The 60948-nt window shown below is 45.2% G+C and overlaps 2 protein-coding genes across 3 annotated transcripts; one reads left to right on the forward strand and one right to left on the reverse strand.

Annotated features, from left to right (window-relative positions):
• Positions 1-3462: 3462 nt before the first annotated feature.
• Positions 3463-52737, reverse strand: LOC118787523 (inositol-tetrakisphosphate 1-kinase-like). Its single transcript, XM_036543110.1, has 11 exons — positions 52424-52737; positions 51670-51853; positions 42942-42966; positions 29411-29536; positions 19974-20091; positions 9229-9327; positions 8594-8634; positions 6706-6871; positions 4785-4852; positions 4380-4542; positions 3463-3852 (listed from the first exon to the last, which is right to left on the reverse strand). The coding sequence occupies exons 2-11, from the start codon at positions 51762-51764 to the stop codon at positions 3518-3520; spliced, it is 1236 nt and encodes a 411-aa protein (XP_036399003.1). The 5' UTR covers positions 51765-51853; positions 52424-52737; the 3' UTR covers positions 3463-3517.
• A 2517-nt stretch (positions 52738-55254) lies between these two features.
• Positions 55255-58511, forward strand: LOC118787231 (transmembrane protein 251-like). Of its 2 annotated transcripts, none has more exons than XM_036542712.1 (2): positions 55255-55319; positions 56275-58511. In XM_036542712.1, the coding sequence occupies exon 2, from the start codon at positions 56290-56292 to the stop codon at positions 56710-56712; it is 423 nt and encodes a 140-aa protein (XP_036398605.1). In that variant the 5' UTR covers positions 55255-55319; positions 56275-56289; the 3' UTR covers positions 56713-58511. The 2 variants fall into 2 exon arrangements, with proteins under 2 accessions (XP_036398605.1, XP_036398606.1); XM_036542713.1 differs by having other exon boundaries at positions 55261-55357.
• The last annotated feature ends 2437 nt before the right edge of the window (positions 58512-60948 follow it).

The following is a 60948-nucleotide window of genomic DNA, read 5'->3' on the forward strand; positions in this document are numbered from 1 at the left end:
GTATGAAGTCTCTTTTAATAGCACAAAACAACAGAGGCCTGGATGTCTCACCTATAGGAGCGCCAGCGTTAGACACACCATTTGCTTTCACGCTTAGATATCGCATGGATGCGTGAAGTGATTTTACAGCAGCTGGACTGAACCCCAGAGGTTTCACAGATCCTTATCAACTCTAATCTCAGACATATTAATTGTGTCCTTCCCAAGCCAACCTAATTACTGCCTGTGAAGCCCTCTCTGTGCAGTGGATCTCTGTGAAAAGGTGGGTGGAGCCAGTGGATCAGAATGAGATTGCGGACAGCAACAGGAGCGATTTGTTTCAAGTGTGATGCATTGGAACTGAACGTGTTTGATGTTCCAGAACAGAGGAGAAGCTCCCTAGCGGAGGCAGGGTAAAAATAGAAGCCATCACAACTGTCAAACTATAAAGGGCCTGGTTTCGACAGATGGAGGAAAAGGGTCCCACCTGCGGCTCAAATACACAATGAACCCAACCACCAAAAAAAAAAAATAAGACTGTGCCAGTGTCTGAATGTAAAATTACAACCAAGGTCATGGTCATTTGTTCACATCATGGTGTAATAATGTATGTTCACAACTGTTCATATACCCCTGATACTGAGAGTGCTAAATATCAATCAACATTATAATATCATTACTGCATGTCAGCTTTAGTCTAGTAATGACCAATCCCTGATCCCAACCACGCTGTAGAGGTCTAGCAAGGAACCTGTGTTCTCAGCTTGTTCTTTGAGTTATATACCTCAATTATACCTCATATAATGTTCATCACTTCACCTCTGTTGAAGTAGCTCTCAGTGCTGCTACAGAACATCTGACTCGTACATGCCATCCAGCAGATAGCTGAAAGCAGACAGCCTTATTGACATCAATCAGCATAATCCAAACCAGTGAAAGTTTGTCTAGTTTCATCCCAAACATAAAAAAATAAAGATCATAATCACAATTCCAAATTTTGTTTATATTCTGTATTTATTTCATTTTTTGCCCAGTTGGTTCATTTAATTAAAAAAGTCACAAAAATTGTGGATTTGTTTTATGTACTTTTGAACTGATACAAAACACCATAGGTATGTATGTATGCATATGCAAGTGTCACATAAATTCATATGTAACACATACACATACACATACACACACACATATATACACACACAAACATCTCCAAGTAAACATTCAGGTGGAAGCTGACAGCACAATAACTGGTAGAGTCAGGTAAGAGAAGTTATCAGGGGGGTGGCAAGATTTCCCATTTAAAGCACAGTGAGGGAGAGAACACGATGTAGGACATATAGCAGTGTACAGAGCTGCCGCTCTCCCCCAAAACTAAACCATGGGCTGAGGGCACGCCCCCCTCCCACACATCCGGCACCACCTCCACTGGACAAGCTACAGGGACACGCCCGTGCAGTCCCCACGGGAACGTGCAGCCCCCAGTCTCCACAGTGCTGCCCTCTACAGGTGGGGCGAAAGCATCCACCTTAGCGTGTCACTCCCTACAGTTTTCACTCTTCTCATACCTGCAAGCTGCCAATCTACCTTCTCCCCGTGTGACAAAATCAACAGTTTGTTCTTCAGGCCTGCTCACTTACTATCCTCCTCATATGTACATAAATATAGATCAGGAATTTCCATAAATTTCCATGAAGTAATTTTCTCCCTCCAGAGAAGGAATGACCAGGAATAGAAAGGAAATCTCACAGTGAACATTGGGAGCTACGAGATGGGTTTTCGGTTTTGTTTCGTCACCTTGGCAGAGCCAGACAGACAAACCAGGGCCTGTGCTGGAGTGCAGACATCTACAGGGACTGAACACGATGCTGCCTCCAGCTGACTGTTCTGGGAACAGTGATAGAGGCGGCGCTACAGGCCAGAACATGGCCAGCCTTGCTGGGTGGGTTTCCTCAGGGACCGGCTGCTGCCGGCTTGTGTTGACTTCCCTCTGTCTCTTTATATGAAACAGCTGCAGGCTACATTTGGTCCTTGAAAGAGAAGTATCAAGACGAAATAGGAGACGTTCATGTAGGTGCCTGTTTTTGAAGAATAATAATTTCAAATTAATTTATTGTAAGTATTGCATTAGAGTGACTTGAATAATATTACTAATATTTTCCAACATTTGCATGAAAACGCGCAGAGGCCCTGAAGTGTTACTGGGTGTGGTTAACTTTCGAGTTAGGAAGAATGAAAGGACACTGTACATAATTCAGAGTACATACAAATGCCACTCAATGCCCTGCTTCCGGCATACAGATCACCTGCATCACAGTGGTGCAGGAATTCAACTCAGAAACAAAGGAATGTGATCTCTCTCATCTTTCCTGCTTTCAGTTACAGAGTATGCTCTCAGTAAAATGCAGTATAATGATATTTAACAGTATCTGGAAGGCCCTTGCCTACAGAAGCAAGAGGCACTCCTGCCTTGTGCCGAGGGTCTGCAGTAAGAAATACTCACAGGGAGTGGGAGGACTGGGATGAGGACTAGTTTCCATGGCGACGTGTGGTAAGCGAGCGTTCTAAAAAAGCATGGCGTGCGCATCTACACCTCGAAGATGCTGTTGTTCGAAAGCGAGCGACCACGACCTGTGCCAACTTTGCACAGCATGATCAAGCTGCCGTCTGTCCAGCCCACAGCTAATGGAGTGGCATAACCACCTGAGCCCACACACCCTGTACTGGACTACACACACTGCCCTCTGCTGGAGAGTGGGGATAACATCAGTGACTGTGGGGTCTGCTTCCCCTCAGCCACATGCACAAGGGACAGGGTCACTCCTGCTTATACAGCTGTAGGTGCCCAGAGCTCCACAACAGCACATCCTGTTTCGGATCGCAAGAAGGGAAAGCAGGGAGAGGCGTCGTGTGTCAGAGCATGCTGCACACCCAGGGCGAGTCCACAAGGTGGCAGTGCTGACCGTGAACCGCGAAGGTCTTTTTCCTTTCTTCTTACTGCATGCACGGGTCCCTTCCTCAGTAAATCAGTAAAAGTTTTTTTCCGTGCCGTCCAATAACAGTGGAGTGTTGAAGCCTCCCCTCTCCCCTGTGTAGGATCCCATAAGAGTGGGTCAGTGTTCATCAGGGGCTGGTCTATGTGTGCATGTGTGTGCGCATGATGATCAGTGCTCCTGGGCCTTGCTGCATTCTTACAACACCATTAGCCTGCAACGCCCGTATTCTCACAAGGACTCATTATACAATTTCATTTAGAGAAAATACAAAAATAATATAAATCATAACAAAGCATTGATAAAGTTGAGTTCCCAAAGTCCACATTACAGTACTGTAAGTCTTATTAAATTGAAAGAAAAAAAAAAACATGGAGAGAAAATCCGAAACCTCATTATCATCATTATGAACACCAACATCATAGGAAAGGTTTGTTTTGATTACAGATATATTATTATCGTTATTATCATCATTATTTTTTTTTTTGTTCGGGGAGGGGATAGGGTAGGGAGAGGGGGAGGGCGGGGGGTTGTGGGGCGGTGGAAGGCAGTCATTGGGAGGAAGCCTTGGTGGCTATCGTGGACACACAGTGTTGCTGGAAGTTTGGGGACATGGCCGAGTTGCAGCCCAGTCTCTGGTGGGGGCTCTTCTTGCCCCCTTCACCCTCCACGATCCAGGGGCTGGCATCTTTACCCAGCATGCCACAGCAGCCTGTGGGGGTGGTGCACGCCCTCTCCCCGCCGACTGGCGCCACGGCGCTGGGAGTGTGTCCGGCCGCGCTGCCCTTCTGTGGTCCGGAGGGGGTGCTCTCGGGCGCCTGGCCCTGCAGAACACTTATGATGTGGTTCAGCAGATCACTGAAGAACTCTGGGACACCCTCGTAACCTGGAGACAGGAGGGGGGACAAGAGCTTAGGAAGAGCTGGAATGGTCAAGATTGGATAATCTAAAGATCTTTGAATGGTACTTTGTGCTTTATGTTAATACTGATTTTACAGAGCTTGTCATAACTGCCACTCCCCTGTAATTACGAGGAGTAGCTCCACCACAGCTTTCATACAGAACCGTGTTCTGGGTTCGGTTCACACCCTGCCAGTACACCCCTTCCTTGTAATGGGAATGTCCCCATCACCAACAAGTGGCAAAAAGGGCAACCTGGGAAGCCATAATTCCTATAGTGCCATCTCTAATGAGGGAGACATTGTGGATTTTACTCTGACCTGGCTGAATAATATGAAGCCCCGCTAAATAATATGGTGATGTCATAGGTCAGTCCATATTGAGAATGCTTTGAGAAATGTCTGCATGAGGCATTTACCCTGCATGAATACACCAGTTAGACCTTTATGTAGAGCGTTGCCGATTCCCACACTGCTGTGTCCTACAGCCCTGACCGCAGAGAGAAGCACACACCTGGAAATGCATTGATGTCAATGACAGCGTGCTGGCCGGTCTGGTTGTTGATGATAACATCGATACCGAACAGGGACACCCCGAGTGCCTGTCGCAAGGACCTGGAGAGCTCCCGGATGACATTGTCATTAGGAGGCTGGGACACCCCCTCCACGTTATCCCTCTGTATCACAGGCAAAAACCCCCGCCTCATATCAATACCCACATTAACACACACACCCTCAAGTATATGCACAGACACACACCTCACACTGCACATGATGCATATAAACACAGTCATATCATAACCCTGGGTAAAGCAGTTTATACCAGTTCTTCTTGAGGTATCTACCAATACAAACTGCCAAGCATAAACATTGCCTGGGCGGAAGTGAATTACAAAGGCAGAATCATAAAGTGACTTACAGAGGTCAGATCTGAGGAAGACTCCGGCTTGGAAACATTGTGACTGTTGAAGAAAATTGCTTTTCTGTCTGTAAGAGAGAAGACAAAAATTCCAAACTGTAACTCACCATCTTCAAACTTACCACCACTTTGGCCTGATCTTAATTCACTGTAAAAACCCCCCTCCCCTCCACCTGGGGGAATTCCCATTGAGACTGGGATGTGAGATCATAGTCATCTAGGGTGCCATTCCTCTCCATATAAGGCAAGTGAAAAGAGCACCATCAGCCCATCACACCCTCACTTTCACTCAAACAGTTTACAAGAAAACATTGCTTCCATTTTTTCCTGTCTCTCAGTATGTAATTCCCAACACTGCCACTAAGTGGCAGCACAGACCATAATCTCAGCACAAAAAGTTAATGATCTCTATTGAAAACTTTGGGTATTAACTAGAACACAGAAGGGTCACCTGGGCATGAGTTAGGATACAGCTATTTAATTCTAGACACATATTATAAACATAAAAATAAAAAAATAGTGGCTCTATAGAAGTTACTAATAAAATTCATATGCTCCATAAGGAAATATAAAATGCAATTTTTTTGTTGAATTATAAAATTCATAATAGTTCATGAGAGTGAAAATAAATTAATGGATGGAAAAAAGATAGTAAATTTGTCCTTTAAAAAATATCTCACCCCAGTTAATGTTTCAACAGCCTCCCTGATGAAAATTCAGTTCAGCTGAGAAGATAATGCTCCTCTATTACTCACTCATCAGAAAATATCGAACTGGTGTTCAGCGATTGGATAATAATTATGATTTCACTTCTCTTTTATTGCTTTCTTCTGTTCTGGAGCTAGCACAAAACTGTGACATCAACATCTCACGCGTTCTTTGCAGCCTATCTTGTGGATAATGTTGAGATATGCTGTATCATATCAGTTTTGGCAGAAACATTAGGCGTACCTCATCTCTCTATCATGAATTCTGAAACTCAGCAACTAACACATGATGACATGGAAATCTTAACTCAGAGGGTCAGATGGGAAAATCCAGTAAAGAAATGGAGCCATATTAATATTATTAGTGGAACACCCACTCAGCTGCTTATTATTTACAGGGAACTGTGGTGGCGTGATGTGTTTATGGTTAACGCCGTGCCATCGAAGAACTGGATGATGGCAGTTACAGCAGTTTCAGGCTGTCCCGTGCCCTGTGTGTGACTGGGACACTAGATGTCACACACCCCTACTCGACATGGGGGTGTGTATGTGTGTGTTGTGGGGGGGTGGGGGGGGGGGGGGGCAAACACTCACAGAGGGGGCCATCTTGAGCCTTATCTCCGCATGACACTGTGCTCTCTTTCACAAGTCTGTGGAAGTGCACTGCTTTAAACAAACACGGCTCCCTCCCTCCCGTACACTGCACACTGTGTTCACACTGAGGACAATGGGCCCTGTTTGTGGAGTCCACAAGGCCAGACCCACACCGGCCAGAGCCTCGTTTACGCTACAGAGAGAACAGCATCGTACGGGCACCGGTGCCTGGAACAGTGATGACCCTGTGATATGACACATCAGGTGGACGGGCAGATCACTGAAACTGATTCAAGCTGACCTCATTAGCATGGGGCACATATTGTGGTATGCAGAAACCTAAAACACTGCTTCTACAGTCAGGGCTAAAAAGGAAATAATGGCCGAAACTAAACAGCACTCCCACAGTACCACCGGGGCCTGTTACATAAACACGGTAAATGTTCCTTGACCGCATGTGATCACGGACGGTCATTGAGAGGAAACCCGAGAGGAACACAAAGAAGGACATGCACTGAGTAACAGAATGAGACGCCCACAGCGGATGTAGGCAAGAAGGACTCGGCGTGCTCGTTATCTGTAAATGATTTGGAGCAGCCGAGCACTGAGAGGGGCCCCACCGGCTGGTCCAGCAGGGAAGTTCTTGAGAGAGGGCCGCTCCACCACAGTGTAGGACTCTCCCACCACGAACACCTTGTAGAGCACGGCGTTGTGGTTGATGAAGCTCTGGATCACGCACGGTGGGGTGATGTCCTTCAGGTCCTCCTCACTGAAGATGATGGCCATCTGGGAAAGGAAGCAACAAATACCCACGTCTCCACTCCAATCCTTTTCCCATGGTGAGGTCACATTATCACAACCTGTTTGAAATGACATAACCATGGGTAGTGGGAGGGTAAGTCTACACAGATATACCAGTGAAACTACACATTCTGGAGAGGTGGTAAAGATGTATTCTGTGAGAATATAACTCCTTAGCTATGCTTCCAAAAGCCAGCCCCAGGAGGAGGTGGAGCAAACATCCACTTCCCACTTCCACTTCTGCATGTGAGCTTGCCAAAGTCAATCACATTATCCCCAGAGCTAACATATATAGATAAGTGCAGTCAGCTGGACGTATCCTGCATCCTTGCATTTTATGGGCAGAGAATTTCACGTTCATGCAGCTGAGAGAAATGAATTTCTTTCTTTCAGATCTGTCCAGCACACGATCCTCTAGCCCCTGTCTTCCACCTTCTAGATTTTAAAGCAACACCTCGTTCAGTTCCATTCCAGGTGGTGCGTTTAACCAAGGCTGTTTCTATGACACACCACCACAGCCACATACTTTGGATATGAACCCGTCAGCCGCTGGCCTGAGACCAGAGCATCGACCATGTAGCTGTGTGTGGCCTAGAGGTGTGGCCAGCGCCAGGAGGAGTCATAAAGCTAAATAAAGGGAGCCATCAGCATCCTGGTCAGAAGCTGTTATGTTAAACATTAAAGAAAGGGGGCATCATGGTATGTATATTGTGGCTTTCCGCATGCTGTTTCAAGCCAAGCCTCCCCACACAATGACACTGAAACCGCACTATCTCTTGGCTCTCAGCTCATTTCCTCGTTCATTAGTGACACGTTTATCATTAAAGTCCCAGAGAGCCAACACGTTTCCAAACAGTCCATGCTGATTCACCTACGGTACGCATCGGATATTTGCTGGGATTCTAAGAAATGCTCTTAATTCTGGCCCCTAGCCAGCATTCTGAGAGCGAAAAAAAGAAATATTACCATATTGTTCCCATAGAAACACAAAGATAACCTGGATGATATGCAGCAGAGTTCCTGTGTGAGTCACCACCCGTGTGACGCGGGTATCGGCGATGCAACAGTGAGACACAGCCTAACAACACGGCACAGAGCAGACAACAATGGCACAGAGTCTGCCAACGGTCAACACTACACATTTCACACAGATACAGCCCTCCCTCCCTATTATTCCTTTTCTTCAATACCCTTTCTTCTAGTTCCTTGACTATGAGTAGGCGTCCAGGACACTTCGGTTTACAGTAAATGACCCCGCTGACACAATAGAGTGGAATTTCAGGGACAGGGAGAGAGGGGTGGCCCTGAAAGAGAAGTGGATCAAGTGAGCCCCGATGGAGACAGAGATACGACCTCCTCACAGGGTCTGCTTTCAGTCCCATGATCCTCTGCTAAAGGCATGGCTGTTACTGCGAGGATGCTTGCGGCAGACCGCGAGCGTCCGACCTCTCACGTTCCACTTCCCCAGCCGAACAGGCTCCGTTTGTTAATGACAAAGAGGGACGGGTCTGCTCGCTTTGCTCTGTGTGTACAGTATTTAAACATCAGACAGGGACCAGCGCCAGTACGAGTCTCTGAGTGATCCGAAGGGCGGAGGTGTTGGATAAGCTGCGTGACTCGGGTTGACAGGCACATGACCCCCACCCCCCCCAACCACCACCACCACACCCCCGACCTCTGACCCCTTATCCTGTCACGCTCACTTACCTCGTGGGAGTTGGTTCCATGTGCTACTCGTGTTTTGCAAACTGTGGGAGGGGAAAAAAAAGAGCGCTGTGAGAATGTGTGTGTATGTGTGTGTGTGTGTATGTGGGCCCTCACTTCCCTCACCAGGGCAGCAGCTGACTGCACAAGGTCTCACGGAGTCACAGGGTGGCAGGGATTTATCCTGAGCACAGCTTTCTACAGCCTTCTGGGCTGTGTAATCAAACACAATCTGCTCACAAGACAGCGCTATTCAAAAAAAATACAGCTACCATGAATTAGCAGAGACAGCATTCAACAGTCATCTCATTAATTTATGCACATACGTATTATATGAGTATATAGATGTGTATGTATTTCTGCATGTACTGGTGCGTATGTGTGCAAGCATGCATGTCTTATGTATGTATGTGTGTGTATATTTATGTATCTGTCTCTTGTACATGTAAATCATGTTTCAGCTCATCTGTCAGAAAGCATTCAGACCCTAAGTCGGGATAATGAAGGATATTCAAATGACTGGTCCTAGTCACTTTATTCTGTGCTCTTCAGTGAGGGTGGACACAGATTCTGCCCCCAAGCACTGACTCTGAATCAGTTTATACTTTCTGCGCAAGACAGTCGGTAAGAGGACTTACTGAAGGGGAATGTGAGTCCGTGCTTCTCGATCTGCTCCAGGGTGTCCGGTCCACACTCGCTATTGAGGACCATGAAGGGAGGAGAGCAGATCCTGTCATCTACAGAGAGGGAGAGAGGAGGAACACTCAGTCATGTGATCAAGCACACTCAACTGAACAATCCATGATCCTCTGCTCTCAAATAAGACAAACCTTTAAACCCTGGCTTCAGTGTTGGTACGACCACCCCCAAACTATGAGCTGAGCTAAGCACTTGACACCATATTTTCCTCACATCAGGTAACTTCATGGTTAATGTGTTTCTCAGCTACTCCACTTTCATGTAAGTGTTGTCAAGGCTCTCCCTTGATTCATTATCCCTTTACAAAGAACAATGGACAGTTTGTATTGAATCCTAAAATACCTCAACCACTTGCCATAGGTGGTGACATTTAAATATTTTTCCAAGGCTATTTCTAAAGCTAGGGATTGCCTTTAATGTCGTGGAAATCATCTAGAGCCGGGGGAAAAAAAAATCAATATCTGTAAATCAGTAGCCAGAGAAATTCCCCAACCATGAAGTCACCCAGAAGTGGCTTTCAGAGATTTCCTTTTTTTAGCTGGGGTAAGTGAGAACAGACGGGATCCGGCTGACATGCCGTATCATCAGGCTGTATCCCACGACCATGCCAACCGCCAAGCCTGTATTACTCATGTGCTGTGGTACTGTGAAATGCACTTCTTGAAAACAATCCCGAAATGTACTGATGTCTCCCCTCAGAGGTGCTCCGGACTTTTTGAAGTGGAACACTGAAGCGCTTCCTTTATAATGAAAAGGGGAAAACTTCGATTTGGAATATGGAGTTGCCACAAACTTGAGCCTTTCCATCTTTTTCCAGCAGGAACAAATCTTACAGCTTTTACTGAGAGGCACCACTGACTCCACATCACTGAAATGCTTAAGCGGATGAAACAGGAATTAGGAAGATGCAAAGGGGCAGAAAAGACAGGCCTGGCCAAATTAGACCTGCAAAGATTATGCAGACCACCAAAATAAGGAACCAAAGATGGGGACTGACACACGCCAAGTGACAGAACTGCCCAGAGATAAATCGGTTGAAAGCACAAACCACATCGGACAAGCAATTTCCCTGAATTGACTTTACATGGCTATCAATATCCACACTGCATTCAGTTAGCCATTCTACTGCTTTCCAAATTGTGTACTGTACCTTTGCTTAGATACCAAAAGCACACATGCATGCATGCATGCACGCGCGCACACATGCACACACACACACACACAACAGGTGTGACCTCTGTGTTTAAAGCTGCCACTTGGGTGCCTCCACCAACATCAATAAACAAATAGTGGCATGCCGCAATTCCCTGGAGCAAGGTTACAGTAGGCTGTTTAGGGTTATGAGGTCTAAATAAAACAGGAGAGGGCTGCATGCACCACCTTGAGCACATAAGGAAACCACAATAAAGACTCCCAACAGCGGCATGCTAGCAGGTGCACCTTGCAGGCCGAAAGGCCAGCAACAGGCCTTGCACAGCCCTTCTTGTTCTGCCTTATTGCAGTAGAGCTCTTTTTTATTAGATTGCCACTCTTCCCTCTGCCCATCCACCCCCCCTTCCCTTTCCCTGCAGGCCCTGAAACAAACAACAGCCTCTCAGTCTCTGGTAATGAAACACAGATAAGGACTTGTGAAAAGATGCAACCTCAAGAAAACGCTGACCTGACTCTGGCAGGCTGATAAAAATATGGCATGACAAATGCTACCTGCAGGGCGATGTCTGGTGCTGCAGCCACAGAATGCAACGGTGAACAAGTGAATTTGGGTGTTGTTAGGAGCTGCCAAGACAGGTGCGCAACACCGTGACGTCCATGAAAAAAAATCACCTGTTGGCTGGGGAGAAATACAGCACGAGGAAACTGGAGGCCACAAGAGCAGCGTCGTTCCCTTTCAGAAGCGCATGCCACTAGACAGCTTCCTGTTTTGTCAACACCCAGGGTGAGATTGCCATCTCCAGAGATCTTCAGTAAAACTGTTTTTGAAAGCAGCTGTGGCCCTGTATCTCAGCCAAAACCCTTCTCCAAGTCCGCATGCCAGCCGTGCTTTTAAGCAAGCACACAAGGCAGAAAAATACGGTAGGCCTGTGTCATCACAATTAATGACCACGGGGTTTCGCAAAGAAAACAATGCTAGAATTGAAGGAAGGAAGAAAAAAAAAAGACCAACCATTCCAAAAACCTCCTACATAACCATGATCCTAAACTCTGTCTGTCTTTTGAGCAAGAGAGATGTTCATTTTACTGAATTTCATGTGTTTTGCAGTATCTTGGTCTTATGACTGAACCTTGACCATTCTGTCCAATAATGTTTCTGAAAACAAGTCCTCTGCCCTGCTTGCTGCCTTTAGCCTTTAACAGGCTGCAGCTCCACCAGTGATGCCAGGGCCAGGGGTTTCAAAATCAGTGACATTCTTGCAAGGCAGACTGCACCTAAATGTGGAGTTTATTCTGTGCAGGAAGAAGGAGGCCACAATAGGAAGCCACAATATGTGCTCCCATTTAAGGCTTTCAGAGCCGCAGGGTCCGGTCTTCATAAACGCAATCCACTCCGACTGTACCAACAGCAGCTTGTCCTCAACAGATCCCACCCGTTTACAAGCACATCCCCCATTCCCCAGGTCCTGTGCTCTTTTACATTCAGATTAGAGTTTTTTGGGGCCTGTTTAAAAATGTCAACCTGACTGTCTTCCATTGCTGCTGGCACTTAGCTAACTAGGTTACACAACCCCAAGGTCTGTGCCAACTCCAGGAAACAGTCTCCCGCTGTATCCTGTTTCCCATGCCACAATACAAGACATTATCCTGAGGGAAAGTAAATGAATAAGTAAATAGGATGAAAACAACACTTGAACAGTCCTACCTTCACTGCCCCTGGAGTGAATAGGGCAGGCTTTGGAGGTGAATTTTAATTTGTATATGGGGGTCCCCTCCACATTTTTTTTCACTGATGCAGAGCAAAGACTAGAATTTTCTGGAAGGAATGCCACTACACCTTATCTAGAGGATATGTTCATCATTCTATCATGACTAAAGCCTGGTGCACCACAGGCAGACACAGTGAATTTGATATGCACTACCTGCAGAAGGCTACAGAAACAGAGGAGTAGAGGATTACACACCACACATCTTTAAAATCAGAGTTGTAGTATGTGTTGCTACCTCAGGACATAGCAAAGATTTCCATGCCATATGGTGATGTGCTATGAGAAGGTTAAACAGTACCGATCATTACTTGACACAAAACTCAGTTGTTTCTCTCAAGCTGCCTGCCTAACTCTCACCACTTGACGTGCTTCTGTTTGTCACAGGTGACCACAAACGAATCAAATAAACCCTCGTGCTCTGACCACAACTCAATAAATTCCTTATCTTCTGTATTTTTGACCTGGCATTCACAGCTATTGCTTCTTACTAAGAAAACAGCTTACAGAAGTTTTTTTGTTGGTACAATGTTTTTATTGAATAGAAGTTTTTCACTGACTGCTGGTAGCTCCTCAGGGTTAATGAAACCAAACACTTAACTGGAATTGGAAAAAAAAATGAGCAAGACAGAAATTCATTCAAAGCTTGAAGGCACTTGCCAGAGCAATTATCATCACTTGTATTGTAGGCACCTGACAACCAATACAAGGTGATGAGCCAACTATATTGTGTATGTGTCAAATTTAAACAAGTACAGTGAACCCAAAGCACATTCGTAATGACTATTTGAAGAGGTAATTCAGGGAAAACATCATACTGTATGTACTAGACGTAAGAGAAATTGTTTTCTTTTAATATCAGGAATGAAATCATAGGCACAGGTTCCTGGGTCTTAAACAGAGTCTTCATCTGAGGAGCTGGAATAAAGTGCTTCTACAAAAGATGAATGACCGTCAGACATTATGGCACTTGCTTTGAGACAAACAATAGGGAAATCTCAGAAAGAGGGCACTCGACTGCTCTCTCTACACTCACTCTTGCATGCTCTCAGTTAATGTTTTAATGACGTTTACTGTTATTTACCGAAGGGTCCTTCCTTTCGCTAATGAAAGTGGTAAGAGTCATCTCCTTGTTTAAAAGCAGGCAGAAACACCAAGGCAACAGGGGATTACTCTGGGATAGTTCAGAGGAGTTTTCAGTGAGGTCGAAGTGAAGGAGAAGGCCTGCAGGATGGTGAAGGGGTGATGTTCCAGAATTCCCTTCCGAGGATCAATCTCATGCTGAAGCACTCTATCTAAACACTCCCTACCCTTGCAGACCTGGCGGAGCCAGTACAGAGGTTTATGGGAAGCTCTCTCTCTCTCTCTCTCACACACACACACACACACACACACACACACACACACACACACACACACACACACACACACACACATGGCATAAACTTGCCTCTGACCTCACTGCTGTCATAGAGTAACAGTACAGGAAGTACAGGAATGAAGGCAATGGATCCCAATAAAATGATGAAGAGAGAACACCCGCTATAGGGTCATTCTGCTTGGACCCCATGCTGATATAAAGCCGAAAAACCCTCAGCTTCAGCTCTGGCTTTGGTACTCTCAAGGGAAAAGAGTGCCCTGCTCCTTCAGGCTACATACCGGGGATAGCTGTTATTACGCCAAAAATAGCTATTCGATATATCGCGACAGCTATATCGCCCAGCCCTATGTCAGAGTCCATGCTAGATCAAAGAGTCAGGAGCTACAGACTTGAACTGTCAGCCTGCTAGACCAGCATACAGATCCATCACATCTTCCCACCCTGCCTGAACACACTCATCTCAGTCATGTCACCTCTGGTCTCTGCCTGGAGCACCGCCAGCAATGGCAACCAGGAGACTTATTATTTATGAGCACCCTGGCCGAGTGCATCTCTGGGGGCCTGGGAGAGCTCACTGTAACCCTGGCTAAGTCCTGGGTTACCATGGGGATCTGCTGCTCTGTCCAGGAGGAGAGGGCAGCAGTTCTCCGCCTGTGGCCACCTCCTAGGGACTGAACAAGGACACATCTGCCATTGTGAATGGAGGGATCATGAAAACCTTAATTGGGCAACAATCCACAGAGAGCCCATAACGTCATCATTCCATTACCCTTTACATACTCTCATCGTTTTTGGCTGTAACTGAAGGAAGCAGCCAGAAGGTCAATATTCCTTACTCATTCGGCTCCCTCAGCAGTAAAAGGCAGTAATAACATTTTGCCACTAGAGGGCCACTAATACCACTAAAATCACAAAGAGTCAGCAGAGCAGTCCACAGTCAAAGTGTCTGCTCAGTTTTGTTGATCTCCAATGTGCGATCTGCCCCTCAGCTACGCACACTGTCACAAAAAGAAGTGTCAGAGGAGCAGAGACAGGGGGAAGCTGGTGGAGGCTTCAGTGTTTGTGCAGTCAGGCTAGGTCAGGGGAACTGCATTCCCTGCAACAACAGAGCTGAGGACGCCCTCACTGAGCCATGAAAATGACTGCGTGTCCTTGTGTGGGATCGAGTGTTTTCTTTTCCATGTCTGTCTCTCCATGGTGGCCTGATAGCAAGCCATTCAGCACAGTCTGTAATGTGTCACATGCAAATTAAAATTGAGAAATCGTAATGAAAAGTCCTTTCATTGTTCAAGGAATCATTGGTCATGCTGAGCAGTGGAGTAGTCCTGTGTATATGCAACCTATGGTTTTGCTTTTGCTCACTTCTTAAACACAAGTGAAACGTACTACAACTTGTTTAAACTAAAACACCACACAGCGGCTGCATCTCACAACTGCTGATCAAATCATAAAGAAAACACTGTATTATGACTATTCATGTGAGTAACAGCCTCTGTGAAAGAAAACACTCTGGTTGGATAATCTGAAACTTTCTTATCCAGCAAGAAAATACAACAATTAGACAAACTAGAATAATCTTCAAATACCTTCTGTCTTTTATTGTCCTCAAATACAATGCACTCAACCACCGGAGATTCATTTCATGTCTCAAGTAAGAACATCACAGCTCTGTGCACCCGACGCATAAACCCTTAATTCTCTATATCCTTTAAGAAGATTAAGGTCCTATTTTAATTACAAATGATTAATCTCAAATCACAGGCAAGAATCAGACTAATCTGTGTGAGAGAAGTCCTAGGATTCCAAACAATCATACATGAGAGGAATGTACACAGTGTATTGTGCAATCATATTTTACTTTCCAATCATGCAGGTCCACTAGTTCAAGAGAGATAATTCTTTTCTAGCAACTACCCCATTTGCACATACAAAGGTGTTAATTACTGCCCCATCTTTTTGGCTAATGCTGACTTTTCTGTTTAAAGTCTTCCTTAAATATTTCAGTGTAGCCATAAGTCCTTGGTAGATGTTATTCTTTAATATTCTTGAGCCGTGCTTGAACTGGTTGCTGGTATCAACAAACCACTGTTATTGTTGGTCAAGTTTAAACAACTGGAGGTAAACCTTGGATTTATGCATGCAATTCTTTTTCCCCCCAACTCATATATAAGCACTTTATATAAACCAATTACACCGATTACTCTTAAGTTTCATGGTACAATTCCACAAGTCTTACTTTATTTATGCAAGGTGATACTGACAGGGAAGGTTACGCAATGGCTAGTGAGAGATACTTCACCATTTAAAGCCTGAGTCCAGTTGCCCTCTGTATAAATAAATTGAAAAGGGGCTTACTTATAAACAAAGGAGGGAAGACTCCACAAACACAAGTAAATCTTTCTGTCCTGTTCTGTTTTATAAGGGACACGCAATACCAAGTTAAATAACACTTAAAAAAGACAACGGTTGGGCAATGAGTAACAGTGGAACCATCTCACGAGGGAAGGCAAAATTTGCTCCTGCTCCTCGTAGCCGTTTGGAAGTAGATGGCGGCCACACATCACACACAGTCCTAAAATGTAAAAATGCATAATGCTTCACATCCTCTACATTCAACCAGTCCACAGTTGGGGGGATATGTTTGCGGTGTGTCTTTATCTCCACAGCATCACTTTATGTATACTCACTACAAACCCTTCAAAGCATGTTAACTCATTCACATAGCTGGGTGAACACCAACTACGGAGAGCCAGTTTAGGTAACAATCACCTCTCTGGTAAATCTAGCCCCAGACTCATATCTTCCTCTGTTCACCACAACCGCATCCCTTATCTTTTCTTCAGTTAGCAATTTAAGGCTGGACTATGTATGTGGTACATGCCTATATATGGTGTGAACCCCACAGTATTTAAAAAAAAAAAACTACAATGGAAATATATATATGCATTTAAAAAGCTGGGTGAACATTATCCACTGAAATAACAAAGATAACACCCATTGGCCATTGATCTACCACAGGCATCCTATTCTAAAACTGCTCCAGTCTGACCTTGTGGAGCATGTGTCATTGCTTGTATGTATATATATTCACAACCTTCACAGACCCTCAGCCACTTTCACAGTTCTGTGTCTCCAGCCTTCACCTTTCTGTCTCCGTCTCTTTGCAGCCTTCATCGTTTCGCTGCCTTGGCAGCCATCTCAATATTCCATGGCATGGACTGATAAGGACTAGGAAGTGGCTGTGCCAGGGCCCTGCTGCCTGTGGGTCCTAAAAGACCATGCCCTTTACAACTGCAGAAAACCCCCTTTCTCAGCCTCAGCACAACAAGCTGGACTTTACCCTCAACTACCATGCAAGCACAGGGTTAAAGAATGTTCACTCTCCCACATACAAGTCTGACAGGTCTCAAAACATTGCATGGTAAAGGTGTAGTTTCCAACAAAGACAGAAAAAGTTGATAAATTCTCCTTCATGCATGAAAATATTCCTCTGTGTGCAAACACATCCTCCACAGTGCCTCCTCTCTACCTCCTCAACCTTAGAAACCTCCTCTCAGCAGTAGCTGCATTGAGAGGACTGCACTGTGCATTGAGCACAAGTGTAGACTGTGGCATCAAGAACAAAATTCACACACAAAAAAAAAAAACAGGGAAAGATGAATAATCTGACTAATGCACATCTCTCGCCTCCATGTGATGTAACCCAGAAAGTCCACATCTGACTGGCATTGAGGAACAGCCTGGGGTAGGTCTCAAATCCTAAATCACTTCTCAAGCAACTGCCCTACAGCATACAGCTTTCATTACATAACTGATCATGCCTGTTTAGAGGGGAAAACAGACATTCTCCAAGTTCTATTTTAAGGTATTGACGTCATAAGCTCCAAGATGTCTCACAACCCTGTCAGACACAAGCAGTAAAAAAAAAAACCCTAGCAAACTGCTGATGTCCTTAATGATGAGACAAGCCTATTGATGTTTGAGGGGCAGCCACATTAATCCTCCATGTTATATTATTTGAGGGGTAGGTTGTGGAGGATAGGACAGTAATGACATTTAATAAGGGAGGGAGCTTTGGACAAACACCGTGAGGCTGATGCAGTCTATCAGTTCATGCTCTGCTGTCCAGGTCTGGAGGGGACCAAGGACAAAGGTCAAAAGTTGACTGTGTTTAAATGTGACAGAATTTGCCCTAAGAGGGGTGCTTGTTTATCGAGTGACAGCTTTCAAAAACAGAGTCATATAAAAAAATACTCAAAAATAAACTTTGGAAACTAAAATTAGGAACTAATGAAGACAATTCAGTCATTACTGAGCTACTGGCTTTCCAGGTATGATGTAATTATTATTATTATTTTTTTTACAATTAGAATATCCATTTCCCTCCAATGATACAAAAATAATACTTAAAATTCATTCACAGTGCTGATAGCATTCACAAGTTCTGTTTTTAACATTTCGATACTCAGCACACAATGAGCTGAAACAGAATTATAATTTCTGTGCCGTATCTGTACTATTTCTGCTTATATAAAATTGTCTGAGAGACCTACTATTGCTGTTGGCACCTGCATGTAGTAATATCTTTATGGCAAATTAGATGCCCTGTCAGAGCAAAACCCGGATGAGAAGGTAAGCTCATTAACATTATGAAATTAATAATTAAGTCAGGATCTAAAAGGTTTGCTTGCTGTCTGTTGCTTTAACCATCTAGTTAAACTCCTCTAAGTGATCTGTGCCTTTCCCAGCATTCTCTGCTTGCACTGTTAATATCCATGGTGCTGGTTGCCAGGCAAGGAATCCACTGAGAACACTCACTGTCCTGGTATTTTAAACAAAGATCTCTCTCACAGCAGTGCTGCAGCTGAAGACAATCGTTCACCTCCGATTTCATCAGAGCCGTGCGGTTCGTGTGCCTGCGCGACAGCGGAGAGGAGCGAAAACAGGCTCATTACGCAGAGGGATGGTGGGTAAACACAGAGCCACAGCTCTCGCCCATCCACACGACGCGCTGTTTACTCTGAGAGGGAGTGGGCATCCAGGAGGGAGAGCAATGAAATAATTAGCATCTTACAGTCTCACGTCCTCCCGAAAAACACCCCCCTGCACGCGGCTGCCCGCCGGGTGCCGACCCCGCCCACGTCCACGGGCAGAACGGTGCACAAAATAACTGCGCCGCTTTGCAGTTTTTGGACGTTTCCGCTTTAAAGCCCATAAGCTCCCCTGCGGCCGTGGCGAAAAGCCCTGGCCTTTGGAACAAAGGGCTGCGGAGGGGGGCGCGGACGAAAGCCGCTGACATCACCACCCTGGTGCCATCCCACAGGCCGCCGTTACAAAAGGGCCGCCGGGCGACAGCAGGAAGTCTGCTTACCTCAGGGCCTGCTCTGCGGCCCGCTAAGACCTTGACCGACTGACTCACTGACACCGCCAGTGGTCACAGTAAACAAAAGCAGAAAAATAACCCACAGCTCCTCCACCATGTCACACCAGTGTCCTAGCCGCATCACCAGAGCGACACCATCGCTGTGCCCTGATCCCAGTGAGTGAGTGAAGTCAAAGTGAACAAGTCCATACTTCACGGGAGGTTGCATAAGCGCACACTCACTGACAGAGGGGGAAGGGCGGTATTTAGGAGCGCATTCGCGACACACTCCGCAGTCATTGCTCCAGTGCCTTGGCACATGATGAAACGAGGACAACCCAAAAAAATATGTCTGACTTTACGCAATCCAGGGAAATGGCAGCGGCAGTCATATCTGGACATCACATCATAACGCTAAGAATGTTGATGCTATAAGCATTACTGTGTGCTTAGACTCTTGCAGACATTTTATTTATATCTTTTTTATTCATATCTTCAGACATTTTAAATTGATATATGACAAGGGGCAAGTCTGTCACAAGTCTTGTGAATGAACAGTGTTTTGGACCAAGCTGCTCACCTGCAGACAAATCTGAGAGTGAGTTTTAACATTACACATTAAAAAACAAATGTGTCCTATTCCACACTGATCTTTCCCATTATTACCACACACAGTTTGGGAAGTTGGGATGCCAATCTGGGACACAGCCCATCTTCTCCACTAGTTCATGCTTCATGCAACACATTGTTAGAAAATACACAAGAAGATGTAGATCAGGGTTAGAAAGAGTCTAGATGGCCGAAAGATAACAATGGGCAAAAACAAAGTTTGGACACACAATGGCTTTAACAGACACAAGCTGATCTTGGCCTTCTTTAACTGACATGAAAAGACTTAATTTTTATAGTCACCTATGGTGGACTAAAACCAGCCATGACCAGAGTCTGTGGAGAAACAGAGTCCCCCACATATATATGTTGTGTAACAAGTTGCCAGCCAATTGCAGAACAACAGCTCCGTACCTTGCATGCGGTCCTCTATCCTGTGGATCAGCTGGTAGGACTTGCAGCGGTCCAGCAGGGTCCGGATGGCAGGGAGTGGGTCCAGCACAATGGTCTCAGGATGGGCCTCGATGTAGTCCTGCAGCAAGTCCAAAAAAACCCAGTCACACAGACAATCCTGATTACCCCAAACACAAAAAATTACAACAACTGACCACAACACTTCCTTCTCTGAATGTGAACCCTGCCTAGGTTGAGCTAAAAATATCTCTGATGCGGAGAGCCGGCTGGGGTGGGAGAGGATGGCAGGGTGACACAGGAGGAACGTTTTAACGCTGATAAGTTTTGCTTTGTCATTTCACAGCTGAAGCAGGCTGTGAAGAGAAAGCAAATGCGTCACCATTTCACAGACAGTATTGGTGGCGCCGGGGACAGAGCCAGAGATTTGTGAAGGCAGGTCGACCGGAGGAAACAAAAAAAAGCTCCTCTCCTGTTTTTCTTTTTCTAAGCAAATGAGACAGAGCAGCTGTGGGGGTGTCGGGGCTCAGAGAAAAGGGGGGGGGGGGGGGGGCGCAAGAAACAAAACTGAAACCAGCAGGAACAGGCAACAGGATAATTAGCGTGCATCATTAAACACAGAAATCTATACTGTTTAAAGTGGGCTTAATCTCCCTCCCACTAGCTCTCTGAAAGGAAAAATCATCAAGTGCTCTGTACTTTAGTTTATTCATTTGACTGAAAACATAACACCTAATAATACTGAGGAACACAAAGTATGGCTGTAAATTATTGACAAATTGATTTTTCTTTCTGTGTTTTTCTCGCAGTGTTTTTTTATAGGTGTTTATAGGAGTTTTGGTTGTTATTTGTAACAGGTGTAAGCTCTGCACAGTCAAACTCTGTAGGGACATCTGCTGAGCAAACAAGTCATGACTCCAGCACTTTAAGGTTTCCGCACCCTTGGCGTGCCCGGGCTCGTAACGGGCAGAGCTGTGCTGTTTCCACGGAGAACTGCGGTATGGATCCCCTGACTGTCACAGAGTCATGACCCCTCGTGACCCTGCGCTGGCCACGCTGCCCCGCGGCGGAACGCGGGTGCGGTTTGTGCGTGCGTTCGCCTCCACGCGACCCTCCCTCGCTGCGCGGCTGTGGGGCGCTGACACGCATGCTAACAGGCTTGGTGACATAACGTCATTCCAGCCGAGTGTCCGCCTGTTGGGCTGGCATGAGGCTCGCTGCTTTATGTAATCACTCTGTATTACACACGCACGCACACAAACACACACACGCACACACACACACAAAACACACACACGCACACAAACACACCCACGCATGCACGCACATGCGCACACAAACATACAAATACACACACAAATTTCATAACACGTACACTAATGCACATACATGCCCAAACAATAATAATACGCAGCTCTGCACCCAGTCAGAGCTATCCGTACACATATGCTGACAAACAGCTCTCTCTCATTTTTAGCATCCGTCTGCACAGTGCCCTCCCCAGCAGAAGCCTGGATCTTGCCAGCGCAGATCAAACAGCACTGCCCTTACGTAAGACAAATGGGCTCCTGTCAGAAAACAATAAACTGTATAGAGATAAACCAACTGATCTCCCAGCGGAGCGCTGCAGGAGAGGATGAGGATATGATTCGGCATTTTGGTCGTTACTTTCAGGGATTTTTCAGTCATGTGATGCTCTGCAGTTTTGCTTGTGATAGACATGGCCAAAGAAGTGGCAGTATAGGGTAGAGATTGCCTCTTCTCACTGATAGGTGAGCAAAACCAAAACTGAGCTGGGAGAACAAAACAGAAATGTACATCTGTACTGTCTAACCATATCTGAACAGAATTCAGATAAATCTTCATACAGCCCCACAATAAATGGCCAAACTTGGGGTATTTTAAATTCTTTCTATGTTCTTCTGCTTCTTCTCTACCTTTCCTCTTCTGCCACATGACAAAAGTCCAGTGTCCCCAACATATTTCCTATTATTGGTATGTACTCTCTGGGCAGCCCACATTTCTTCATATAAGGCCTGTAGCAACATCTATTCACTGTAATCATCATAGCCAAACTTGGCTCTACGCTAAACCACAGGGTCAAGTATGAAAGAGAAGGGGAAAACCTTGGCACCATTAGTTTGTAATAATGCCCCTCAAGGGTGTGTGAGGTAATGTGGGTAAGATTGTTAATTGTAGGCTGCCATCATATTGATCTCAATACTTCAAGCAGCAGAGATATTTTTGCATACATGTATTTACAAACATATGGAGAAAATATGATCTGTATGGGCAAGTAACTTTCTGTACACCACAAACATTTATGTTAGAGATACATATAAACATACAGATGTACATACACACACCTAGCAGCATCTTTGGGTAATACAGGAAGGAATAAAATCCTGCCTGTTACATACAAGCCCTAACTGAGCCTTCCATACTGTTCTTCTGCCACTGCCTCTGTATCTGTTCTGTAATCCGTATTAATATCCTACGGGCTAAATTAGGTCATCTCAGGAGCTTGATGAAATCAAACCAAAAACACAATTTATCACAACAAATTACAAAATAAATGTCTGTATTGTGCCTGCCTTGATTATAGTGCTTTTAAAAAAATTCTGACAATATGTTGGAACACAGAATTTTTTTCATTAAATATATTTCAAAGCCCCTTTGTCTGCAGTGAAACTGATGTAGTTCGGGTACTGCATGAAAGACATGCTTGTGAAATGTCCCTCTGCTTGAGGTTTTGCGTTTGCCTCAATGTAATTTCTATTTCTAACATCGAGTTCACCAATGAATTTGCAGCTCTTCACGTGATTTTTGTACTGCAATTCTTTTTCTCTGCACAACAGGTAAGAGGCACTCTAAAGTATAATATATGAATCAATTAATTCAGTAATTTACTTTAATATGTATTTACTTTTGCAAACACACAACAATCACTGCCAATAGAAACCTTGCTTTGTTCGGAATGTTCACACTGGGTTTTTGCTCACTACATGCATTTGTATTTTCAAAGTAAAAAGATCATAAAAAAATGATAAACATACATAAGAATTTTACCAATTTAACTGTATATTGATTCATCAGTGTATTTAATTTTTCAGTTTATTACAACAGTAAATGATTTTCAAAAGGGAAATCTAAAGTAACATGTGTTTGTTCATATTCACCTAACAGCCACGCTGGTGGAGCTCTCGGTTTAAAAGCCGCATCAGACTAGCGAGCCCACTTCCTCACTGAACCGCACCATGACATGGAGCTGGTGTGCAGGACTGCCGTTACTATAGCACTGCTGCTAACAAAACAAACTCTCATTTCCAGTTACTAATATAATTGGCATGACATCCAAGAGCACCATAACACGAGTGCTGCTTGAAGTAGGCTACGACGTGCAAATAACCGCTATGCATGACAGTCGCCGTGGCAGGCTGCTCCGCTGTTCTGAGGTGGCGTCTAAAAAAAGGCCTAAAACAAGGGGGAGCGAGATAATAAATTGTAAGCGCTTTAATCACATCTAATCACATGCCCAGCAGCGGTGGGGGATGAGAGAATGAGAACAATTGCCTGTAATCTACTCAGATCAGAGCGGAGGCAGCGAGAGAAGACAGTGCCATTTCCTCTCCATCTCCTTTCGATACATATGATTAGCAGGAGGCTCATTTGGATGACAGAGATTGAGTGGTGACCAAAATAAAATGCCTGTTATTTCCCCGAGTCTGGGCATACTTTGGTTTGCAACCCAATTACTGCAGATAGAAGAAACAATGAATGTAAAAAATTTGGTATGTTGTGCTTTGAATTTGTATTTCATTTAAAATAATGAGAGGAATTTGTCCTCTCAGTAAATGAGTCATGTTTTTCAACAGAATTTGACTGAAAAGTTTCAAGAAAGCTTATGTCAGCAAACTTAGCATTTATAATTGCACTAAGACTAAGCACAGCTATTTTATGTCACAGACGGTTTTCCATAGATGCTCAATACACTATATCTTTTTTGAGTTTATGGAGTTTATGGCCTCTGGTGCATCAAATGTACCATCTTGGCACTATCACTGGCAGGGCATGCCAGCTGAGCACCACTCAATAAACTGATGTGGATTATAAAGCCAATGCTAGGGCAAGAAGGAAGTAAGCATACAAGCTTTTTGTTTTAGCTTTTAACCTTTATACAACCCTTTTAGGAATAATTAGGCCTCCCTCACCTTGACAACCTCTACAGTCAAACCGAAGCACTGAAGCGAGACAAATTCAATCCTCTGTACTCGTAAACAATGCACCTGCACTACAAGTCCCACAGCGCACCAAGGTGAAGTGAGCGCCAAATGGAGGATAGGCACCCCCTCCGACTGAAGGAAGCTGCCAAGTAGGAAGTTTCAATGATATATTACAAGAATTCTTGCCGCCTAATGAGATGAAAAATATGGGCTGAAAAACATCTCATTGCTATTCACTGAACTTTCCTTCCACTGCTAAATGAGCGGCCTGGTAGCGCCAGCCACGCGCTGGTGCTGCCGTGGCTGTGAGGACGATAACAGCGGGACCCTCAGAGCCGTCCGGAGAGCGGGGTCCTGCAGTGCACATTCCTGAATGTCGGCAGCGTCTGCTTTACAGACGAGGCTAGGGAAACAGCGAGCGCTCTCCCGCTCACTTATTCAACCGCTGCGAGAGAACGTTCCATCCATCATTCTCACAGCAAAGGGCGTGGTGTGACAGCAGGCACAACAAGGCTGACTCTCAACATGCTGCTCTCCGCACGTAGCCACTGACGCCCCAATCGTCACGCAGTTACCTGTTAGTAGCAGCGTGTAGCAGTGTGGTGTAGTGGTAAGAAACAGCGCTTGCAAGAAAGAGGTTGCCGTTTCAGTTCAGTGGCGGAGAGGTGCTGCTGTTGTACCGTTGGGCCAGGTACTTAACGCAAATTGCCTCAGTAAATATCCAGCTGTATACATGCATAACATGTAAACTATAAGCAATATAGGTTACTTTGAATAGCAGTATCTGCTAAGCAAATATAATGCAAAGTAATGTATTGCATAGACATCACACACATGAGGGATGCAAGCACAAACAAAAACTGCACACAGAAAAGCCTCATTTACAATACACCAGCTTCTCTCCACATTCCAGCATTTCTTCACAGGTTTGTCAACACCCCTTTATTAATGTCTAATTTTAACCGAAGGATACTACAGAAATGTTACTGCCTGTTATTTCATTTGACCAATCAAACAAATTAGTAATACATACCACTATTCAACTTTAATCAATTACTGATTAACAATAATCAGCTCCTCTCTGGGAGCTGGAACAAACAACTTAGTGAGCTAAATCAAGACAGCTGCCCTGAATATGTTGAGAGGTCAAATATTACAAACTTTGTATGACATTTACGGGTGTATATTTTCACAAGCACATTCTCATGGCGGAATGTCAGGATCAATGTTTAATTGACTGACAGCCCAGCTGTTACAAAAACCAGCATACATGAAGCACACATGCCCTCGGGAAAAGGGTGGGGCAACACTGACAGACAGCAACTCCGGCAGCTAATGGCAGATTTCCAAAGCAGTGGACTGTAAAGCCGTATGTTTTTACTATTGTATTAGCAGATGTACTGCTCATCATAAGCACCAAAGCACAGAGAGTTACATCTACACTACAGCACTTTGTAGCATTAGCTTGGTAGCTAAGTGCCTCTTAACAGCATTTTTACATCATTTCCTGCTGTTGTAGTGCAGCATTTCAATTAGGGATGAACCGAATGTGTTTCAGCCAAATATGAACCTTATGTGAATTACTTTGTAAAACCAAATATTTCACAGTGAAACATTAAGTACATGCAATGAATAATTATATAATGGAGGAAGGGGAGAAATAGTAACTTTGCTATTATTACAGTATCTGTGTTTGAAACAGGTTGTGGAGTACAGCATTTGGCTAGTGACAGGCCTGCTACTGTTTAGCAAAGGCATTTACTACAACTCAGCTGGAGCTAAGGCAGTAACAACACACAATTTACAGACACTAAAAGAAAATGCAACTCAGAAAGCGATGCTGGACTCAGTCACCTAAGAACTGGACTTCACAGACTTCCTAATGGGGACCATGCAGTTGAAGCTAAGGAGGAATGTTAAATAAGAACAATGATCCCATTATTCTCAATTTTACCCTTGGTAATGACTCTATATTTTATGTGTGCATTAACAAAACATGCAGGATTCCATGTTTTATTCTGTATTTAGCTGAATCTGTCCTGCTGGATTTAACATCCAGCCAAATTCTAAAAAAAATATGGGCAGAATGCCTTTCAGTGCCTTTCAGTGTGGAAGTCGTGAGCATAAATGTATATTACACAAAAGCAATGATTAAATTACAGATCGCTTGCCCACCCCCTGGCTCAGAAACATGCGCGCACGCACACACACACACACACACACACACACACACACACACACACACACACACACACACACACACACACACACACACACACACTAAAGCACATGCACGCGCGCACACACAAGCAACGCAAACAGAGGCAAATTCTGAGCTGTTGTCATGTAGTTATTACACTGCCGACGCTGTGGGGTGATGAAACAGACGTGAAATTACTGCTCTGCAATTACATCCCTTGAGGAAAAACACATTACAGAATTACATCTCACACAGCCCCCGCAGCTAATGATAGAAACCTTCAAATCAGTGAAAACACAAACTGTACAAAATGTATACAGAAGAACCCACTTAATATTCCTACACTCTTAATGTCACATCCTTGTCAAATCCACATGCGTTTCAACATTGTTTCCGATGTTAAAATGGACTTTTTAATATCACTGGGAGCATCTATTTCCCCCTTTGGAACAGCCAATAACGGCTCTTTTGTATGGTTTTAAATAACTGATATTGCCATGCTCAGCAGAAGAAACATTGTGAACAGCAAATCAAAAGTCAGTGTTGTAGAGTAATATTTCAGAGACGCCATCAACTACACAAACACTGATTATTAAGCTTGTCATAACTGTGCTTGCAAAATGCCAGCAGACTACATTTGCCCTACTCAGGAAATGAGAATTGGATACTTAAATTCAGGCTCCATGCAACTGGTATTTTTTTTGTTGTTTTTTTTTTTTCCAATCTCAATACAAGCCCTCAGAGCATGTTTAAGCGCCTTGGACCAGTTAATCCAGTTATATTTTTATGGCAATGTTATTATGTGGTAATATTTCTGCTGAAACGGACAGCAATCCCCCTTCAACACTGCTCCTCACCACAACTCCGCCTCCAATTCCCAGCAGGCAAAGTGAAGCAGTTTACCTCCCTTCTCTCTATTCAAATGCAAAATGCATTCTGGAGTTTGTATGAGACTAATCACCATGGAATTGGTCAAAACACCAAGGCAGAATTTCAAGTAAGTTCATTTTAATGCTTGATAAAAAATAATGGCTCTTCAGTGTAGAATCCTACAACAGTGAAGGTGAGGTACAACACATACAATTACAAAATTGTAGGTGTATTTTCTACTAAACAGCCAAAAGAGGGGGGAAGGACCAGTTTGCTGGTCTCCAGTGGTTCAGTGGAAAATGTGAGATGTTCTAATTGTTAATGTTTTGCTCATGCTCTAAAGCTACCACTCCAACCAACACTGGTGAGTTTTGGTACAGCGTTCTATATGACATTATTTGCCATCTGACAGACGCAATTTGTCCATTTCTCTTTGTGACATCACTTACGTGATTTCCTCAGGTAAAAAGTAACACAGAGGGAGAGAGAAAAGACAGGATACAGCTTATGTGGACTTGTTGTGGGTAAAAAAAAAATTGAGTTGCGATACATTTGCATCTTTATCAAAAGGTGTGAATCTCATAAACACTCACGGGATAGTTTTACGAGTGGTGTGTTTTGTGAGAGAGATGCGTGCTTTGAAGTTAGAGGAGGCGAGTGGCGAGGTCCTGGGAGTGACCGTTCTATTTCGTGTGACACTGTGTTTCCATGCCCCCCCTCCCATCTCTCGTTGCCATGGACACCAGAGACACATCTGTATGAATAATTCAGTGGCTGCAACACAGAGGTAGATTCTGTCAAATGAAACTAGCAAAATCACATGTGCATATCTTTACATCAATGTCACCATATAAGGCTAGAGGGGAAAAGGAGTTCCGTCCTCTTGGGGCTGCCTATCAAGCTCTGTCTCAAACAAGATAACATGAAGAGAGGTTTTTCATGTGGTGCCTGTGAAGCTATCAAGACTGCGTAGGACACAGACACATCAGCAGTAACACAGGAAACATGAAATCTGGTACGCAAACTTTTTTATGAATTAATTACTGCCTGTCTGCTTCGTGTTTGCACGTCTGTGCTAGTGTAGTCTGTAGTCTGTCTCTGTCCGTCTGCCATCTTTGAGTGCTTGTATGTGTGTGTGCATGCTCGTGTTTGTCTGTGTGTTAATCTGAGCGTGCATGTGTCAGCCACAGAATGTACGTGACAGCTGGTGTTAACGATTCCGGTTTATTTTCAGACTTTTCACTACACCACAACACCCACCCTTCCTTTAGGGTCTGGTGTGATATTAATTTATTAACATAAAACATTATTTAAATAAAAGGCCAAGTTCCTGGGCTGATGGACCAGGTATAAATATTTGGACTAATTAGCTCAGAGATAAACAGCCGAGACAGGCAGTTAAATAAACGAATTCCAGGAAACTGTGACGCATCGTTTCTCAGGTATTTCCAGTGCATTTCCTTAAGGAAACACATTCTGTGCTGGTTGTGTATTCACATACATATGCATGGACACTTCACTTAGTGATGAACACTAATGCTGTATGAAGCGATCATTAACCGTAAGCCAATTTGGAGCATGTGTTGACTTTAAGAGTTCCTCTCTGTGTTTTAAAGCCACATTAATGTGGATAATAGCCCTAGGCGGTCTGATCCACTTTATTCCTTCGCCAGCTTTCAGGGTCAATACCCCTCCGTGGCAGGCGTCCAGCTCGGCTCCTTTGCATGTCACCACCTCCCTGCGGAGCTCCGCTCCCACGAGCCATTCCCTCAAAACTTCTGCAAGACGTACCAGAATGTCCCACAATCCTCCGCAAACAAGTGGTAGAGTGGGGCTGGACTCACAGTACACCTACTGTATTGTGTCTCCCCTCTCCTTCGGTGGGTCAAGGATATATAATGTGAGCGTGTATGAGATTCACGCCCTTTGATAAAGATGCAATTGTACTGCAACTCAGTTTTACCCACAACAAGTCCATATAAGCTGGACCCTATCTTCTCTCTCTTTCTCTGTCTTTTTAACTGAGGAACTCACATAAGTGATGCCACAAAGAGAAATGGTCAAGGATTTATCTGACAGGTTGATCCGTGGATGACTGATTGATTAGCGTGTCATGGCTGATCATTAGCAAGGCCGGGGAGACCCACCTGCACACGCTGGACCAGCAGCAGGGCCTGCGTGTCGTTCTGGTCAGCCTCCAGGATGAGGTCGGTCAGCTTGTGGATGATGACATCCAGGGGACCCTGCTCCTCCAGGGGCTGGGTGAGGTCCAGCTGGGGGAAGAGAGGAGCAGAGGTCAGCCATGGGGAGGGAACCCAACAGCCCCGAGGCCGTGGAGGCCAGCTCGGCGCCCACCGAATCGCAGCTGAATAACCATACTACCAGTCTGACACATACACACCCACTCGCATGGCAACTGAGAAACACCAATGGCAACTGAGAAACACCAATGCCGCTTGGGAAACGGGAGAAATACCACGACAAATGGCGGCCGATGGATTTCTTGACAAATATCAGGCCCCTAATGGCTGTGGCACACAGATGGTTGATTATGCAGTCTGTCAGGGCCGGTGTTCTGAAGAGGCTCTGAGGAAAGTGGGTCAGCGCAGCCACACAGCGAGCGCTGGGTTCCAGGCACTGTCAGGGCCCGCGTCCGCGCCACAATGACCGCTCCTCTGCCGGAGACGCGGAGGCCAGCAACACACAACAACGCAGGCACTGTGACTCTATTGTGCCCGGGCTGAATGGACCACTGTCAAGTCATATGGAGGAGGGAACTAAATATGGGGCTAACTGTGACCGTGTGTGTAAGCCTGTGTGAGTGTGAGTGTGTGTGTGTGTGTGTCCAAATTTGTGAGCATGTGCATGTATTTCTGTATGTTTGAATGAGTGTGTCTTTGTGCACTTGTTGGCGTAATGGGGTGGTCCCTGTAGGAAGAGGTCAGTGCACTGCTATCTAGCAGAGCCTGGGGAAGTAAGGGGCAAGCTTGGTGTGCTGCCTGACTGAAGCAGGCATGTTGATAATGACAGTTATTCCGAGACGCTAAAGACAACAACAAAAAACACATTCTGCAGCATCAAACTACTTAAGAACCAACATGGCTCAAGTGCACAGGAATACCAATCTCATACAAACAGGAATACCATGTTTATACAATGGCAGTGCAGTGTTGTTTAAACCCTTACTCCCTGTTCTCATTAACCACCTTATCAGCCTCAGCCTAACCAGAGGAGGCCACTCTGACAGCAGTCTGGCACCATCAGTGCAATGCTGCCAGCTCATCAGGTGGCCTTTGTGCTTACAGTCATTAAAGACAAAGCAGACACACCTTAATGAGCAACACACCCGTTCCATGTGGGTTCACCGTCAGTGCCAAACCACAAGACATGCAAGTATAGGAATGACTGCTCACTGTTTTCCACAGAAAAAGCTATCTGACGGTGAAAGACAAGCATCACATGCACACAGTAAACCCGACACTGGCTTTGTCATTACCTGGGACATTCAGGAACACGTAACTCATTAACCTGCCCTGGCCCCACTATGGCACTGTAAATACACCCCCCGCCCCAAAAAGCATGAAAGCAGTACCCTCCATCACAGTGCGGACCCACACCCAGGTACAGTAGATCAATAATGTCTCACTTTGTGTCATACCTTTGTACTGCCTAAAGTCAATATTGAATAAGGGGGCAAATCCTTTTCAGAGGCGTTTATGGATGACAATTAATCTTACCGCTTCTCCTCCTGTGTGTGCTCGGCTACTATAAAGATGAACCGTATCTCAGAATGTACACTTCAGCCAGGTGGGGACTCTCGGACTGTACATGAATGAGGATATGATGAGGTCTGACACACACACACGCGTGCAAACACATGCACACACAGCTCTCTCTCTCTCTCACACACACACACACACACATTAATGCACACACAGCTCTCTCTCTCTCTCTCACACACACACACACACACACACACACATATTAATGCACACACAGCGCTCTCTCTCTCACACACACACACACACACACACACACACACACACACACACACACACACACTCCTCACTGGAGGCCTGTCTCCCCTAAGGAGCTCATTATCTTACACACATAATTACATTCCAGCCTCTGTCTCACTCTCCCACTCTCCCGTTCTGAGCAAGTGGTCTCAGTGTGGTCGCCGTCTGTCTGTTCTGAACACACTTAAAGCTTTCTTTCTTCTCCCTCGCTCCCTCTCCTTTTACCCCCCATCTACCTCCCACCACCCACCCATCAGCTTTACAAGAATCCAGGACCTTCCAAACACGCACTTCAGAACAGTGCTGGTAATTACTCAGTTAGTAAGAGTGAATTATTGAGGGATTACACTGTATAATACAAGCCAATCTGATCCTATCTTCTCCCTGTCCAGTTCCACAGTGAACACCATCATTCAGGACCTGATAGTACATATATTAGTCCTGCCTTATTCCTCAGGTTTGTCTCAGCACAGGCCCTGAAACCTTCAGCTGTGATAATCCACCACAGAGCCGAAACGCCCACGCGCTGTAAGACTCATCCCCGATCGCACGCCCCCACCCTGCCTCCTCTTGCAGGGAGGGCAACGGCCGCTGGCAGCCTATCACGCGCCTCTCCTCCCGCCAGTCCCTGCCCGGCCCCACGCGGCGGCCCGCAGAGGACGCCAGCCGCCGCGGCTCGATGAGTCACAGCTTCCAAACGCGTTTATTACTGCAGGGGTGACCGGGGCGGCCAAACGGGAAGCGGGAGGGGGAGGACTGCCGAGGCGACCAAAGGAAAAAACACTGCAGCAGGTCTCCGGTGTTCGGAGAATGCGAACGTGGGAAGAACACGCTCTCGGCCTTGAGCTGCGCACGCCATGCATTAAAAATGCAACACGCTCTCTGCTCTCGCATAAACAGCACGGAGATGAACTCCGGGAGGCCCTGTCGCACGACACAAGAGGGGAACGGTTATGGTTGGGGCAAGGAGGTCTTAGTTTGGAGGGTTTCAGTCTCACGACCCCCTCGGTGCTCAATCAGTCTTGGGGCCTCCACTGCACAGCACGGGCCAACGATGGGCTGCGACCACAGCTCCTCCCGGGGATTCACATGGTGTGTCCTCAGGGGCTTGGCTGCACGCCAAATCCCCGCGGAAGCCGGTGACAAATTCGCAAAGCGTCCGGGGTCTGACCGCCACCGCACCGGTTTAATCTCCTGCTTACAGAAAGCAGCGGGCGTGTCCTCGTTGGGAGGGTGGGGGGGGCGGGGGGGGGGCGGGGTGCGGACGTTGCTGCTCTGACTCTCTCTCCTCGGGTGATTATCTCCGAGCGGTGAGGCAGCGTGGCGACCCGCTCCGCTACTCAAATATAATAAACACAGAGCCGCCAACGCCGCGCGGCGCTGAACGCGTAATTAGCAAATGCAGTCGGAACAGATTGCGCCCCCCCCCCCATCCTTCGGCCCTCCCCTGTTTTTACATCCAAGACGTGGAAGTCCCACGGCATCTGTTACAGTGAGCCGCGCTGAGTAGAATACCCACAATTCCGCGGAGCAGGTCAGCTCAATGCTGCCGAGGGGCTGTGCCTGGCTGACAAAGGCTTTGCAGGAAACAATGGATCAGCTTCAGGGTGGTCAAATGAAGCTGGGTTCTGCTTGCACAGACAGTCCGCGCCGCAGTGCTTTGAAAACGCTGTGGAAATATTAACACTCACAGTGCTGTGCAGAGATGGGTCTCAGCTGTACACACAGTGCCCCAATGTCTGCCTTCCAATGGGCCTGAAGGCAAATCCAGCTGCATGCAGTGGAATGCTCATGTCAGTGACCTGTGTCACAACCAGCATTTTCTACAGCACACATTCCAGAGGAGCTCTACAGACTGGCAGAAGCTGTCGCAGGTTTGGGAGTGGGTTGTAGGGAGCAGTGTGGTGTAGCGGTAAGGATCGGGGTTCGTAACCGAAAGGTTGCTGGTTCGATTCCCCACTGGGCCACTGCTGTTACCCTTAGGCGAGGTACTTAACTTACAATTCTAAGTTAATATTCAGCTGTATAAATGGATAAAATGTAAAACTGTAACCTATTGGAAGTCACTCCAGATAAGAACATCTTATTCTGAGAGAGTGGCTCAGAATGCTAACATTACGTAATCGCCAGGCCGCAGCTCACCAGCTCAGAGAGGGTACCAAATATAGGACCACAGATTGACTCCCTGACCCACGAAGCTTTGGGATGAGAGGGGCAAAGAGCAGGCCTCTGATTCGCTCCCAGAGAGGTCTGAAATGGGCTCCAGCTGGATCAGCTCGGCTGAGGAGACTTCAAACCCGGAGGAGAGACACGCGAGTTTAAAAATAAAAAAAAAAAAGGGAGCGTGTCTACAGAAAATGTGGGCTTTCTCTCATCTACGGCATGCTGAGCAAAATGCTGTAGTCCAACGCGCTCCTGCTCTTGTACATCACTCGGAAGGCTTACTGTAAGTGAGGAAACGCATCTCATGACTGATTCATGCACAAAGACAATGGAGCAAGAGGAGCGATTTCATTCGCAGCCTTCAGTGGCCTATTGCTTCTCAGAGCAGCTGGCTCTGCGGAAGCATTCTGTGTACTGCTGAGCGTTGCTTTCATTCACGTCTTCTCAGCAGCAAACCCGAGTACAGACACCGTGACAATCATTTATTGATGAGGAACCTGAAGGCCCAGGTGAAAGAGAACACCTCAGGTGCCTGACGGCAGACCATAACGGTTCCTCTCTGCAGGAGGGGAGGGGAGTTACAGTAACAGAGAGACCTTCCAGCCAAATCTGCGAATCCTCTTGCGCTAGGCTGGTCTGGAGCTAATTAAACCAGCTTCAGATCGGCCAATCCCCCAGGACCCTCTGCAATAATTAGTCCGTGGCTGCCCTTTGCAGCTTGTGTGCTGCTAGTCTGGTCAGCTGAAGAGGAGGAGCCAGTGACTGTTTGCAGCTGATCTCTACTTCCTACCGCTGCCAGTCAGTGTTGGGCCATGGACGACAGCAGGGCAGCCTTTAGCTGCCTGGAATCCACTGTAACATGTTCAGACTGACTAGTCTGCACTGGTGTGTTGTACCCTTTCATGTGCTCGATCCAATTCTTGATACACTTTTTTTGCCTTCTTGATGTCTTATACCTATATGAAGTCGAACCCCTCATGAAGGATCCAGTTACAATGTGTACTACTTAAGTTAGGAATTTAAATGCTGTACCTGCTCATTGATGTGGGGAATTACTTCTCGCGCGCAGTAACGGAGCGCCAGCCTGCTTTTGTGATCCACCGTGCTTTTATTGATTCCTCTTGACCCTTGGCGAGCGAGCGCGATGAGATACATCTATCGCATCAATCACACGGGGAGCGCGCAAAGTGTGCTGTCAGCCGCCCGTCTCCTCTTTGATATCTAGATTAAACCTCATCCATTCAGAGTTACGGAGCACTCCACGCCACATGCACAAAGAGGAGAGGAAGGATAATAAGCCCTCAACAGAGAACACTCACACACACTAGAAAGGGAGCTCTGTGTGTGTGTGTGTGTGGGAGAACGTGGATGCTTGAACACATGCGCATGTGTGCCATGTGTCTGTGGCGGGAGGCATTTACAACAAAATGTCATTTGTAAACAACAGCTGTGAGGTATTCTTGTGTTAATTATAACTTAAAACACATTACAATTACTTTCATTTCAATTATTACATTAAGTAAATAAAAAACAAGCAAGATGTGATATATTTCAGTGTTGCTGGGGTGTAGGCTCATAAATTTTTAATTCCTTTTGCTTGGTCACCGCTTTCATTAATATACTGTGTGTCTGGCCCTGTTGTAACTTTACCGAGACCAAAATACATTACATGAAGATTCTTGGTTCTCATATCTGAGGTAAACGGATGTGAAGAAATGGAAGAACCACCCCAATACTCTTGCCACTTTTCACCAAAACAGGCAGGAAACACCAGAGGAGAATTTAAGAGGGGAGATCCAAGAATAGCTCATGGTGGCTTTTCTCTGGAGCGAAAGCAAGCCATGCTCCATTATTTTATTTATATATTTGTCTGGATCATAAATGTCACAGTTTGTTTCCCAAGAGGCAATGCACAGCGCCAGGTTTAATAACAGCGAGTTTTGAGGAGGCACCTTCTGCAATGTTGCATTGCAGGTTATACCGGGTTTGGCAACGGGCGACTGCCAGGCACAGGGCTCGGGCGCACCGTTTGAGAAAGATCAGCGTGACAACGCTAGAACGCAAACGTTCACTAACCTCCGGTGGAATCTAACTCCACAGATGTCCTCGGGCTAAAAGACGGTTTAGACTCCTGTCGTAGAGCTTTAGATATTTCTTTTTGTCATAATCTAGGCATGGGCCCTTTGGACCAGAGGACCGTTTTTTTTTTTTTTTTGTTCGGTTGCTTGTTTCCAGACAGAGGTTTGGCTTGTTGAACATCTTGGGAAGTTGTGCTATTATTACTGAGACTGTAATAAATCAGCAGAAACCAAAGCACCCTTTTCACCAAATCAGAATATGCAGCTTTTCCATCAGCTCGGAGTATACTTCCACAGGCAGATTTAAAATAAATCGCTGCCGACCGCCACTCTAAAATAAATATCATCTGACGTCTTTTCCAATCCCTGGAGTAAACATTTCTCATTAAACTGAAAAAAGACAAGAGTCGTGCCCGCCCCAGCAGAGTTCCTGAAATTGTCCGTATGAGATCACAATGCTGGCAACATGTGAGCAAAGGGGTCTGAACTTTCCTGGGACGGGTTACCGCACATGCACTCAGATAATCAGAGACACACAGATACACACACACACACACGCACGTATGCACACAACCTTAACACAAAAGTAAACATGCACACATCTTTCCAGCTCTGTTCAACCTCGTCACAACATGATGTTGATTCTGACTGACACTTACAATTTGAGTGCATTACCTGGTAGATTTTGTTGTTTGGTTGTATTACAGCAGGTAATAACAAGCAGAGGAAATAGGAGTTCCTCTGCCAGGACAAACTTAAGAGTGTGGTAAATATACAGCCTAGCCAAATGGAAAGGATGTGGCTGATGGTGGCACCACTGACTTATTGTTTTTGGACTGAAGCTGAAGGAGAAAGAAAATAAGAAAGCAGCTGTAAAATTCCTCATTACATTGTACGAGGGGCTGAGAACAAACATGTCAGCCTCAATTCTGTGTTCTGCCCCCCAAAGCTTCTTTTAAAGAGGAAGTAGGCCTACTCCTTGTCAGAGGCCGGGTTTCAGATGACATGACGTTGGCCCTTCACATACAAGTTTCACACTAAGAATAGCTGCCAGCACTAGCATCATAGCAAGGTGGACCGAGGTCAAGGCAAGTGAGACCTCGGCTGCGTTTCATTATCCATGACGAAGCGTTCCTCGCCAACCCATTGACAGTGACGCAGGGCGGCCTCCGGTCAACCTCTCAGCAGCTGCTGACTCACGGAGGTCACTGCCTCGAACGGGCCCGTTTCCTGCTTCATGACTGGATGCCCTCGGCTCCACCCCACAGAGGAGGTCTTCCTGTAGGAACGGACGAATCAGCGGGGCAAACCACTATCAGAACATACATGGCTCCGCCCATACAGGAAATGTGTGAAGCAATTCATAAAGTCATCTCTGAGAGGAGGGGGGGGATACAAGTCCCAAAAAGAAGGACAGGCTGTACTTAGTTAGGCCACCACCTGTGATTCGCCAGGGTGAACGCCAAAACAAACACAGAGGCGCAGAGCAAGCAGCTGGGGGACAAAGGTGAAACACACAGAAACAAGGGCCCAAGCTGTTCCCCATCTCTCACCTCACACTGTGGGCTCCCAGGCCATTTCCTCCCCGCCTACACCAGCAAAGAGTTCCAGGGACACAGAATAAGTCCGCAAGTCAAGCTTTAACACACTTCGTTTACACATCTGACTACATCTGTAAGAAAACTGACCAGCTGAGTCCCGGCTCGGTCCCAACTGTGCCATGAAGATATACTGTCAACATATTTTACAAATTGAGACACAACCGTCAAACACAAAGCCACCCTGTGTGCAAATGGCTTTGCATGGACAACAAATTGCCATTAAACAAAGAACCCCTGCCACACTAGGAAAATATATTTTCATTCCTGATAAACATCTACTGCACTGACCAGCAGACAGAAATGAACTGCTCTCTAAAATGCAAATTTAGCAAACGGATCGTAATTCTTACAAGTTCTCAGCACGTTACTGGAATGACGTCACAGTTCATTTTCTTGGCTCATTAAAAATTGACAGTAACCAAGTGGGCTTATCAATTATGCATGCGGTACACTAGCACACGCATTCATTCCGGCCTTTGCTGAGTGATGGCCGTTGTACCCCCCTAAGGGACAGACCCTCCCCGCCCTTCACGGTCTCACGGCCTTTCAGTGAGGAGCTTGAAAGACCCTCTCATCTTCATCCTCTTCCCTCTCAGAGTTCCCTCTCCACTGAATGAGGCGACCTGAGGCCACCCGGTTACTGAGACCTTCTCTATTCCAGTTTGTACTCGTAACATACGTACTTAACTGGTTCAACAGATGTTGAATAACATGGGAATTGGATGGTGTGCTGTATATTGCCAGAGTTAAAGGTTGTAAGAACCCTTCGCTTAACTCCTGTACATAAGAGGCACGAGTGGTAAGAAAATAACTTCATTCAACCCCGGACCAGCACTGGAGGACTAGAGACAAAAAACTGAAAAACCCAGTTTAAAGAACCGGTTTGTAGGTTCAAACCAAAAGGGCAGCAGAGCTGCAGAAGCGACGTCCGCTTTAATCACAGGAGGATGAAGCAGACTGTAAAATGATTATCTCTGAAGGTTCAATAAAGCCATAATCTGCTGGGGAATAACAGCTGGGAATTGAGCACGAGCGGCGACTGCGGAGTCCTTTTTCCGAAGCGTATAAAACGCGTTCAACAGTTTCCTGGAAAGCAACTGATACGATCAATGACGGGTCCTTTCCTTCAGGTTCCCATCATGAATGGGGCATCTCTTACGCATGTAAACTGCGTGGTCATTGCTCTGTAATCTGAACCCTGCTGTATGGGGGGGGGGGGGATCATTTTCCACATAAGGCTGAGGGCAGACCTCTCCGCAGTGATGGGGCAGTGGGAACGCTACTCAGAGGGATGAGAAAGCGGAGGGGGACAGACAAAGAGAGAGAGAGAGGGAGGGAGAAGGACAAGGGGAGGGATGCCATTTCCAAACAAAGATTTAGACCTACTGTGGAACATCTATTAATAAATACATGGAGTTAGGGAAGGACCTGTTATTCTAAGCTCCTTCCCTCTCTTGGCATCTCACTATCTGATTGTCATCTCTGCATTTTTCCCAGGCTACATTTGGACAAATTACGTAAAATCTCTCTCCGGTTTGAGATACTGTGATAGGATGATGCGAGTCTTGCCTTCGGACGTTGAGAACATATACCAACTCATGGCCAATATGTACACCATCACTGTGAAACACTCAGCAAACAAGGAGAAGTTAATCATTAGAAATTAGAATTCAGAGGTAATTACAGCTGCACAACACAACGCCCCGTTGTAAAACCTTAACTCTACATATACAGCACACACCTTTACAGAGCAAGCTGCTGAATGATTAACAAGAGATTTACAGCCTTGTGGGAGAGCCACCATTTAAGGGAGAGCTACTGACAGTTTCATAAAGTCTCTTCAAAGTGTAAGCGTTTCACACTCTGCGGGGCCAAACACCACTCCTCCTCCCCCGGCTTCCAAAGCAGAGATCCGTCTGGGCTTCAGCCTTGGCATCACTTTGTCTGCTGTAAACAGCACATTATTCCACCCGACTGAGCTATCCGTCTCCCGGAGCGCCCTGGGGGGGGCGGGGGGTAAAGCATACTGTGAGAGGGAAGGAGCTGGTATCATTACCGAGCCAGGGCCTTATCAGTGGGGCTGTCTGAGAGATGGCGGGGGCAGGAGCGAAGGCCGTGAGGGAGGGGCCCACCAGGTGGAGCCCGTCTGGAAAGGGGGGGTTCGCGTCTGGGGGCTCACCTTGAGCAGAACCCCATGTCAAGGCACCTACTGATAAAGCAGCTCCACAGCTGGGATACAAAGCCCCTGCACTTAATGTTCTTCTCAAAGCCAGCGCCTCTATACATTCCGTTTTTTGTGGCTAGAACTCCAGTGCTGATTCGGGGTTGAATGAAGTTCTCTTCTAAGCACTCTTGCATCTTAAGGAGTTAAGTGAAGGGCTCTTACAACCTTTAACTCTGGCAATATACAGCACGCCTTCCAATTCCCAGAGCTATTAAAGAGCAACCATACAGACTTCTGAGATATTGCTGCACCCGATTCCTGAAAACCCCATGAAACCATTTGCCGGCAGGCAATACTTTGCTTCGGCAGGGATTTGACAAATCCTCATGTACACAAACTAATCTCTGTTGCTTACTTTCCCTCTTTTCTTCGCTCAGCCATAAACAGGGATGACCTGTACACAGAAAAACCTGACTTCATCCCACAAGCAGTGAGCAGTTACCATGGTTTTGTATTTTTGCTTCCAATTTTTTCCCTCTATTGGATACTCATTTCTTGTCAATATCCCCCTCCCCATCTCCTTCTCCCTCTCCCACACAGCGTGACACCGTAATTATAACAGGAAGTGACAGCTTTACATGCCCACTTATATAACTAAGCCGGGCCACACAATAGCTCTCTGACGTAGCCGTGTTACAGGAGCCACTGACTGACAGCAGCTCACCTTTGTTAGACCCGCTGTAGTCTTGTTTTTAACATGCGTCCGCATTGTGGGGCTTTTAATTGAGGGTGACAGCGCTGCGCGGTAAAAATAGAATGGCAGCAGCGTCTCTGGATGGGGCGAGCAAGGGAGCCCCTTGACCTCGCGCCGTAATCCCGCTGTGACACGGGGCTTGGCCCTGAGAAATCCTTCAAGACCCGATTATCCGTGATCCGAATACCTACCCGGACGGGCCAACGGGGACCCACCCAGGGTGGGGCGAGAGGACCGTGGCCTGGGAGCTGGGAAGAACTGCCTCGCTCTCTGGGGAGTGGGGGGGGGGGAGACCGTGTGTACCGTTAGAAACAAAGCCTGCTTATTTTGGGAGCATTCCCAGGACATGGCTTCATTTGGGTGCGCTGGGGACTGTGCACTTCACGGAAAACAAAAGGGGCCCTCCTTCTCGCTTCCGTACAAGAGGCTCTCGGGCTGAGGAGCGGGCTGCCATTTGCTACTCAGGGAATGGGAATGTGCCCAATGCTTCAACCGCACAGGACCTTTTTCTGCATGGTCGCTTGCTTTCATGGAAAGCGCAGTATAACCAGCATGGTCACCGCCCCCACCCTGCACGCATGCACCTCAACACATCACCCAACAGCAGGCTGGACGATCAGTCCTGCGAGCATGTCTTTCTTTATGGTAATACTCAGAGTAGACTCCAGTTGCGCAGGTGCATCAGAATATCAGCCCTGCATCTTTAAGGACCCCCAACTGTCAACTGTCCAAGTGCTCCAGGTGGAGGCTGCAACACACATGGGAATTCCGTTCACTTCAACCGGTTTCTGTGGAAAAAGGCAACAAAAGTTGATTGTGAAGAAATCCCTCCCTCTACCAGGTATCAAATGTCTTTTGAATCAACCACTAACAAGCACTGCTGATATCACCTGCTAACAATTGCAGCACAAAAGGAACTCTGTGTGGCAGTCGTGGTAATTATAAACTCGCACCTCTTGTAGAATAAAGGGGCATCCTCAGGTGTCAGCGCTAGGAACTGTGGGATAGAAGGACTTGCTTCTCACTCACACGGCACAGACTGACATCATGAGCCATGCTTGGCAACACTGCCAACACCCTACACGCACAGCCAAAATCCGGCGCATGCAATTTTCGCCTCAAACTGAAACCCTGCAAGCGGCTATATAAGGCAGCAAAAGAAACATATGTTAAGCCAAACATGCATATAGTGAAATATCTGCGGAACATCCGCAAAGAGACAAATGGACAGGGCCTAAACTCTGCATGACCCCTCTCAGGCTCCAGCCTCCTGGCCGGTGGAAGCCCTAGCTCTGGAGAGCGTGAGAGGTGGAAGGGGGCGAGGCCTAGGGCTTCTATCAACGAGGCTCTGAGATTTCCCATGGAGGCCTCAATGTCCACACAGTTTGACAACCTGCCGAGATGAATGGGGAGAGCACCCCATCCGTCTTGTTCTTCCCTGACCCCCCACCCCCCCCACCCAATCCCGTCCACTCCGTGACGTGATCCAGGCACCCACGCGCCCCCCCCCAGCCCAGAGACGCCTCTCCTGCTTCCTGCGCCCTCTGAACCCAGCTTTCAGCAGGATCAATTACTGTTCAAACTAAGGTGGGACAGTTCCAGAAGCCATAAAAGTCCAACACAGAAATAAACTGTAGACACACACACACACACACACACACACACACACCGAGTACAGAATTGAACTCGACAGAACGCAGCACACTGCACGTCCAGCAACTGCCATTGTTAATCATTGGTTCCTGTGCACTTTGTTTGAAAAACAGAGAATACATTAAACATACCTAAAAAATGTAGCCAACATAACACTCTGAAAGGTAAAAGCCTCCAGACTTTCCTTACTCAACACATATGAATGTGGAAAAACTGCTGTATGGAAGATGCCAGAATAGAAACAATCTGACACCTTCCTGCAGTGTGAGAACACTAATCCATTTCTCACCTCCTGTTTAATGCTATTAGTGACCAGTGTCTGCTATTAAGCACTATCCACATTAGTAGTGCAAAAAAGTATGAGTCACTGCTAACGTGTGTAAAACGTATATTTCCCCATAGTCTGCTTAATAGCTTGGTTCCACATAAAAGCTATGGTGACATTCAAACACCTGTGGGGTGAGTTGAGATGTGGACGGTGATCTCTAGTGTAGGCATTCATTTCAAATACAAGACTTAACTGGTTTCCTTCTCTCGGAGGATTGCACCATATCAGATCCTCTTGTAACATATGAGTCAATGCGTGTTACAACATCTGCGTGGTGATCTCCCCAAGACAATTCTGTGTTGCAATTTCTCAGTTGCTGGATGATGACACCAACAAAAAGATGTGCGAATGACACCACTAATACCAGGTGGCACTTTGAGAGACTGGTGAACTGAGAAACAACATCCATCCCAAAGTTCTCCTAGCTGTGCCTCATATTGGGGCTGCTGCATTTACACAAAGGTTGGAGAACGTGCTTCCAACAAAGGCTGTGGGTTTGAATCCATCGTAGCGTACCTCTGTTGTAATCTTGACTGAGGTACTTAACCCGAACTGCTTTAGCACAGAAAAGTGGATCAATGTAAGCCCTACTACTCCCCTTGAATTAAAAAAAGCTTTTCATCTTTCTGAAATGTATTGTCTTTTTGTCTTTGTTCTGGGCAGTACGCTGCCATTACCCACATGGGTCCACTGAGATCAAATGAACCTGGTTCTGGCTACATGACTATTCCCAGTGGAAGCTGTGGGCTTCCACAACACTGCATTATGACTGTGAAATGCATCAAACCTCACACACCCTGAACGCCTCACTTAATAGGTGCATTTGATGGTTACTGTGCTTTGCTTTGCTCTGATGCAAAGATACTTGCTCACCAAATCGTCACATACACAGTCTGTATGGAAATAGAGCAATCTTACCTGGACCACCTCTATGCCTCGTTTCCTGCAGAGAGAAGAAAAGGACAAAAATAAATTAGAGGCCATTCAGTTCAGATAAGCAAGCACAGATCAGTGATATACTCCTGAAGGCAGGAAAAATAGGACCATTAAACCAAGGGCCGGGTCTAAGCTTTGCACGACATACTAAGAAGGGAAAAGGGCTGTTTTAACAGCATTCAACATGAGACATGAGAGAGGATTTTTCCACCTGCTGGGCAGGATGCAGTCTGAGGAGTTAAGGCTGCATTGTGTACCATTGTGACCGTAGGCTGTCAGCTAACCAAACTGCTCCTGATCGCAAGGGGAATCTCGCGTGCCCCCACGAAGGGGCGTGGCTGGCTCTAAGGGCAGGGAAATGTCAGCAGGGGCACACAGAGTTCAGAGGGGGACATTTGCCACCGGCTGAACCCTGACTCCGACAGCACTGAGACAGCCACGCCCACACAGTCCCCCACAGTTCAGCCCTGGGGCCTCCTTACTCAAATGTGTAAGCAAATTTGTGATATACCAAAAAAAAAAAAAAAGGTTTCCTGCGAACAGTGAGTGGTTCTACCTTCACACAAAATACAGACAGTGCGAAGGAACATTTCACACTGCCTGCGGCCAAGTGAGGGGATTGTAGGGAAGAGCCAAAACTTCTAATTCTTTCTGATACGGACAGGCATGTAGAAGTACACAACAAAATTCCACCTCCCTTTACGTGCGAATCAGGAGGACTTGTAAGGCTGCTGGGGTGCATTGTTACTCTGCTAAACTGGATCCTTTTCATTCCAGTATTTCCATTATTCAGTGCTTTCTGTCAACAGTGTTTTGCGCCATGACTCATAGGCCTCTGTTGCTTTGAAATCCCACATGGTGGCTGCAATCTGTTTATGTGAATATAAAGACTGGCCAGTACAGGTATGCAGAATTCAAATCAGAAGTTACAAAAAGGAGGAGGATCAATACCAGATCATTTTTATGGCTTTTTCAAAGGTATGGCCAAAACGTCACGGGTTACAAAATGACAGGATTTGTGCCATTGACAAATCGAGAGAGCTTACAGCTATCAGTCTTCTACACTCCCGAGAATCTACTCCTTTTGAGAGAGAGAGAGAGAGAGAGAGAGAGAGAGAGAGAGAGAGAGAGAGAGAGAGAGAGAGAGGCCAGAAAAATTCTGAGCTTTGGGTAAAAATCAGTTGCCTGGCAACCCGCAAACCCTCGTCAATGAGGAGCCCTCTTTGTCTGTTGTGTAAGAGACTTCCAGCTGCCACACAGAACCAGGACACTTCCTCCAGTCAAAGAAACTTTGTCAGACAAAGGCAAGCCATATTCTGCTGTACTGCAGTCTGCACGAGCCCAGTTCAGTCAGCAGAACAGGAGGACATAGGAGGAAATCACGTTAAAGATAAACATCACGGCTTTCAAGACCAGGCTTGACACAATGCAAGGATACAATCTGTGAGCAAAATGACGAACGTGTATGGGCTGGATGACCTACTGTCATCATTATGTTCTTATGTATGTACCTATACGCGTATGGTTTTCAGCGGTGCGAATGAAACTGTGTACCACATTTTAAAGGTGGTAAAAACACATATTATAAATAGCTGAGCTTTCTAGGGGATAGGGACGGTACTACAGAGGTGATTCATGATACAATTAAAAACATTCCTGGAAATCTTGCAGAGCGTGGGTGATATGACAGGTCTAAACCCTGTCTGCTGCTTGAAGCTGCTGCCGGGATCAGATATTTCCCTGTGAGGAGAGCACGAGCAGGGGCCTGGTGAAATGCAAACAGGAAGAGAGATGGCCTCTTCCGCAGAGCTGTGGTAAGAACACCGCTGACATGCGGTGTATAGTGTAATGCATCTCTGGTTGTCACGTTCTGTGTGTGTGTGTGTGTGTGTTTGCAGGGGTAACGTAAGCTCTCAGTATGCGTCAGTAGGGAGGGGGACACGAGTTCTATAACTGTTAGTCTGACTGTGTGTGTCTGTGAGAGTAATGTGTACATATGTGCAAATGTGTAAACGTGCAAACAGGAGCTCTCTGGCTGTTACTGTCTGTGAGTGTGTGTGTGTGTGTGTGAGAGAGAGTGTATATGTGTGTGTGTGTGTGTGTGTGTGCGTGCTGGGGGGGAAGCTAACAGCTCTATGGGTCTGTCTTGCCTGCCTTTTCAGGGTCAAACAGATTTACCTTTTTAAAACAATACCAGCAGAATGGACCTTCATCATAACACACACAAGCTGTGCTTATACCTGCTAGACAGAGGAACTCTACAGCTGACTGTCGTAGAACATGCACTACCACTGGAGGCTAGAGACAGCCATGCACTACACACTCTTTCTCTGAGGTTAACTACAATGTGTTTATTTAATAACACTTCATGAATGAGACCTTTAGTTTCAGTTCCAGATATGGAGACTGGTGCCCACACAGCTCAGACACTGAGAAGAATTAAAAAGACAAAACAGAGAGTAGTGTCCCAGCATTGTTTGGGTTTGAAACCCCAGAGAGTAAAGGAAATGATACAAGTGAACCATGTACAAGGGTAAAACAGCTCCCCCCCACCAAAAGGAACGCCCAGCTGAAACAACCACGTCAATGAATACAGGGTGGAAAATGGCCACTGTCTGAGATAAAGACATAACAAAGGGGATAAAGGTCAGCATATTGTCACAATTCCTGGGCCTGCCAGCTTATAACATGGCCCCCTTACCCCACTCAGATTTGTGTCCCTTCAGACAGGCCACATCAGGAAGTGACAGAGCTGCTGTTGTATGTGGAAACCCCAGGGACAGGCCCGCTCAGAGTCCATGCTGAAATTAATTTGATGAATAATGTAACGTTTTGAAAACCTAATTGCCCATAGAGGCCCGCGCCAGCTCCTCAATGGTGCCCACTGCGGGCCCTCCGCGGTTTGGTATGCAGGGTCTGATCCTGATTCAGCGGGGTTCACCCAGTTGCCAGCTGTCCCAGACAGGCTCCCACTGAGTGCCCCTCCGTGTGGAGCGGGGTCCCGTCTGCAGACACACCAGATGCTGAGGTACGGGCAAGGTGCTAGCCTCACGGGAGAGCTGAGGAGACTCTCCACCAACAAAACCGCCATCACGTTTCAGCAACGCAAGGACACACACAGACGGCCTCACACAGGCACGCCAAGGAAGCAACACAGTTTCACGCACACACATGCACGCGCACACACACACAAAAGCCCCTGACATTGCTGGGATTCCAGAACTCACCAGAGGATGATGCAGGCCACCCTTAATGAGAGAGCGCCAGTCAGAGAGATGGGGCTGCACTCTATGCCCATTGTTATGAAAGAATTTTTCACAAAAATGAGCAAGAGAGCAAAAGGAAGGCAACAGCTTTTCTTCAAGGAAAGGGTGGGTGCGTGGGTGGATAGAGCTCCTCCACCCCCCACTCCCACTCCTCCTCCATACCCGCCAGGCTGGGCCCCTTCCACTCCCGCACGCCCTCTCTCTCCGGCTGGCCCCGGCTCCCGCCGCCGGATCAACCCGGCGTTCATTGTGCTGCACATTTTGGGTTTTTCCTGAAGCGCGCGGTCGCCATGACAACGGAGCTCGCCAGGCACACAGCTGCTGTAAATGGGCCCGTTTGGAGCGCGGCACTCGGAGACAGCGGCCGGCCCATTCAGCGGCCCCGGCGCATTCAGGCACAGGGAGCCCGTCGCTTTCTTCACATGTCACTGGGGATTAGGCTCTTTTCACGGGGGCCAGGGCTGCGTGCGAGGGCTCCGCTCACAGGGCAGCGCCTGACCCACTTCTGCCTGATTCTTTCAGCACCCACCCAATGGAAAGTATTGGTCCTACCATTAAAATGGGAGCTGAAACAACGGAGAAGACGGTTTTTGCACCTAAAAATGAACGGGAGAACTACTGGAAACATGTGGCTCTCCTTTCTTCTCCTTCCTGGGTGCGGGGCGACATACCCCACTGGGTCTTTGTGGAGCGCTGGGTGAGGACAGTCTCAGTCATGATCCTGCTTAGCTTCCTCCACAGTGGTTTACAATTTGAACACAGGCAAACCCCTCATTGGGTTGTTGTTTCAGTGGTAAAGGTCATTAAATACTACAAGCAGGCTCCAAACTGAACCACTATTGTTCTCCATCAATAAACTCAGTTTCCTGCTGGTTTAGAGATACCCTCCTCTGGACGCCACCTGACACTCCCATCACAGAATCACTGTTGTTCCTCTCCCTTGTTTCCTCAAATTGTACATGCTCTGATAACCACCTAGCAACCTCAGCTATTGTGAAAAGGACAGTCCACACAAACTCGTGTGTGGGGGGAAATGGATGTCGGAGATGTGCAGTGGTGACTGGAAGCCCTCAGACAGTGACATGGCATCCTGGAAATTCCCATTTCTCTTTAGGTTCGGGCAGACATCCCTGTGGAAAGAGTGCACTTAACCTCACTCTCGCCCCCGCCCTGACAGCCTCTCCGCTCACCCAGACCAAAACAGATCCCCGCTTGAGGAAAGTGAGGTGGACAGCTCAAAGCACCTCTCATGGGCTATGGCTGTGCGGAGCAGATGTGTTTCACACATATACATCATTTTAAAGGACTGGGATGGAACGGTTAACATGCCTGTCATTGCTAGATGGAAAGAGTACGGCGTGTTACTAGTACGGTCTGGCCTTGAGGGCAAGTGAACCACCTACACCAGAGGGACTAGTGATTTTTGGCCTTTAGCAGCCTGTCTTTTGTAGTTGGTGTACATGACAATAATCTTGCAGCATTTTACAACCAGGCAGTGTCCCAGGTGAAGGAACAGCAGATAACTTGTCATTTATGCAAACCCCCCCCCCCCTTTTCCCCTCTATTGAAATGAAACAAAACGACCAAATGGGGAACTAGGAGGGAGCAGTGGAGGTTATATGTTACAGCAGTCACCTTTTGGCGCTGCTTGAGTGAACATGCTTTTCGGAATGCTTGGCTCCTGAAGTAAACTGAATGCCAAATTTCCACGCAAATGGCACAGTTGCCTCTTCTAGCTCACCCTGATGGTGCAGCTGATAAAGGTACATGCAGGAAACTGAGTCACCGGAGTACGCCACCAGAGCGCGGGTTTTCTCAGGTTTGTCCATAGACTGCATGGCCTCTGAAGAGCCTGGCCAACTTTGAGGCATTGCACAGCATCTGTTCTCTCACACCAGGACTGCACCCACACCTTTACAATACTTATATTCCATATGCACAACTTCTGGATTGAAAACCATTTTAAGTAACTGCACAGGGCATGCCTCTGTGTCAGTACACACCTGCAAGCATTTATAGTTTTGAATATATTGCTGGTCTAGGGACATAGCGTACTGTGCTGTATTCATCCCAAAAAACACTGCTCACAAGACTCACACCCTTGTTCCTTTGTCTCTCTCTTACTCTTTTTTTTTTTAATTTACCTCAAGTTCTTTAAGCAAGATTGAAGTTATTTCAATGATGTCACACCCTTTTGTAGTTGGGTGATGCCCACCTACAGCCATATAAGGCACTATTGCATTTTATACAATCAAAGTTAACACACAGGTTTAAACCTAAGACAAATTAACAGAGGTGATCAATACTTGCTGTGAGCAGGGATAATTTACCCCAAGTCTAATACAATGAGAACATGAGCAGTACCATTTTAAAGACCAAATAGGCATGAGAAGACAAATGCTGCTCATTTTAAAGGTGAGTGTGTTCAAAGCCACACTGGGCAATGCCATTGTGTATGGAGGAGTTCAGCTTCACTGTAATATGAGCGTCCTGGCACAAGGTGGTGAGTGCATCTTTACAATAGCACAGATATTGTACAGATATTCCCTATGAGGAATTGGCAGGCTGGGCTCTCAGAAGAATACATCCAGGACAGTATCTGCCTCGAGAGTTCCCTTCAGCTAGCTTCCAGCAGGGACCTATTCTGCTGGAGGGTTATGAAGGATTACCATTTAATCCACAAAACATTTTTAATCTGCACTGGCGCAATCAGGTTGCTTTGAGAGTCCACAGCCTCTGGCAAGGTGAAAATCCTTCTCCATTGCTCTCTGCTGAGAAGACCTCCACTGAAAAAACACTGGACTAGACAGATGGGATTTGTATTTAAAGTCTATTCCATTTGCTTTTTTCCTTTCTTCATAGAAGAACCTTGATATAAGCACCTTACTGTTTGATTCCTTTTACAATCTCATTTAATATCCAGGTCACAACACACAAATGCCAAATTCATCCAGCTGGATCTGACTGCCAGCACCCAACTCCTTTAGAGGGACCACCACCCACCTCCCCCTCCCTCTCCCTCTACCATAAAAAAACAAATCCCTGTGAACACCACATGGACCATCTGAGAGAGGGATTAGGAAAATCAGCTTGCCATGGTTTGGTGTATCCCTGCTTGTTGATATACAATACAGTGCTCTTTGTCCTCTAGCAGGCATGCTTTACCGTAGCCTGTCTGCTGAAGAAATCGAATGCACTCCCTGGCCTGGTTCACAGCGCATTACATAATAACTCACTCTGCCGAAGACTGCATCTGAGAGGTAAACTGCTGTCAGAAAGCAGGGACAGACAGACGGACAGAAACACGCAAGCTGCCCGTGATCTGGAACTGTGGAATATTCCAGTGTTCCTCCAACATTAGTTTCAAAGCACGTCAGATGGTCCACTGTTTTAGTGACCGCTCTGAATGCGAGTGACTCCAAAAGACACAGTGAAGCACTGGCTCTTTCTGGCATGCCTTTCCTCATTCTTTGTTTTAACATCTTGCAACATACTTAGGAAGCTCAGCCAGGCCCAACTTCATTTCTGGATTTACTATATCATGGTCCCGGTGCTTTCATTGGCCATGGACCACTGTCTCTGCTGGATCAGGAACCACAGAGAAAGGGTAGAGCCAGTCCCCCACGGTAAGGGAGAGGGTCTGTGAACACAACACCAACACACTATTTTCACACATAATGACTAGTCTCACAGAGCGCCGACATATTCCCACTCCACAGATGAGACCGAACAGGGGCCTAATTAACCACACAGCCGAGTGGAATCAAATGTCACAGAGATGCTGGAGAAGAGACCACACCTCTAATGAGAGTATCGAGTGAGAATGAGAGGGAGCCCCTTAAAAAGGACTGTGCGAAGACAGTTTTGAAGGCAGGTGTTGATGAACTGGCAGAAAAGCATCGATCCATCTTTGCATCGGTTCTTCGAACAAATGATGCACTTAATATAAATGCGAAGATTTTCTCACAGAGCAGACATTTGCACTCAGCAAGACACTTAGCTCTTTGACAATAAATCAATATTCACCTTTCCGGGCATTAATCCAAATTAATTATACATGCACTGAGTTATCCTATGAAACAAAATTAGTACTGTAAATTAGCTGGCTGACTAGCCAACTAATTCACACTAGTCAATGAACTATAGGAGGAAACTGCAGACACCTCACCAGCTTCACATAAAGGATATTAGCCTAACCCTTTTGAAGACAACTTGATATGAAAGTGATTTTGTTGCACCTATCACAATCCCCTCCCTGTTACAAAGAACACCACACATGAAAAAATGTTAATGTGTTGTCTTTTTTAATGCATCCATCAGCCGATTTATAGCTGTTCACTTGTTCCAAAGATTAATGTACAGGTGTCCCAAGTATCACTGGAAGCAGCTGATATCTTTCTATCTTCTATACCTCAGCTATTTCAAGAGACAGAGCATAATGCTGTATTTAAAATTAAAAGGTATTAGTGCAGTAGTCAAAAAGTCTGCATGAACTCTTCTGGCTGGTTGGCCCCTTTGTACAGAAGCATAAATTCTGGACCTGTTAAAATAAAATTTACATCTTCTTCATCTATGGTTTGCCCCAGCTCTACAGATGATTGAGCATCCTTTACCCACTCCCCTTGTCAATGCAATTTGCATCCCGTGTAACTGACCCAGTTAAACAAAGGGTGACAGGTCCATCCAACATATATGCATGGTCAGGGTCTTCAGACTTGATCACTGTATTTTATCAGTTTTGCACAGCATGTGGAACAGACAGAGAGTGTTGATTAGGGAAAGGGTTTACTCTGCTTTGGCACATATCCCCATTTACTAACACCTTGGCAAGATGACTTCAATGCTGTTATTTCCCACCTCCGTGAATGTAGAAGGCTCAAGAAAATCCATTTTTATCACCTGTTAAGTGTTGTTTTAAGCTTACTGTATTTACTGCTGCTTTGGATAAAAAGAATCAACGAAACGCGTTGATGAGATCAACCGCATAAAGTAACGCAGAGTGGATTAGCGTGGTATTTCAATGACACATACTCAACGATCTGTAGTCACTACAGTTTTGCAACTATTTGCAATTATTTGCTATCCGTTACAGGATCCTAACTGCCAATGTCAGCCACTTCGCAAACACCTACAGGTCAGCAAAACCAACAAACAAAAAACCTCCCGTGTAGTCCCGTGTAGGCTTTGCACTTCTAATAACTTCTTCCTAAAAGACATTTGCCAAATCCAGCTTCTGCGTGTCAAGGATGCTTCAGCGCCTATTCTTCCAGCAACAGGTTAAAGTTAACCACTCCGAATGGGTGAATATGGCAGGGCCACGCAAACCCGCTCACTATGTTGCTACACGTCGATACATTATTGGTTCTTTATTATCGCCCCCATAAACTCTAATTACACATGGCGACATCGCGAAACGGAAGCTTCCGACTGCAACTCGCACCTACCTGCACAAGTCCGCGAAGGCCAGGAAATTCAGCTTTTTCATCTTCTTCTCGCTGAGCCAGTAGCCCACTCTCCTGCCTTTCAGAAAAGTCTGCATCTCCACCGCTCGTAGTATTTCGATCCAGATGTGACAAATTATTCAAACTGGATTCCAGTAGAAACAGGAAACTGTCTCCCCCAACAAACCTATCGACAAGGGAGAAGAGGTGGTTACAAAGGCAGTATTAACAAAATGCAACAAAAACGGACTTCATTCACAAAAAAGTTAAACGGTCAGCGTGGCTACAGCTACAGATAAAAACAACTTCGATCTAAATGCCAACCCATGGAAACACGTCCATCAGACAGCACTGCTCTTCTAGGCGGTTGCCCGTAGCTACTCATTGTGGCGTTAGCTAGACAGTTAGCGACCTGGCTAGCTTCCTTGCTGAAACAGGCAGTCTGTATCCTCCCGATCAGCTTCTGTAGTGGACTGGCTTTAACAACAGACTGCATATTTTTCACCAAATAACACTTTTCCCAAGGAGCTGATTCTATCGAAATACGCTGTCAGACCTGCTCAGCAATCATAGTACTCTAACTGTAACTAGCTAGCTAGCTAACTAGATAGCCATCTAATTTAACTTAAAGGGTTTCGTGAACAGAAAATTTGCGTGATGGTCGTAAGCACGATGGGATTCGCATAAAGCTAGTAAATCTACTTGGCTAGATAGAAACAGGAATCACAGAAAACGGTAATACGTATGTCGTATCTACCCGCTAATGCATTTCCTTCTGGTTTTCCGTGGTCTTCGCTGAGCTAGCTACCCACTAGCTAGCTTGCTAGCTGTCCATTCTCCGTCCCTTGGTTTTGATATCCAGAAGTAGGTTCTCACTTCTCAAAATTTTCGCGGCGATCTTGTTTCGCTAATACTGATTGAATCTGCGCCCCGACACGGTGGACACACCCTCAGAAGTCGCGCTGTGTTCATTTATTGGGTACAGCAGCGTGCACCCTCAGCAGCCATGGCATGTACTGTAGCGTTACTGTGTGCCGAAGCCTGGCGCTGGAGAAAGCAGCCCTCCTCTCTCCTGCCTGACAGTGAATTGAAAGAAACCCCTGCGTCAGCTTCGGGACAGCTCCCCTAGGTGGCAGCAGGACGCTGTCCGCTCTCTTAAAGGTAGCGTAGCCGCCGAACGGTAAAATTGCTCACGCTTGTCGGGGGTGTATCATGGGATCAATCAATTCTTTTTAAAATATCATTACTGTTGGCATCTAACTGAAGAGGGAGACTCGAACCAATATAGCTATTTACTGTAGTACATTACAGTCTGAAAATACCCACAGCACTTGAAAAAATTGATTTCTGTCGAAAGATTTGTTAGAAAGAGAATATACACGTTGATGGAAATATACTAAACCATATACCTCTACGCAGAGACAGTTGGCTTTGAGTGTATTCTGTTGACCTTCTACCTTTCTAACACAGCATAGCATCCATTGACTTGAAAAGGCAAAGATAAGTAACCATGATCAAAACTGGAATGCCTGAGTCCATTTACCTTTTGATTCTGTTGTTTTCTCAGTAAGTCACCTCCAACAACAGGTTCCTCTTCTCCATAAAATAAAAAAGCTATGATGCAGAATGAAGAATGTGCACAATTATTTCTGAGCATAAAATGAGCCTGAAAACTTGTGTCAGTAACTTATACCTTCCCTCAGTCTTTGTATATGCATTTAAACGCACACAGGCATTGGCTGTCCTGTGTCGGAAAAGGTGGGAGCAATCCATTTTATGTTCACACAGCAGCATGGATGGGAGGTACCTAACTCGCCTTGCTTCAATAATTAACAGTAGGCTTTGTTATCACAGCCACAATATTGTTGGGATTATTGTGATCTTCCCAGGGTGGGGCATGCCAGCTAATAAAGGATCTCAGGCAGGTATTCCCGCAGATATATTCCCTCAAAGTTCCTGCGCAGGTAAAATGAACATTTTCCATGTCGCCCATGACTGATGCAGTCTTTTCCAGTTTTACTAAAGGTACATGTTTTTGCCTTCTCAGAGGATGTCCTTGTCACCTCAACTTTTCTCATTTGCAGGTGACAATCCGTTGACTCTGTAACCTGTATATCAACGACTACATGAGTAGTGATGAACAGTGACAATGAACTAAGACCTCCTCCTGGGGTATTCCTCCCATGTACTGTACAACATGAAGCCATATTTTGAATGTGCCATGCTGTCATGGTGTATGTCATTCAGGGCATTTGGGGTGGGGGCACAGAAGGATCACACAATGTCACATCATGCTAAAATGAAACATAAAGTAATTTAAAAACATGGGCATTAACTGTGACACACATTCTTTCTCTCGCTCCCTCTCGCTCTCGGTCTCTCTCTCTCTCAAAAGTGCAACAACATATCCCATTTGAATTATGTGTATTTCTGTGAAAATAATATGGAAATAGAGCCTCAGAGAGAAAAAGGTGGGGAGAGTGTCAAAAGGGACATTTTTAATGACTGGAGTTTTTTTTAGAAACTGGAATTTGGATAAACTAAAGCTACTGGAGGGTTATTTTCCTGTCTTTTACTGTAACTTTGCAAATTTTATCAGGCTTATCTTCCCACAAAATGTGTATTTCAGTTGTTTGTAATTAGAAAAGGTATACATCAATGCTTTAATAATTTAAATAACAGATACATTACCTGTGAGTGCACAGACATGATATGATAACATCCTAAGTGATCACACAAAACACTCCCAAACACTACTGAAACTAAGTGTTTAATAGTGAACGTTTGAATTAAATCAGTATTCAAATAGCGCCATCTTGAGGGAAGAATATACATTTGATTGCCACAGAAGGACAAAACTCAAATAATATAGTGGCCCTACCTAGAATATTATATAAGGGCAATTGCATAACCTTGAGGAATGAGAAACCTTATCGGTCTCAGAAAGCATGAGGTTAAACTTTCTCCAGCTCAGAGCCTATGACCTTATTTCTGTGATCTGACAAATTGCCCTGGGGGCTTGGTCCTATTGAACAGAAGAATGCAGGTGGACACTGCAGGAAAAACAGCAGTTAATTACAAGCACAACAAACACATTGATTCTGAATAAATTTATGTAGAGCTGTAAATAGGGAATATAAAGACCCTTGGTAGAGTTCTCAATATAAAACACCGTAGAAATCCATCAACTTCGCCATTGTGTCAACTAAGTACAGTATGTTTGGTACATCTGGTTATGTTTGAGATTCAAATGGTCCAGGGGGTGTTCAAATTATAACATTCTTAAATGTCGGTAATTGTTTAAAATCCTGCTCTGTGGTTCTTTGGTCATGTTGCTGATTTTATGGATGCAAGGGCCTGAGGTGTGTCTGACGGGAACTATGTAGAGTGCCCACTAATGTTCAAATCTGAAGAATTGTTTTTTAGGTCTTCTCAACGCTAGGTGGCACGGTTTTACCAAGAGAAACCGAAACGTTTCACACCGCATCTTGAATACTTCCGGATATTTCTTTAATCGAGGAAGTTCGCTTTTGGGAGTCAGATGACAAAACCCATTGATCTGATGATAACAACGTCTTATGACCAGCGACGAACGAACGAAAGAAACCTGAGAAGGACATGATCACCGTCTGAAAACCGGCGTCTGGGATATAGTGAGCTGCACGTTTTATTGTTCGATAATCACCGGAAGGTGACAGCTACTTAATAAATGTAACAAATCAACACAGCATTGACAAAAGTTTTGTGTGTACACCAACAAAGGCACTAGACTGCTAGTATAGCTCACTTACCTATGTTGGTGTCATTGCAAGTACACGCTAGACAGGAATAATTCTCGAGTTCCATTTTTTGTCGCTAGCGAGATATACAGGTTTGTACTCAGCAATGATCAGAGTACTTGCTAGCAATAAAACTACACTAGCCATCTGAATAATTGCACCTAGTCCTTGCTACCAAAGACCATGAGATGAGTTACAGAAGCTCGATAGGTTTTCCGGTTAGAAACCTAGCTATCTTATGTTAGCCGATTAACTGTCTTTATAATTTATAATTTACCTAAACTGTGGGAAAGAAAACTCTTTGTGACGTGGTGCTTAAGATAGCATCCGGATCGACACATAGTTAATGAGAGCTATATTCCATTCTGTCCCTGTTGCTCGCTAAATAAAGTTACTTCTCAAAACAGTATTGCACAAAGAAAAGAAATTCACGTGACTCTCTGGAATTTGTTGCCAAGATGAAATTTGCTCTAAGCGTTAGCTACCTTGCTATCCGGTAAAGCGAACGATAACTAGCGACTTGAGTTTTGCTACTATGCGTTATAATGAATAGATCGATATCTGTAATCGACAATTACGACATAAACAGTCCCGAGGTGAGATGAATCTAGCTGGCAAGTTAGACTAGCTGTCGGCGTTGATGTATGAATTCACATAGCTATCGTTAGATACTTGACGATAGTTTTGGGTGAAGAAACTTTTTGACAATCGTAGGTACATATTGCCTGTTAGATGGTCTGCTTAATAATTAACAATTCAAAAATGCGCACTTTGGGTTACAGATTCAAACAGAGTTGTTAGTGGTTTTATAATGATTGTTCCGTTTTAGGGAGGAGTATGGAGAATGATGAACTTCCGCCAACGGATGGGCTGGATTGGCGTGGGCCTGTACCTGCTGGCTAGTGTGGCTGCCGTCTATTATGTGTTCGAAATAAACCAGACATACAATCACCTGACTCTGGAGCATGTTGAACAAGCACCCCAGGAGGCCCCACCAGCTGGGGACCCAGCCTCTTCATCTGACTTGCCTTCATGGACACACAGTTTGAAGACGCGCCTGCTCTCCTTCCCCTTTTGGGTGTGGGCCACTATCTTCCTCATCCCCTATCTCCAGGTGTTCCTCTTCCTGTATTCCTGTACCCGTGCAGACCCAAAGACTGTTGGCTATTGCATCCTGCCCATCTGCCTGGCTGTCCTCTGCAACCGTCACCAAACCTTTGCCAAAGCTTCCAATCAGATCAGCCAGCTGCAACTTATTGACACTTAAAGTGGGTGAGGACAGGAGATGATTGGATGCTGGATGTGGCTGCACCGCTGCTCACTGGCAAACATAGACCAGAGGAAGATGAAGGGAGGGGTAAACTCCTGGCTTCGATCCTGACACACTCCTACACAATGCTGAAGGCTTGCAGGAGAACAAACATTTTCATTCCAGAGTGGTACCGATATTTTGTTTGTGATGATGGTGATGGAGAGGTTACTTACACCAACCTAAAGTACGGGCCAAAATGATACTGTGTATTTTAACAGTGCCCAAACTGTGTCAGTATTGTACACTTGCTGTCAGGTCTATTCTGTTCCACTGTGTTTCAGAGCTTACTGTTTTTGACAAACTGTGATGGGAATTAAGTCAGCCTCTGAAGTGAAATGAGACAGGTATCCAGCACCAGATTTCAGTCTCACTTGTGTAGTGCTGACCATCTGTCTCTAATAACACATTGGACCAGGGGATACAGTTGTCCTGTGGAAAGCTACACATAATCTATCACTCCCTTTTTTCCTTTAGGGCATATGACTTTGGAATGTATTGTAACATGATTGTGAGCACAGCTATTTTACGTTTACTCTATGTACATCGTTATTTTCCTGCTGTAGAAAAACCTGAAATTTTTCCACATAGGATGTTTTATTAGAAGTCACCCCCACACAATATTGATGCCTCAATATGCTGTCCCAGCCAGTGGAAAGACTGCAAAACGCATTGCTTTACGTCTCACAGTTCTTGGTGTTGTGCTTGTTTTTCAAGGGAATATCATGTCAGACTGCATACCAAGGGCCATTCTGAGAAAAAGAGACTCAGCATGGATATCCAGTGTAAATAAATAAAACATCTGAATTGAACTTTTACACTTTTATCAATGTTATCAGAATAAGATGCAAGCCCACGAAATGGTAGAATAGGATTAAAATACGCAGATATCACTGTCTGATTGCTGGTATTTCATGGAAGCTGACATTAATGTTTTAGCTGGTAACATCTGTCACTGCAAGTGTTAAGAAGAACTTTTATAAATAAGATCAAGGATCCACCCAAATTTCAGAGGCAATTTATTTTACAGTTTGTTACATTACAGTGATTATAATATACATTACAATAATTATATTAATTATATATTACAGTAATTATATTACAATATGCAATTGATTAATGGAATTCCAAAGGCATGAGTATCATGGGCTGAGCATTTCAAACACGACACTTAAAAGAATTCCTTATAATCCAAAATGAATAAATCTGGAATTATTGTTCAAGATATTTCATTATCTTCCCCAATTACACAATACGTTGAGTCACAGTTGTGGCTTTTGTGAAATAGTATTTTTGTCTGTTGTGAAATACTGTGATGAAGAGAAGTGAGATTGTTCCCCTTGTCTGAATATTTCATCTTTCTTTATGTGGGCTTTGTCTGGGTTAAAAAAAATCAGTATTTTTATATTTAATTTAAATGTACTAAACTTTGAAATAGGACAGACACAAAACATGTATACACAAGGCACGTGTGAGCTGAAAAGTACATTAAGTGTCAACCAAGACTACTGTGATAATGTTTGCTTTGATCACCTTTTTTCCAGTTTCACGTCAGGTTTGTCCATATGAATTTAAATGGTATTAGACATATATGTCGAGTTGTTCTCAAACTGTTAATAAGCACTGTATCTCCATCACTATTCAACTGTGCTTGGTAGATTGACATTATGCTGTATGTCCAGCTGTACTTAATTCTGATCTGCATCATAAAAAGTGTTCATCATGGAGAAGGAGAATGGCTTTTTCCTACATTGACAGTGCCCTGATTACTGTTTTTACGTATTAATACTTTAAATAGTATTGATAAGCTTTCTCAGTTTATTTTAATAAGTGTTAGAGGGTTCAAAAGACAAGGTTGTGCTTTTTTCAGCATTTTCTGAAAGGGGTTGTGCTTTTCATTTAGAGGGTATTTATATATCTGGATACTTTTTGCCTTTTAATAATTGCACTGTGATTGATTATTTTTTAATAAAACATGTTTTGAGAGATTACCTTTCCTCTTAAGTCTTTATATGTTTTAAAAACTGGTGGAAATGCGTGTTGCTTTCAGTTCATACAAGACACAAGAGAAAAGGAAAAGCTTTTACCCAAAGACATGGTTTTTTAAATACAAATATATACTCAACATACATGCATTATCTCTGAATCAAAATAGGCGATACCTCTGAATTCACATGTTCAGATGATATTTAGGTAGCACCAAGACCCTTAGGACACAGTGCCTACCCTGAAACTATGCCCGTGGCTGCATTTTAGCATCAATTCGTCTGCCGTGTACAAGGTCCTTGCTTGAACTACAGAACCCTTAAGGGAACATGGAGAAAGAAAAAATATCTGGTGGCCACAAGATAATGATCTTGTGCTCACAAGATCGTTATCTGGTGGCAAAGAGTTATGTATGTTGAGTGGCTGGCTTTATCTGAACTTCACATACACAGCCTGGACTTTTTATATATTTATTTATTTATTTGTTTGTTATTTCAGACATTAAAATGAAATAATGCTTTGTTTGCTCACTAGCTAGCTTACTGACAGCTCTTTAAACTGAATACAAGAACCCTTCTAGCCAGCTCACTACATTAGCAGCCATTTTTCTCATGGTTTATGAAGCAGGCGAAATTATTTGTTGATTTGGGTAGCATTTACGAGCAATAACTATGGGATCAAAATGTAGGATAACATGAATAGCTGGTGCCTATAAAGGACCCTAGAGAGAAAAGTATAGTTGAAGGTAATAAACATATTGAGTATTAAGGGGAAGGGTAATGGAAATGCCAAGTTTTTGAGAGACCATAAAATAGATAAAGAATACATTACTAAAACTGAAAATGACAAGGTAAGAGATATTTAACCACCTGATGGTAACCATACCAGTTTTGTGTTTATATAAAATCAGACAGGCCTACTGCTATTATTTTTATCAATGCCATTAGAGTACAACACCATTTTCACAAAAACACATACACTGCCTGATGGTGTTTAACATTAAATGTTCCATTGCAGATGTCTATATTTGCTATCAGCTTCGCAATGCATTTTTTCAGCTGAGATCGGTTAATTTCAGAAAAAATGACAAAATTCAAAATAGTATTTCTTTCAACCATTTTAAGCCAAAGACACATTTCAGAGGTCTACTGTTGACTGTGCATACATCATGGAAATAAGAAATAAGAAATCCAACACTTTATACAAACATGAGGAAGGTTATGAGGGAAAGTACATGTGTTGTAAAGGATTAAAGAACAAAAAACCCTCACCTTTTATTATGGCTGCAATGAATTCTATATTTCTGTCCAGAGTAGGCCTGAAATTTTTAAACCACCATGTAATTGCAATCCGGTTGTCATAAAACACTAATTATTTTATAGTGCTACTACAACTAATTACAAATACACAAAATTCAAAAGTTGAGCATCTGATTATTCAAACTGAGACTTACTGCGGGATTGGTTGTCTCAAGAGACTGAAAGCAGAAAAACTGAAATACTAGATTTCAATATTTCAGCCAGATTTGCAATACCATTTTGGAATAGGTACTCTATGGCACCACTGCTTCAGAGACTTCTGTATTTACCTCCTTGGATGTTCTTGCACCAGTCTTGCACCTCTGTTGGCACAATTTGGACATACGGATCTCATCTAAACTCTAATGTTTGTGACAGAATGTTGGAGGCCTATTTTCACAAGCCTAGTTGACACTATATCTTTAATGAGATTGCAGACAGTCATGGAGGAGGGTGTTCTAACATCAAAACGTGTCAAGTAGTTTCTGCAGTTTCCACAAAACATGATTACACCACAGAATTCTGTGGCAAGATACCCGAAGAGCTACACCGGAGAAGAGAATGACAGAACCCAGAAGCATTTTCTATACCTCTGTACTGGAGCTGATCTGCTACTTGAAAACCCCATCACTATACCGCCTGTACCCGTGACGTCTCGCGATACCTTGTAGCTGATTATTGACAAAATCAACCACTTGCTCAAAACTAAAAAATCGCTTGCGACGGTGTGGCCATTAGCTCTCATAATGCGTTTAAGGTGTCTCTCACTCATAACGAGCGCAAATTTCATGTAGACAATGTTCTTGGCTCCAAATTTGTGGAGTGGTGTTCACAAGCATCCCCACTCAGTAAATACAGCATCTCGTGGTCACGAGATGTTTTATTTTTCTCCAGGTCCATACGAAGTGTG

The sequence above is a fragment of the Megalops cyprinoides genome, chromosome 12 (assembly GCF_013368585.1).
Source record: "Megalops cyprinoides isolate fMegCyp1 chromosome 12, fMegCyp1.pri, whole genome shotgun sequence".
NCBI classification, from domain to species: domain Eukaryota; kingdom Metazoa; phylum Chordata; class Actinopteri; order Elopiformes; family Megalopidae; genus Megalops; species Megalops cyprinoides.

Bases quoted from the DNA above. Each gene is read 5' to 3' on its own strand.
- LOC118787231 (XM_036542712.1), top strand. From the start codon at position 56,290: ATGATGAACTTCCGCCAACGGATGGGCTGGATTGGCGTGGGCCTGTAC.
- LOC118787523 (XM_036543110.1), bottom strand. From the start codon at position 51,764: ATGCAGACTTTTCTGAAAGGCAGGAGAGTGGGCTACTGGCTCAGCGAG. The intron at 8,635-9,228 runs GTAAGTCCTCTT...CCCCTCCCACAG, and splicing joins CGGACTCACATTCCCCTTCA to TTTGCAAAACACGAGTAGCA. The intron at 6,872-8,593 runs GTAAGTGAGCGT...TTCCTTTCCCAG, and splicing joins ATGGAACCAACTCCCACGAG to ATGGCCATCATCTTCAGTGA.